The sequence below is a fragment of the Lygodium microphyllum genome, chromosome 26, assembly GCF_053477565.2.
Source record: "Lygodium microphyllum isolate KBCC chromosome 26, Lygodium_microphyllum_v1.1.10, whole genome shotgun sequence".
Classification (NCBI taxonomy): domain Eukaryota; kingdom Viridiplantae; phylum Streptophyta; class Polypodiopsida; order Schizaeales; family Lygodiaceae; genus Lygodium; species Lygodium microphyllum.
The window spans coordinates 50,301,972-50,374,060 of record NC_141160.1 but is presented as its reverse complement, the minus strand read 5'-3'; the positions used below and the strand labels follow the sequence as shown (position 1 = coordinate 50,374,060).

Sequence of the window (72,089 nt, the reverse complement as noted above, 5' to 3'; positions counted from 1 at the left end):
CAGCAGGCAACTCATTACAAAATCCACCAGGATCAAATGGAATATCACCGCCTGGATCAAAAGGAAAAGAGTCAGATGGATCATAGAAGTACTCCTGTCCACCATCATCCTCGAAATCTTCATTTTCAGCATTGATTGGGACTGCATTAGCTTCATCTATGTCATTTTCAAGGTCCTCAAGAACTAGCATACTCTGAATTTTTGGCTTGGCATTTTTGTATACACACTTTGAAGCATGGTCAGGAGTATACTTTTCTCCACACTTGAAGCATAAGCCTTTGTCCTTTCTTTCCTTATAAAGATCCATGGGAATATTTCTGGAATTTGTATTGGCTGAAGTAGACTTAGGCTTATTGTCACCTTGCTTAAATTCAACCTTTGGACTGTTTGCTGTCCTGAAATTGTTTTGAAGCCTAGAAGCATTAAATGGAGGATAAGTTGGTATCCGTAAGCTCCCACTAGGCATATGATTGCTGCCATAATTGTTACCAACTTGCCCTTGCTTTAAAACAGTCCTTGGCTGTCCATAACTTGGCTGAAATGAAGACTCTTTCCTATACTTCCTTCCAAAGCGCTCTGCAAGCTCAATAGCCTTGAAAAGTGAAGTAGGATTCTGTGCCATAACATCAGCTGACAAGGATGGTTCTAAACCATACATGAACTTATGTAACTTGGCCTCATCACTGATGTTTTCCACATACATGGTCAAGTTGAGGAATTGGTTTGTATATTCTCTTACACTTAGGCCCCTTTGTTCCAAAGCATACCATCTTCGTTCTAACTTCTCTTTTTCAAGAGGTGAAACAAAGACTTCAACCATAAGTGCCTTGAAAGCTTCCCAATTCTCAATAAGTACATTCTCTTTCTTGATATACCTCCACCAAGTGTGAGCAAATCCTTCTAAGTGGAGGGAGGCAAAATGTATCTTCATGTCATCAGTTTTAGGAAATATGTCGAAATAAGACTCCATCTTAGAAGTCCATTCCTCTAATTCTGATGGTGAAGATGACTGGCCATTGAATTTGGATAAAACAATTTTATCCTTGAATTCTCTATCATGGAAAGGTTGCTGTCCCAAAACTGGCTGATCGGAATTTCTAAGTACAGAACCCCCAAAATGAGATTGAAATCTTCCAACAGGTGGCTGAGAATTACCCTGTAATCTTCCTGTTGGTAAAGCACCCCTAGAATGCTGAGTATGCAGTCCAAAAGCTTGAGTATTGGTTCCGTTCAAACTGCCCAAATAGTCATCATGCCTTTGTGAAGCTTCTCCTACTTCATACTGACTATTGGGAATACCTCTTCTTCCAATGATTCCATCTCCATAACCATTTTGGTTGGATGGCTGAAGTGGGACTGAAGGGTCATTGTTTGAACAAGCCTTCTCATTAGCTTCTTTTGATCCTGTTTGCGATGGCATCAATTGAGGAAATTTTGCCATAAGCTGAGCATTGGATTCTACTAATTTATCAATGGAAGCCTTGGTTTGGGTAGTTAATTCCATCAACTTATCAAGCGTAGACTTCGTTTGTCCATGAGATAAAACCATTTGCTCCATTGTAGACTTTGTTTGACCAAATGATAAAATCATATGCTCCATTGCTGACAAAATAGCTTCATGACGTTCCTTATGTCTTAGTTCATGGGCACATAAAGCGTCATTGAGAATACTAATCTCTCCTTGTTGATGCTCTTCAGGGTTCTCTTGAAGTGTGCTTTCCATCATAGAATCTCTGATTTGATGTGCATAGTCCTCCTGGACCTTATTTTTGCCTTTATGCCCTGCCATACTAGTGCAGTCCTGCAGTACCCCCTGTCAGTAAAACGGCTATAACTTTGGCTAGAAAACTCCGATTGCAAAACTTTTTTGTGCGAATCGAAGCTTACAATGCCCTCTTCGAGATGAGCTATAGCACGCTATAACAGGTTTAGGACAGAAAATTCTGTAACTGAATTTCAGAGTCTGAACTGTCCAGTCCTGCACCCTGTTTAGACCTGTAAGTGCCCTGTTTTGACCCTGTAATGCAAGAAAGTAACCTCCAATGGCTACCAAACCCTGCAAAGGGGTATATGGGACCTGTGGGTACCCTGTAGTACCTGCACCTGTACTTTAGTATCAAAGGGTGTACCTGTATCCACCTGTAAATACCCTGTGGGTAACCTGAAAATGCCTTGTTTTACCCTGTTTTACTCCAGTAGGTACTTGAGTCGTTGGAAAGTCTTCAATCTTCAATTCTCCACTCGCTGTACCTGTGTGAGGGATAAAACGGCAGGACGGGCTCCCTACACGGGCTTCGAATCACCGGGAGGTGGGCAAAGTTCCCCCCGGGTCGGTTGGTTGCACCCCTTCGGGATCTTCGATAGTGAGGGAGGGTCACCTCTCTTTTGTCCCACTATCTCCCCCGGCATCCACCTTTTTCCTCGGTGGGAATATCAACATGGCAGAGGCTAGTGTGCTAAGCAATCAGCATGATATGCAATTGAAAAATAACCATTCAGCCTTTCATGAGATGCAATTGATTGAGATAAAAGAACTTGAGATGGGAGAAGGGTTTACCTATGCAATTCAGTGACTCACTGATTGCTAGTACTTACCCTTTTACAATATTTCAGCTTGGATAAGAGAGAATTTCAACAAAACAGATCAAGGTTATGCATCAAGCTGATCAAATGTTACCTAAGATGAGTAATGGTTTTGAATCAAAAGGAATTCAATGAAATAGGCTGAAATTGAAGAGAATTAATACTATTCTCTGATCTATTGATCAATCCAGTGAATTAATTGATCAATAATCTCTCATCAACAAGTGGAAAAGCCATTAGCAATAGGATTATTGAGAGATTTCAGAGATTAGCAAAAGAAAATACCTCCATTAAGCTTGAAAATGATGATGAATATCAGCTTTAACCCGGTTGATGCAAGAGTTCTTCATAATCCACCATGAATTCAACATAAAGCTTGAAATCTCCATGAAATCAGTCCATACATGCTTCAATATGATGAAATCCTTGAAAGATCAATACTCCAGCCTTGCTTGAACACTTGAACTTCAAAGATTCAAGCTCTCTGATGAAAAGCCCCAAAATATTCCTTCCATTTGAGCTTCATTGACATGCACGGGCTGAAATCTCTTCAATGTCTTCAATCTTGAAGTCTATCAAGCTTGTATTCAGCTTTAGAGAAGCCTTGAAGGTCGGGAAAGTCCAAAATCTTGAGAAATTTGAGCTTCCATGTCTGTGGCTATAGCTGCCCTGCTGTGTATTAGGGTTTTGAACAGAGAAATGGCTGATGAGAGTTCCCCTGGGGCTGAAAGTTGATGTACTCCATTGTTTGATGAAGCCTTAAGAGTCTTTGATCAGTGAGCTGAGCATTTGGAGCAGCAGAGCAGTGAGAAGAGGGCAGGAGGATCAGCGCAATTTGCGGCGCATTTTTCGGGCAGTCCTGGGCTGGTCTTCAGCAGTAGGCATCAACAATGGTGCTCCTCCTGTAGCTTAGGCAACAAAGATTCTTTACCCCATGGTTTGGCAGTGAGATATTCAGCACAGAGAGAGAGATTTGTGAAGAATCTAGACATCCACCATGGAAGCTTCAGCCAAAAGCTTGAAGGAGAGAGAAGAGAAGCTCTCTTTTGAAAAGTAACTGTAGTTTAGTCTGTAACTAAGCCCGGTTAACCATTCTTTACCCTAGTTACCTCCATTTTTGCATGAAATTTGATGACGTCCAGCCATTTAAGCCTTTACCCGCCATATCTGACCTTGAATAACTCCAGATGTAGTCATTGCTAACTGTAGTTGTCCTGCAGCACTCCACTAGTCACTGTCTTGTACCATTTTTGTCTGAAATTGGTTTTGAAATAGGAAAATGAGAGTGAAAATGGAAGAAAATAATGGATCAAAGACTGAAGCTCTGATACCACTTGTCAGAGAGAGAACTAGGGAGAGAAGAAGAGGAGAGAGAAAGACTGCAGTGGAGAGAGAAAGACTGCAGGAAGAGAGAGAAATAGAGTGACGAGGAGAGAGAAAGACTAGAATTGGAGAGAGAAAGACAGGAAAGATGAAGAAGCCATGGAAGCTTGGAGCAAGAAGGGAGAGAAAGATTGTAAATGTATTGATATGTCAAAAGATGTGAAAAATTACAACTTCTCTCCTTATATACCAGTGTCAATGTGACATGGCATATTATTAGTATTCTAAGTATTCCCAGCTTCTTACATGTATCTATTTTTGCAAGTGTTGCTAGTAGATATTAATTGAAATATCAAAACATTAAACTAGTTAAATGGAGATAAAGGTTGATAATGGAATTTCAAAAACATATTCAAAAGGGCAAGATTCTTGATGTGAATATCAAGTGTTTGGCCATTATGTTGAGAAATAAGTGACATTTGTTCTATGTTAGTGCACAAGGAAGCAAAGCTTGTTTCCTCTAGGCATTAATTACTCTGTATCAGAGTTTACTCATTGCATCTGCATTAATTTTTAGAAGAGAGAAAGAAAGTATCAAGTTTCCATTCCATGTAAGCATATGTACTATGTGTCCTTAAATGTTTCTAAGCTTGGACCCCATGTCACATGTTTTCATTCATCACACTGCATTGAAAAAGGTTGAGTTGCTTCAAGCTTTCGAAGCAAAGAAGGATCAATGTACCCATTTAGAGAGACATGTAGTGCTTAGTTTAGTTAAGATTTCTACATTTTTAAGTTTAGTTAAGATTTCTACATTAAGAGTGCTTAGTTTAGTTAAGATTTCTACATTTTTAAGTGTATAGATGTCTGAGCAATGCACTCTTTATTTAATGAAATCATGTGAAAATTTTACCTTTACCTATGCTTACTATTGTTGCCTACAACAATTCTTAATCTAGAGTTTTCCAATTGATTAAGCCATAGTTCCCCTAAAACTTCTTATTCTAGACAAATTAATTAAACAAAGAGCATTTGTGTCTATAACCCCACCTCTAGAATATTATTAGTACAATTGAGTTCATCCACAAGGTTTAGAGGATCTAGTGGAGTTCTATATAGTGCAAAGAGGAGGCTAAAAACATTGAAAAGTATCCAAAGTTAATTTTATTTTCAAAATGCCTCCTCTTTTGCAACCACTCATCTGTTTCTACTTTAATGATGACATCTAGCAATGAACTTTGTCTTCTGAGTATAAGTCAACTTTATAATGTACATACCAATCTCCTCTATAAAAACTTCTGTGTTGTCTTTCTCAAAGCTCCTCAAATCTAAGAGAGGACTTGAGATCGTTACTTTGTTACAAGAAACACTAAGCATATGTTCACCAAAATTAATGACATGATTCATGAGATTGTGAGGAGCCACTTGCATTTTATAGTTGGAATTTCATGACATTGATGATGATGACTCTGATTACAAGCTACTTGCCTATTTTTAGAATCTCCAAAGGGTGAAGACTCTTCTTTTTAGCATGTGCAATGTAAAAGAAGAAACATCAAAATCCAATATAGAATTACATTGTGTAAGCATGTAGGTATCAAACATTGATCCATTATATAAATGTAATCTTTTACCAAGAAACACCAAAATCTAATTTTCATTATTGGTGAGCTTGATGAGAGTAATATTACTTTTATATTTGATCTAAGGGGACTACTACACAAATGTTTGCGGACCGGGGGGAAGGACTAAATACGTCACGACGTGCTTTTGCATGGCTAAGAGATTAGTGGCTATGAGATTGTGGTGGATTTTATTTCAACCCGACAAAGACATATTCCAATGTCAAATGGACTCGGTGGCACAACTGCATATGTACATATGCAAGATGATGCATCCTTTATTAAGGTCTAATAATAGAATGAAAAAGGGGAAGAGATTATGTATTTCATTAAATTCTTAAGGGGTTTAATGTGCTTTTAGGATGCATGCATAGGGTTGGTAGCAACGTTCATTTTGCCGCCATTTTGAGGGAGACGTGTTATAACTCAACCAATATTCACAGAGAGAGAGAGAGAGAGAGGTTTCTTTAAGCTATGGTATCGACACTATTCATTTGCCTATCCTCTAATCCTCTCACTTTGTTGTTGTTATTCATCTACAATACTGCCTGTGGTTTCTGTAGAGGAGGGGGCTTTGGAGGTCGTTAGTCGAGGAGCAGCTGGTGCAGGTAGGCAACGATCGATTAATTTCTGATCAGATAGCTACTGTTCATCGCCTACATCGCCTCCTTTCCACACCCGACAGGATTGGGCCTACATCTTCATTCTTGCTTGCATAAATAGTGTCTACTCGTTGCACATCTTGTTCAGAAATCAGACACGAGACTGCTTCATACAATCAACCACCGCGAAACTGGCATACTTTTCAGCTCGATCAAACAGGCCCAAGGGGATCAGAAGAGGAAACTTCCTGAGAAGTCGATGACACCTAGACCATGGACGCTGCTATTGCAGAGAAGTGACCGAGGAGTTTTGCGATGAAGCGAAAGGGTGGGACAAAACTGCTGCATGTGTGTGTGCGCTCATTGGAGTTCGCGCCTCGCCTGAGCTTGTCGACTCCCTGCCCAACCTCCGCTTCATCTGCCCTATCGTCGGCATCGACAAGATAGACCTTGCCACCTGCCGTAGCAGGGGCGTCGCAGTCACTAATGTCCCAGACGTCTCCGGCGATGACATTATTGACCTTGTCATCCTCCTAATGATTGCTACAGTTCGCTGGTTATGCCCTTGGGCCTGTTTGATCGAGCTGAAAAGTACGCCAATTTCGCGGTGATTGAATGTATCATATCCAGCTACACGTCATATAGCAAACCTTACTAAAAAGAACAAGGATCTCCCACAGCATGCAGGTATCCAGCTACATGTCATCCTTTTGACATCAATATAGCGGTGATTCAAAGATTCAATATTAAAGATTCAGATCAGAAGCGATGTACGACTGGAATCAATATCATCGAAATATATTTATTTGGATTAGAAGAGGACGCGGAAGATGGGCCGTGGGAAGGTGGAGCTGCGCCAGATCGAGAATGCGACTGTGCACAACGTCATGACCTTCAGCAAGCGCGCGCAGAGCCGAACTGTTCAAGAAGGCCAAGGAACTGACAAATAAACCTAGGAGAAAGCAAAAGAAATATGGAGTTTTTTAGAAAAGGCTAATGATTGTGCATGCAAAAGAGTAGCTCTAACAAAGGGAATAACCATAGGAGCAAAGAAGTTAAGACACAGGGATGCAACTAATGAAGAAAAGAGATATGTTCATCATAGCTTCAACATAGAGGTGGAAACAGTGACAGAATATAAAAAGGTTTTTCTAAAGGGAGAAGTTTATAAAGTGGGAGATAAAGTGGTGGTAAGATGCGATGAAGACTTTAGAGTGGACATAGATGTTGGCCATTGGAAAGCATGCATATCATCATTTTTTTCGTTTGAATGCAATGGTGAAGTGAAACTATTTTTTGGATCTTATTACTACAGACAATGTATTGTGGTTGAAAGTGGCCATGAAAGTCTAGTTGTGGATACCACTACAGGTATGAGTGTCTTGCAAAATGGTTTTGTTCCATTTTCATGGGATTGTATTAGACCAATACAATCATTGTTACACAAATTTATTCCACTTCAACATGGAAACAATATCATCGCATATGAGACAAAAGATTTGAGACCAAGGTCACGTTTGATTAAGATAGATTGCATCGGTTGCATTCCTCCTTGGCTAGAGGAAAATGATGTTGTCTATATGAAGTCTCATCTAGATGCTTTATGTGAGCCAAATGACCTCAAATGTGCCGTTATAAGAGCAGTACACTATGAAATGAAGCAAGTAAAAGTGGGCTGGCTAACTAATGTACACTTGCAAGAAAATATTTGGAAAGTGAGAATAGAGGATCAAGATTGGAAGGATTGGTGGCTATGTGTATCCACGAAAAAGCAATGGCAAGAACTCAAAACAAAAGTAATTGCAATTGACAATAAAAGTAAGATTGTACCTACCATGTGGCGTTCGCATGAGCATGAGGCAACAATGTTATGACGGTATGTTTATTGAAGTATTTTGTTTTGTATTGCTTAATGTAATTTACATTTTCAAACATGCATTGCAAACACTTTCTTATTGTTACCATGCCTATGTAGGTTTGCCATGTCGACTTCTAATCTAGAGATGATGGCTCTTTTGAAAAAAATGATGAGTGAGGATCCCAAACTACTTGGGCTTGTGGATTCAGTTGTGGAAGAAGTGAAAGGTAACTAACTCTAATAACTAAATTTATACCTAATTTTATTACTGATTCATGTGTTCTAATCCAAGTGCTAAGAAATTAAGTGATTTAGTTTGATATAGCACTTCTTTTTAAAAAATACAAGACTCTTATGTTTCTAAACTTTGGTTTATTATGTGTACATAAAGGTAACAAAATCACAAATGATGGTACAAGAGATAATGAAACAATGAAAGCTAAGGAGATCATTGGCCCTAATGTCTCTTCAAATCACAATACAGGTATATGTCTTTATTTTTACTAAACTTTGAAAATTAAAATTTGTACATATATTACATCTTGCTTTTTTAGGTGATTCATTTTGAGATTAACTAGCTTTAATTAGTCTCTTTGCCTAATTTAAAATGTTCATAGTTATTCATATTTTTAAACTTTGGGTAATTGTGTGTGTATATATAAACATAGATAAAAGAACAACAAAAGGTGGGAAAAGAGGTAATGTAAGAAAGGGAGATCAGGAGTTTACTTGCGATAATGTTTCTTCAAGTCAAGATGCAGGTACCAACTTTAAGGATCAAAAACTTGTACAAATTTGGTTACCCAAATTGATACAAAATATCTAATTACTTTCTTTTGTGTTATTGAAATTTTTTGTAACCTTGTATTATCGTGAGCTTCTATGTATATATAGGTAAACAAGTTACTAAAGATGACACAAGAGACAATGCAAGAAAGGAAGACATTGAGATTGCTTGCCTTAACACTTCTTCAAGCCAAGAATCAGGTATTACTAGCTTTCTTATGTTGATAATGAGTTATTTTTTGAAATTTTTATACTAACTAATGATATTTGATCACTTGAGTATCAATAGGAGTGATACACATACCATCACATGATGATATCTATCGGCCACCCATGTTGAAATTTAGAGATGATATCTTATTTTGTTGATGTAGCCTCTTGGAGAAAGTAGCTCCTTTGAAGGACAACAATACAAGCAAACAGATTTATCATTGTAGGTAATGCTTTTAAGCTCATATCTAATAACTTTCTTTGAGAATGTCTCTTATATAGATACTTATACATTAACTTTCATTTCCCATAGATGAATATGTTCGTGGAGGAAGAAAAGAGCTTTGAAGAATTTCAATGTTATACATCCAATGAGGTTCTTTGCTTTATATTAAATTTAAGATTGACCATATGATTCATGTTCTTAACAGTATCTTATCCTTTACATGCTTAAAATGTAGGATGTTGAAAATGAAGATGGGACACTTGATATGGAAAATTGTGCCAGCTTTTCAAAGTTATTGTCACATGGTTTAGACAAAATAATGTACTCAACTAAACATCAAGAAACTCTGGAACAAAGTATCCATAGTTCAAGCATTGATAAGGTATGTAACTTTTTTTTCTATATAAATTTTTTAAATGTGATTACTAATTTTAGTTTTGAATGTAGGCTAATCCAGATGATGACATTAATGAAACATCTCGAAAAAGTCAAAGAAAGAGGAAGGTATTTGATATATGTTTGTGAGAGAACAATAGCGTCATAGTTTAGTGAATAACTAAAGATATGATTTATTACATAACTATTTATTTTACGTGTTGACTAGCCAAGTGAGAAGATGAAGGATCTTTTGCAACAAAGGAGCATGAAACGAGGTACCAATATCAACGAAAAAGAACCAAAGGTGCTAGATGTAAATGTTTATATTTTTGTTTATGTCATACATGAAAAGCATAATCTAATCTTTTTATTTTATTTGAATTAGGAATTTAAAGATCTCCCAAACCAAGGCATTGAGATTAACATTTCAAATGATACTCAAAGGGTAACTTTATTGTTAATTTATATTTTAATTAGATATATATAATTGTAGTCATGTAGTTCAATTTGTAGCTTTGAGATTAACATTTTAAATGATGCTTAAAGGGTAGCTTTATAGTTATATATATATATAGTCATGTAGTTAAATTTATGGCTTTTCATATTATAATTCGTATCATTTAATTATCTATACATAGTATAATAAGTTACTTATTCTCTTTTTGTTATTCAATGCAGGTTAATATGACAAAAGAGAACATGGAAACCATACTTTTGAAGTATCTTGGTGTGCCTACAATTCATGATATGTACTTTTCTTTAAAGAGTACATACATGAATCTCAAAAAGATTGAAGCTAGCTTTGGAGTCTTGATTAAGGATACAAAGAAGCCAACAAGTGATGATATGATTAAGGAGATTATTTATTGGCTACTAGGAAATGGCAAAGTTGTATTTTAAAAAAATAGCAATGTGCTTAGTCTAGATGATGTGGAAGTTTTAGCATAACTTCTACTTTGAGTTAAGAATTTATTGCTTTTCAACATATTGGAGATTTGAGGGATTACTCAAACATTTATTACTTTGCAACATATTGGAGATTTAAGGGATAAAACAATCAAGACACACATGTTGCTTAATTAGTTTTTAGTTCTATGCTCCTTTAGAAGTATTTTCGTTTTTCTTTTGGTTACTAGAAGTAGATGTTGATGTCTTAATTTGTTTAATCTATTTTGATCATTAGATGTATGTTATTGATCCTTACTTAGAAATGATGACATTCTCTATATAATTTTCTAGTTAAAAATTTATTGTGTAATTTCTTGTTTGATATTAGCATGTCTAAGAGTAAGGGCAAAGTAGATAAAGTGATAAGGAAAAAAGAGAATTCCCACGGAATTCCCTAGTTGAAAGTACATATAAGTAGGGAATGTAAAAAATAGGAAAAATGAGAGATTTCCTAGTGAGAGTACTTAGGGAATCACCTCTAGAATTATTTTCCTATATATCGAATATTTCCTATATAGGAATTATTCCCTACATAGAAAATTTTGTATTTTCCTATGTAGGAATTTCCTATGTAGGAAATATTTCCTACATAGGAAAGGTCTTACGTGATTCCCTACTTATTCTCACTAGGAAATGTCCCATTTTCCCTAGTTTTTACTTTCCCCACTTATATGTATTTTCAACTAGGGAATTCCTTGGGGAATTCTCTTTTTTTCCTATATGGGGATCGATTGAAAGTTCCTTGTATAGAGGAGAGAGGGGTGTGGAGGCAGGGGCAACCGAAAGCCCTATGCCTAGGAGGAGGTGTGGCGCAGCTAATGGACTAGCAGGGAGGGTGAGCAGCCAGGGGAGGCAGCGTAATGGTGACGAGGGCCTAGAGGGGTGGCAGTGGCATGGAGGAGCGGTGGCAGGCAGAACGTCAAGGTGGCCGTCTACAACTTGGGAGCGGTGACATGGCTCGGAGGAGACAGGGCGCAGTGGGGAAAGGGGCGGCGTGACCTTGGAGGGAGCCTTGGTGGGCGGGGTGTAGTGCCCCTGAAGGCGATGGCCCAAGGCAGCTTGGAGACAAATCGTGGCAAAAAGCATAGGAAGCTATGCACATCAACTACAATGCCATGACCAAAGGCAAGACCACCACAACCAAATTAGCAAAAGATATTTTTATTTTTTAAATAGGAGAATGAATTAAAAATGCCATCATATTCTAACTAGAATGTGTAAGATGATTTTTCCCAATGTTATTATAAATTAATCATCTCAATAATCCAACCAAAAAACCGTCAAATCCTAACTATTCGCAAAAGTATTTGAGGGTTAGCAATACAATGCCTCCCTATTCTGCATATTTTGATATACACACAAGCAATGACATGTTCAATATGTCCTTGGTTCTAGCAAGGGAACCAAAATGTTGTACTACACAAGCTGATCAATATAGTGGGACATTGTGTATACACTTTTTTCTTCAAGAGCTTCAACATATGAGAATCGACGATTACCTCTCACATGGTCTCTTGAACATGAATGCAAACATTCATTTGTAGTGAGCAACATGGCCTCCCTTTAATCCCATGAAGGATGTGCTTTGCACACTCCATAATCTCCTTTGACTCTTAACCCTATACAACTTCCACATGCAAAAGAGAAGCATGGGCATGGCAAGAGAGAGTGCTCGGAGAGAGATGAATAGAGATTCACTCTCTTGGTCCCTCACCCTCACTCTTTCACTCTCTTGGTTCTCAATCTCTCATTCTCACCCTCACTAACTCTGTGGCAATTAGAGTAGGAAGGTAAGTACACAAAATTTACACACACATGAATAATGTGTTCTATTCATTTTCATCCTTTCTACACATAATTTCTAGGGTTATGGTTTCCCCATTCCTCTTGGCAATCTAGCCCTGCCTCAAGACCGGTCATCTCTCATTGTATGCTTTTCCTATGGTGAGAGTGAATTAGAACATTTGTATGCTTTTCCTATGGTGAGAGTGAATTACAACTTGCATGGGATCATACTGAGCTTGTGGATTTACATAATAAATCAATACAATTGTTACAACCATTTGGCAATTCGAATATGCATGTGCTTCATGCACATCATATTGTGGTTGATAATTCAAAGACTATTTCACAAATTTAGGCTTGTGCTTGCTTGCGCATTGCATGTTGCATACTTCTTGTAGTTAAATAAATAGTATAGTACTTCCAATACTAAAGTAAATAAGGTCATATACTAATCTTACAAAAATAACTAAATGAGAAGGAAACTAAGTAGGAGCCTAGTACTAATCTTGATGAAAAGCTAAATAAGGGTTTAACACCTAAGTTTTGTGGGGAGAGAAAGATAGAGAGAGAGAGAACATTACTTTATATGCATAAGCTTTATGTGCATAAATAGATAGACATGGATACACAAATGGTTTATCTACATTGTTTCTACTTTGTACATTGTGGATGAGGGATAGTTTGTAATATGTAGAATTGCAAAACATTTGCCTATTGTCCTAAAGCGTGTGAAGAAGGTAGGGTTTTCTCACTTCAAAACCTTGATCTGTCTAATGGAGTGTGGACATATTTATAAGAACGAGGAAAGGTATGAAACACATCCTTTTGTATTGAGTTTGAATTTTATTGTGTCCATCACAATCCTCTTCAATGTAAAGTAAAACATGTTAGGGAGAAAAGAAAAAGCTTACCATATGAGCATACCAATGTGGACCATCAATGTCTAAAAGAAGGGTTAGAGTGCTTATCAAACTTTTATAGGAAATGCTTATATTCAAAGGTGCAAATATAAATGTGTCCAATGCTTATGAAATATGTTTGGTAGCAACTACTAGGATTCTTTGTGCAAATAGCTACTCTACTTTTATCGAGGATAGAGATATAGCAATCATAATATTTACTAGATGTAAGAACCTTGGTCTATGATGCAAGGAGTGAGTTTGATATTACTTAGACATAGAGAATGACGAGCATGTTGCTTTTCATGACTTACAAGATATTTAGAGTTACAAACTTTTTAAAACTCTATCCGTGGCAAGTGTTGATTATCACATATTGTTCTCATATGTATCATCTCTCATAACTTACCATTATATAAACAAAATATGAGTTACTTTTTTGTGAAAACATATTTCATGTGAACTTTGTGACCAAGGATAATTTCTTGCTCTAGTATTCTCATGTTCTCATTGTGAGTGGATCTAACTACTTACTATTGAATATCCTTAGATGGATCCAATGGACACAGACCCATTTAATTCCATGACTGAAAAGCTTGCTTCAGCAACCTCACCAAAAAATTGCACTCATTTTGCGCATATTGCAGATGCATTGTATCAACCACTACTCAAGAAAGGACAAAAATTCTAGTGGGATCTAAGATACACACAAAGGCTATGAGAAAATTGAAGAAACGACTAAAGACTCTACCTACTTTGAGAAATTAAAATTATAAAGGTGGAAGATCTATTCTCATCACTCCAGATAAGAGACTAATTGGCATTTCTTGGGGTGTTGGTCAGGATGATGATGAGGAAAATAGGTATGCATTAAGGTTTATAGCAAAGATGCTAAATGAGAGGTAGAGAATATATCTACAAATAAAGAGGAAACTATGGGGAGTTTTTACAAATCTAAAGTGTGATAAAGGATACTTTATTGGAGCCCTAATGATTGTTGAGACAATTTGTTGCCTTTGCTTCGCATGGTTACATGGTCTTCAACTCCAAATATTGCTATGTTGAGATGGATTGCACATATAAAGTCTATGAATCATGAATTCTCACACATTGCAAGGAAAGATAACCAAGTAGCATACATGTTGTCTAGAGCCATGTATGATGAGGAGGAGGATATGATGCATGACGATGATGGGCCTGCAATTGCAACTAGTACACTTGCTCCTTATTGCCATGTTTCTTCAGTAGAGATCTCTTTAGAGGAGCTTTGTGATATGGAGTGGATGCAAATTGGTTAGTATTTGAGTACTTTTTCTAGGAGGGATTGATGGACATATGATGATAAGTTTAGGAGAGTCAAGAGGAAATCATATGGTTACTTTTTGAAGAACGGATTTCTTTGAAAACACTCAGAACAAGAAGGGCTCTCCATTGTGAGTTGTGTGTGACCATGAAACTCAATTACAAATTATGTGAGATTTTTATGAGAGCTTATGGGTTGGTCACAAGGGTGTTTGGGCTACATTTGAGAAGATCAAAGAGACATACTTTGCAAAGCCAGTATAGGGATGTTTCAAAGTCGTGGAGACTTGCAGCACATATCATATGTATTCTTCTTTGAGACTCAGAGATGGTTTGCATCCTACGCATCCTCTTGCAATACATTATAAAAGGGTTGTTGATTTTGTGACCATGCCTATGGGACTTTGACCAATGAGGCACATTGTTCCTACTCATGAGGACCATACAAACTAGGTTGAAGGTCAAGATTTGAGGACTAAAGCCATAAGTGCTATATGTAAGTTCCTTCTAAAACATGTATTTTTTTAATATGGAGGTGTGGGTGAGGTCATTACTGATTAGGGAGAGCTTGATGATAATGAGGGCAGACATTTATTCTCTAGATTGGAGATTAAACTTGCACAAAATTCAACATATAATTCAAAACAAAATGTGAAAATTCAAAGAGAGCATCCTCCTTTTGTTAAGGCCTTGGCAAAGCCATGTAGGGGTAAAATTCAAGAATAGCCACAATTGCTTCCATATGCATTATGGGCTAATTACATTGCTCATAGTGCTATGTTATGATATATGCTAGTAGAGCTTATGTATAGTTAGAACCAATCATGCCAATTGCAAAGTGGTTGCTACATGGAGTGTCTTGCCATGGGAGGAAGGGTTGACCAAAGAATAGTTTCTAGCTCATAGAATATGTAAATTCAAGAGAAGACAAGAAGACATAGAGAGTGAAAGAAGCTAGATTATGAAACAAAGATAGCTTTGAGAAATGTTAATAGGTTTAGAAGCATGAGAACATTAGACCTTATGGCTATGTAATTTTTTGAAAGTTGTATCAATTATTCAAAGCCATGTATTAACTCTTGGAGAGTCGGGCTCTTCTCCTATGCAAATTGTCAAAGAGTAGCATAGGAAAAGAGACTAAAGGGGTGCAAAAGAGAGGACTAGTCAACTGACCAAAATTTGAAGGATGCCCAAAAGAAAGGAGAAACCCTAACCCTAGATTTTATGTATAAAACTAATTAGCTTGAATGGAAATAGTTATTCTTATGTGTGCAAACTTTACCCCTCTTCTTCCTTGCTTTAAAGTCTTGTGTGAGAGAGGGAGTGTGTGAGAGTGTGAGATTGAGAGAGAGTGTGTGTGTGTGGTGAGGGACAAGGAGAGTGAAACCTTTAGCCTTCTCTCTAATACTTCTCATGCCCACCATGCTTTCTCTTGTGTGATGAGGGCCATAGAGGATTGAGGGGCAATGGACTGCTCACTTGAATCGTGTAGCTAGGGCTTGCAACCTTCTTATAGAATAGGCACATGACCCTATGCTTGATACAATTGTTTGTTTCAATCCACATGCGAGTGATTAGGTGAGAGCTAGTCAATGATGTGTATGTTCCAGCTCTTGAAAGAATAAGACAATGGCCTTGACATGTTGAGTATGAAGCACAACATTTTGGTTCCGTTTCCAAGACCAAGGGTACGTGGACCATAGATCGCTCGTATGGGTATTGCCACAAAATAGAAGGATGCTAGTCATATCAACTTTGAAAATGTCCGACGTTTAGTTAGGTTCAGTTGCATTTGATTGATAATTTTTTGACAAATACATTGTGGAATTGATAAGTGGATTTTGTTTTGCCTAGTGTAGGATTCATTAAAATGCATATTCTTTCTTACAAATATTTTTATTTTTTTATTTTTTTGACATAGTATCCATAATACTCTATATTAACTCACGTGGACATATGCAACACAAAAGAAAAAGAGAGAGTTTCTCAAATGAATATATTCATTAATGTGTTTGCATACACAAAGGTCGAAGCGTCATGTAGTGTGAAAAGGGGCAAGGACCTAGTTGGGAGCTTTAGATGCAATTGTGTACAATAAATGCACATGCATATAGATCAAGAGGAACCTTGAAGAGGGAAATCACCATGTGAGTAGGGGGATTTTAGCCCTTGGATAAGAAGGCCCGTGAAGATAGAGGAGGGCCCCAACCCTTGACAAGGGGAGTTTTGAGTGAAAGGGGGCTTATACCCACCCCTTTATTTATATACTTTTTAAAAAATATTGTTGCTTTTGGATGCAGGGGATTTCCTTAATTAAACTCCCCCCTCCTATCATCATCATTCCCTTCTCCATGTTGTCTTCTTTACCCTCTTCATTGTCTTTAGTATCTTCTCGTTCCTCACCATGTGGCATGTTTAAATTTATTCACATGCAATGCCATGTACCTTACCAATTGGTCATTTTTGGTTAATCAAAACAAGGTATAATGATTCTATATTTTGTAAGTCAACCCATCTATGAGACTTCTCTATTATTAGACAACTATAACTCCTTAAATACTACTACCAAATTCAATAAACAACAATTGTACTTGATAATCAAGGAATATTTTATATTATGGGGGTTTCAAAAAAACACTATTATCTAGACTATTCTAAATGTAAATGTTATATGAAGGTTGGAGCACAAGACTAAAGATCATGTATGGATGGCATGTTTAACTTTAGACACATGCAACACCACATACCTTACCAAGTGATCATTTATGATTCATTAAAACAAGCTAGAATGATTCTATGTTTTGCACTTTCCTTTATTTAAGTTGAAAGACTATTATCCATATATAAGGTGATGCTCAATTTGCATGGTCCATCTATTTCAAGGATTTTGATAAAGTGTAAGCTTGATTATTACCCTCAAGCTTTAGAGAGATTGCATCCTTTATTGTCATTGTTCTCTATATTCTCAATCATGTGGTATGTTCCTTCCTTGGTCTTAAAAAGCAAGGAACTTCTTAAGCAAGGCATTTAAGTGGGCTTAAGCTGGAGGTTAGGTAAAAGGCTTGAGAACTTTATATGAAGATTGAAAAATGAAGGATGTAAGGTAGAGAATGAAGAACATATTTGAATACGATACCATAAAGGAACTATGATTGTGTTAAAAAATAAGCATTGTAAATGTGAGAGCACAATAGAGAAGGAGATGGAGAATGAGGATAGATAAATAGTTTAGATTATAGGGAGCACTTGAGAGTGAGAGCCTATAGTACAATATTTCCACAACTAGTTTTTCATTCACTTGGGCCTCGTTGGAATAGGATAATAAACTTATCTCCCTAGTACTCAAGGGAATGATCTATTTACTTTGAAAGGTACTCTAAATTTTCCAAATCTCTCTCTCTCTCTCTCTCTCTCTCTCTCTCTCTCTCTCTCTCTCTCTCTCTCTCTCTCTCTCTCTCTCTCTCTCTCTCTCTTAGATACTATTGAGATTGAAATTTACAACCACTTTGGACAATATTAAACCTGGTATATTAAAAAGGTAACAATAAAACTTTGGATTTTTATGCTCAGAATTATAAACATGTCAATTTTCTCAAGCAAGTACACATTCTCAGAGACCCTCACATACATGTGTGTGTGTGTGTGTGTGTGTGTGTGTGTGTGTGTGTGTGTGTGTGTGTGTGTGTGTGTGTGTGCACTCATTTATTTCATATGTATTATTACATATGCATACATATGTATGCATGCACATCTATGTGTATGTGTATAGATATGTACATGCATGCATGTATATATGTATGTACTCATGTATGCATGCGTGCATGGAAATGATGGATGTATGCATAATGTGTTTAAGTATGTATGCATTTGTGCATGCATGTATGTATGTATGTATGTATGTATGTATTAATTCATGCATAGGTAGACATATACTGATATCTCACTCTTAAAAGGATTGTACCTTTGCCATATAAGCTATGTCCAAACCTTTTAACATAATGGAAACCTTTTGCTAGTATCCTTCATATAATTAACCTATATTGATTAACCTTGGAGAAAATCTTACACTTCACCAATGTGCAAATCTATGTGTTTTGGAAATTTTTAATTTAGCTTTAAGATTTGTTCATCCATGATAGCAACATATATGTTTCTCAAACCATGTTGAAGACAGAGTGTAACATGAAATTATGTAGCCTTGATTTAGAATACCTAAATCAATGAATAATATACACGAAACTAGTTGACATTCTATTCTTGATATGAGGTAGAAATTTGACCATCATTATAGATAGATATATGGTGGTTTTAATATTACAACACGTTTACACTCCATGTGCACAATCCCTATGTTGATATTTCTTTCAAACTTATTTTAATAATGCCAAGGTTACGTGACCCACAAATTAACTAATAAATGTAAACAAAGTGTTGTGTTCAATGTATACGCTCTATAATAAGATGTGGAACTTTCACATTTGGTAATTTGTTGCATATTTACCAAATGGAGACACTAATAAGCTATATCTTCAACCAAGATTTGACTAGAAGTCCTTCACTTATCAAGATATTACATTGTGCACTTTGCACAAGGAATTTCTTTTGAAAGATGTGCATATTGCTCATTATTCTAGGACAAATCATATAAAATTCAATGGATATGTTTTATTAAATAGTTAACCCTATCGACTCATTCTAAACAAAGAATCAAGGGCTATATAACACCTTTTTCAGCATATGTACCACTTGGTCTTGTCTTGGAAAAATAAAGTTTAGTTGCATTTTTTCTTATACTCCATGTTAGCTCATTTTTACATTAAAAAACAAGCAAGACTAAGTTGTGTGTCTTCTACTTATGTTACAACATGTATTATGATTCAAAGAAAAAAATCAACATCATTGTGTGCCTATTTTTTGTGGAAAATGATTAGAGTTTAAAGTAATGTTAAAGCATTCTTCCACAAATGGGCCTTAAACTTTATGTGCTTATGTATATGCTAGTTACACTAACCAATTATATATTTTGTGCATTTTCAAGTCAACAATTTTGTGTCATACATACATGGATTCTTGAGATTGTAATGATAGAGTATTGTCTAAAGTAAGATACAGGATAAGTGCAATATTTCATAAGATTTATTAGAAATATTCATATTCTTCAATTGGTAGAAATGATGAGATCACAAAGGCTTGAAATTTCCAAGTGCTTCCACAAGTAAGTTTCGTTTTTTGGTTCTATCAAGGATGTTATAACCAACAAATTATGTTCATACTAAAGCATGAAATGCTATCATGAAAAGCTAAGCAAATCTAGCATGAAAATTTTGTCATGTTATGTGGAAAGAGCTAATGGATACTATAAATATTCAACTCCTTTTATGAGCATTTGTTCTGTAGTTTCTCGTGGTATTGAATGCATAATTTACCCATTATGATCTTGTACTTATAAAGGATTTCTTATTACAAAGCTTAAGGTAGAACCCTATAAATTAAATGTGAAGGAATCCAAAACCTTAGCATGAAGAGAACATGAAGACTTAAACACCATTGTTAGGAAAAATTAAATGAAAAAGCCAGGTTAGAAATATGTATATAATTGAATATTTTTAAAAGTAGCTATTTGGTTGTTTTTGGAATGATTGCTTTTATCTTTGAATGCTATGATTGGTCTTGGATCTTTCCTTGTAAGCAATAGACAAGGAAGGTGAGTCCATGCAAAGGACCAGTAGATCCCCCACGCTAATGAGTCATGAGAGTATTGTGGGATGTTTGATACTCATCTCTTCAGGATGAGGTTTTCCGCCTTGCATGATATGAGCATGAATAAGTGATTGCTCGAGTAGGGGAAACACACAACTAATAGTGCCCCCATAATGTAGGATAGCTCCTAAGGTAAAGAAAAGCTTAGCATAGCTTTATATAAGCTTATAAATGTCATATACTTATTGAAGATTTAGTGTCATCACATATTGATGTGAAGCGGACCATATGGTGAATTTAGCATCCAAAATCTTTGATGCAACTTTATTAAACATAAGAGAACTTAAACAAGTTAATAAATTCACACAAAACAGGAAAAAAATGTGTGATAAGACCCAACCTCCCCCATGAAAAAAGCCATGGTTTATCATTCTCCATTATGGAATATTTATTTACATAACTATGTACATTCATATAATCTATCTAATTGCAAATAAAAAACAAATATAAATCAAAATATCAAGTTTTGTATGCTAAGATGTTTCTTATAGCTTGCTGCTACTCCAAAAATATTTTGACATTACCATCATGTTTGGAATTATCAAAACCTTTGCAACGACTTTGGAAGCTTTGAAATTTGAATCCAACAAGGCAAAAACAACAAAACTAAGTTTTTACCATGTTCTTCTATTTTGCACGATCATGTTACTTTTATAAACAAAGCAATGGGAGCATTCTAAAAATAGTGCACATTAAGAAAATAGCAAATTGTTTCATTAAAAAACTTATTCTCATACAAATATATATTAAAATTGATACTCTAGTATTATTTGTATTAAAGAGATTAAAAAAATCTAATGGTACTAAAGACCATTGATTTAGTTAAAATTATATCTAAAAATTTTTAACTAATAATTTAAAAATAAAATAATAATTTTAATAATAAATAATAGCATGTGTATATGTAATAAGATCACATGAATATGTATAATATATTAGGCTTACTATATAAATTCACCTAAATTTTATTTATACATGATTAGTTTTCCAAAATATTACTTCACCTAATTCTATCTAATAATCTACTTACCACAATACAAAACACATTAATTTCCTACCATCTATCTACCAAGCACAATGCGACTAGTATCATATTTAAAGCTTATGTGTAAAAGTCATGATTATGTGGCACATAGATAATGAAAATAAATAAACAAATAAATATAAACTTATCTTTTTTTCATAGCAATTTAGATAACATTTCCTCAAGGTTAAGAAGCAATTATTCTCATTTGATATTAAACAACATAAGTGGCCATCCATATATAGTACTACCTTATGTGTTGAATACACATTGCATCAATGAGAAAATCCAAAATATCTATGTACTACCTCAATACAATGATTTTGTGTATACCCTTATGAAAGGCAACCATGGATTTTCACAAAATATAGTCTCATGGAGTGAATCTGTGTCTATTGAAATTTAATGTAATTATGCATGGTAAGTAGTTATAGAGTTAGAAAAGACTCTTGAATTCACTAGGATTCTTCAATAGAATGGGTTTTATATTTAACTAAATAGCTATGATATTAAGCACCTATTTTGATAATGGTTTGTTCATAGCTAAGGATAATTTTGGATACTACAATTTCAATGTCTTTCTCAATGTTCTTACAGAATAATTTAAAATGAATTTGGCAATGAGGAGAGAAGCCTAATTTGAGTATAACTTCAAGCCAATACATTTTTCAATGGTTTTTTATGTTGTAGTCTTCTCTTTTTAATACACTAGCCACACTACATCATTGTAAAAGTTATGAGGTATTATTACACTTTAACAATCATGTTTTGAAGTTGGGATACAATAGGTATAAGGTGTTGCATAATGAGGGTGATTATCTTGAAGCATTTTGATAGAACTAGTTAAGAATATATATCATGGGGGTTTACTCTTTGAAGCTAAGATAAAATTTAAATATATTAAATAGTTAATTATTATATAATATTATATATGTAATAAGTAGTAGTCACCTAATGTAAATATAAACTTGATATTTTGGTTACTAAAGTGAAATTTACATTTTGTGTATCATGGGATTTAAATATCTCAAAAATCATTAAAAATTGGAACAATATGTATCAAATTAAACTACAATATTTTTCAATAATCTTAAAAATATATATGTTAAGTGTACCTAAAAAGAATAATTGACCAAGTAATACTTGAAAATTGTGAGAGATTATATTTTTGGACAAAATTATATAACATAAACAAAAAATGCAAAAAGTCTTTGTATATAGAAAAAGTCCGTCTAACATGGTATCACACCAAAAATCTATATGTACTTATCATGTAGTAGGCTCAAGAAATACGCATATAAAATGAATATATGATATTTGCATAAACAAAAAAAACACACAAGGCCATAAGTTTAAGTAACCCCCCCTCCTCCTCTCCTCAAGAGGCTAACTTTGGTTATTAAGATTAACTTAAAAACTATGCATATTTAGTCAAAATCATCTCTAGTACAAGATGTAGATCTTTGAACAAGCTAAGACTTTTGTTTTTAAAGTATATCCAAATTTCAATTGGAGTAAAAGTTACCTTGATAGAAAGTCAAGTGTCTTTTTTGGTTTTAACTTGGAAATTTAACTATCTCAAAAACAGAGAGTTTGGCAAATGTTGAATATATAACTTATATATTTTGAATATTATTGAAATAACTAGGAATTGAATATATAAGTTGAGTGGATAGAATAAGCTCAAGTTGATAACCAGAGAGTTGTAGATAACTAAATATTCTATACACTACAAGATACGAGCCATATATCGATGTTTAAAGTGACAGAATTACTCATTCAAAAAATTTTCCCCATCATTACTAAAACCATCCGTATACACATCTCTACAAAATCATTGCTATATGCATCGCTATGATGCATACATTTTTTTGCGATGGTCATAGCGATGGTCACTATATATAAAGATCCAAGCGATTGCTATAACTCCTCACTATCTAAGAGCTTGTCCTAACGAAATGAACTGTTGAATGAACTCTACAATATAAAACAACCAAAGATTAATCTCTATAGCATAATTCATCACAAAAAAACTTGAACTAAAAACAAGAAAATGCATAAGTTACCGGGCCATTGCGATAATACAATCTATTAATAAGAGAAGTGAGACCACGCTTCTCTGCATATATTCAGTCTTTAACCTTATAGAATCATGATTTATGATCGAGTGCTACAAGGAAAACAAAGTAGCATTGCAAGAAAATAAGATTACTAGTACAAGTATTGCACCAAATAAGAACGTGAATATAACCAAAAGAAAACTTGTGAAATTCTCCAAATAAGTTTTATATCCACCATCTCCAAGATGATGTACAATCCCTACCTCCAACCGTGCCCTTACCATATCATGCCGCTACAACCATCGTCCTAGAGAGTCTTCGGTCTCCTTTCATGAGTCTCCACAAATCTTGTGTATCCAACCACTCAAGCTTTGAAGCGCCACTCTTGGCTGTGTTGCATGCATACAGCCCATCACCCATCCAAATTTGGAGAATCTATCAAGCCGTTGTAGGTACGTATAGCTCCCCATACAAGGATGTGATCACATAATCCTTGCCTCCCTTCGATGTATTTTTCAAGTATTCTAGAACATTGTGCCTAAGTATCTATTGGTACAACTCCCTCATGTGTACCATCACCTTTCTTCCCTCAACATTCATGATCATGGTGTTGGAGGGGTTTTAGTCGAAAGGTTGTATCCACTAGGGATCAAAGATAGAATGAAGTAGAGAATAGGAGAGAGAAGAGAAGAAAAATAATAGACAAGAGATACATAAGACAAAGACAAAGCACAATGTATAGATATAAACTGAGAAGATAAACAAATTCCTTGTCTAACACTACTTAGAAGAAATCTCCAAGCATTAGATCTCCTGGAGCTCCCTTGTAGACAAAAAACATGCATCAAAATAGTAGCTTCTTCTTTGCTGCTCAGACTACAAATCTGATTGTTTCATTGGCTCCAAAAAGGGGATAAAATCCCAAGACACCTGCTAAGAATTCTCTCAGATTGCTCCTTCTTCTACTCCTAGTTCGGGGACTGTCTTTTTTTGCCTGTAGACTGCAATCTCGCGGCACACGATTTTGCCAATCCTTTTTTTTTGCATGAGCTTTTCCAAAACTCGTTTAAAAAACCACTTTCTTTTTGCATGTCACCCTATTCTAGAATTTTCCATAGCTTTTTAGGATATTTACAAGAAATAATATCCAAAATATCAAAAATATGCTAGTTTTGTCAAATCTAGTATTTTTGGACCATCCATACTATAGACATTGACACTAATGACTATGATGGCATTGACTTTCTAGATCAATAAGAGACCGGAATGATGATGTGCTCTAGGCTTTTTCACATAGTGTCCACGTAGCGGCACAACAATAGAACACACATGCATCCAAGAATCTACACACCTCTGATACATTCATGCATACATCTTGCATTCTATCAATCCCATCTATTTTTGTTGGTGATGGTGTTCGCCCATAGGGCCCACACATATGCCCAACAATCAAAACCTCTTCAACTCCAAAGATAAACTTTTGTCTAAAAGAGTTAAATGCACCTCTTCTAGATGGCTATAGAGGGCTTTTTGGTAGACTTAAGGAGTGATGCTCATCATTGGGCAATACATGCAAAGCACATTGTTATAACACCCAAGGACTTTGAACTTGTAAAAAACTTCAAGTAGAGTAAAGGATATGTTTGTTCCAATAGAATGAATATTTTTGTAATGCTATCTTTTTTAGAATAGTATTCTCCATGTGCATTAGATATGTGAGTATACTCCACTACAAAGCTATAATTGTATTCGCTTAGAAGTATGAATTAATTTTTTGCTCTCATTCTTTGTTCTCAACTTTAATGTGCATCTTCATTGTATTATTAAGTGCTTAGGTATAGATTTTCCTATCGTTGTCAATTTCAAAATGAAAAACATGTTAAAACTTGCCATTTCTTATTGTAGACTTTACTCATGGTGCCTTTGTACAATCTATGTGGTTAAAATTTCAAGAACTAGTAATTGCAACATGAATTTTCCAATTATCGATCCATCCATGATTTTGTGTTATACAATTTTAAAAAACTAAACTTTATGGGAATGTGAGAAAATTTAATTTGTGCACCCAAGTAGATGGCCAAGGTTCCACTTTTTTTTTTTTGGCAAAAAAATCATATTACTGCCTTATTTGTGCTAGAAAAGTGGCTCTAGATACCAGACTTCAAGTAGAGCCTAAAAAGTGGCTCCAGATGCTAGCCTTTGGATTGGAAAGCTACAAGCATTTTCTTTACCAAAAAAAAAAGATGGGCTCTTGGCCACCTAATTGGTGCATGTGTGAAGTTTTGTTGAATTTCAATAAAAGCTTATGGATTTATGATCACATGATGGACTGTGTGTATTAAGATGCATTAACCTAGTTTAGGGGTTTAAATGGGTTGAAAGCTCATTCCTTTTCTTATTTTGGCATCTTACTTTTATAGTTTCCTTCATTCTTCCATCCCCAACCTTTCTCTCTTCTCCATTCCACCCTCCTCAAGCTTACATGGCATGCACAAAGAAAGCCATTGGCTATCTCCCCATAAAGTCTATGCACTAAGCCCTACTTGGTGCTACACAAGATGAAGGCTCTAGTGCAACAATAGGTGCTCCCCCCCCCCCCTCTGAGCACAAATACCACCACAGAAGAAGAAGAGATGTAGAATGAGCATTGCTGCCATGCAGGAGATAAGGTGTATCTAGTGAGGGTAAGAGGTCATTTAAGAAGTTATGCATGACTTGTAGCTAAGGGGACTAGAAAGCTTTTAGGCACAAGTGTTTGATTGCCCATTTCCACATAAGTGGAATATATAGCTATGGGACCCCTAAAAAGGGCTATGAAGGGGTACCATTGACCTATTTGATGATACTCAGCTAGTGGTCATCCATGCAAAGTGTGTCACAATCATCGACAAAGATGTAAATTGTCATTCAGCTTTGATACAGTAAGGGAACTCCTCAATAGGCTTATGCCACCACTAATGCAAGTTCTTGCCATGTTTGGCATAGCATAATACCTTGGAGAGCCAAAAACATTTTGTATACTTTGTAACAATGAAATATATATTATATATTTTACCTCATGCAATGTGTACTCAATATAGTTGGATTTAAGTTATTTGTTTTCTTTCTTGAAACACACTATCGTTAATTTATGTTTGATATACACACTCACCACCAGTAATAATAGGTACAAATACATGTTACATTATCATCTATACACAATTGTAGATGTATATACTATGTGTTTACATAATTTAATCAAATTACACCAACATATGCAAATGTGTCATTCAAATACCACACACTATGGTCACAACTACATAAACGACACGTTTATTTGATAAATTTATATTTATTAGGACAAAGAAAAATGTATTACATTCATCATGAGAAATATGATAGAGCTAATAGCAATGACTAGTGCAAAGAGTTGATAGCCAATAAGGACTCTCATTCATTTCTTGGCTTTTTCAAAGGTGGAGAGAAGGGGCTAGCTTCTGATGGAAAAAGGAGTTTCTTCTTGTTGATTTGATCATGTCATTTAGGATATACTATATATAGATGAGTTTGTGCTAAGGTAAGGAGGATCTCAGCATGCATATCGATGGAAGGATTCATCTTTGGAGAAGTATACTTGCAACCTTGTTTTTTATGTGGTTGTCTTCCATAAGAAATACTCACTATAAGGGGAGAAAATAATCCTGAAGATTTGAGCCTTACCTAAGTTTGGACCTTTTCAAGCACTACCTATACCATCTAGCTTGGAGAAGGTGGTGCTATAGTTAATTGGTCAACGCTTCTCTACTTGTCTGACCAAGTGCATGATGGAGCAATCTATGTGTTCTCTACATTAGATAACCTTGCAAAAGTTTCAAAACCCCTTCTCCTAGAGGAAAAGTTGAAGGGGAAGTGTGTCATTTTTATTAGGGTGCATCAAGTCCCTAAGAGTCCACCATTCAAAACTTGGGCCAAAATGATGCTTGTAGCTATCCTATTTGAAGTTTGGCATCTAGGACCACTTTTCCCTAGAGCTACCTTATTTGAAGGTTGGCATCTAGGACCACTTTCCTTGCAAGGAATGGCCCTAAATGCTAGACTTTAGATAGAGTAGTAGCTATAAGCATAATTTGGGCCCAAGATTTGACCAATGGACTCCTGGGGATGTGATGCACTAGTTAAGAAAGTGGCCCCAAACACTAGACTTTAGACAAGGTAGCTACATGCATTATTTTGGCCCAAGATTTGACCACAAACTCTTAGGGACTTGATGCACCCTATGGTCAAATTTTGATGGATGAAAATATATGCTCTACTAATTGATATAAAAACAATTGATTTTGCTGTCATGATCATTAAAACCTATTAAAAATTGTAGATATGAGAAAACAATGTCTAAATTATTAAAATGATAAACCTCTTTTAATAAAAATAACTAGTCAATTACATGAATTAAAGCAACATAAAATATAGCAAATTTATTTGTAAATTGATCTACAAAACCTCTACTCTACCTTGTGTTAAGTGTTGCCGCAACAATCAATCCCAAAGTTATAACTAGAGTCCAACCCTACTGTAAAGATAGTACAAAAGGGAAATCATACACACACACACACACACACACACACACACACACACACACACACACACACACACACACACACATATATATATATATAGAGAGAGAGAGAGATCAACACCTATACCTCTTGCTCCAGATGAACTCTATAAGAAGGCAACAATAATTAGAACCAATATCATGATCTATTGAAAATATAATAGAAAAGAGAAACAACAAACATAGAGAGAGAGAAAGATGAGCACTTGTGCCTCCTACCCAAAATAATCTCTGCAACAAAACAACAATAATAGTTAGAAACAATATCAAATCCTATTGAAAAAATAGCACATAAGAGAAAATGTAAATAGAGATGGATAGCTGTGTTTTGCCCAAATTTTAGAGCTAGAAGGAGAAGAAATTGCAAAGGTAAGTAGAATGTTCAAAATACTAATTACTTTGCATAGAGAGCTTCAATGAAGATGAGAGTTTACCATTATGAAGAAGAGAGGAAAAGTGGTATGTTGCTCAATTTTTTGTTCAAACTGATTTCATGAGAGGAAAAAAATAAAAATAAAAAATTTATCAAAAGAAGAGGAAAAAATACAAGGTCGAAGAAACTCAAAGTTTACGCACTATTTATTCTCTAATTTTAAAATCTCCCACAACCCCTTTTTAAAAGCAAAGACCCAAGATTTGGAAATAAAAGATTAACCCTCCATGGACGTCAACATCCAGCCTTCCTATTAAACAATCCAAAAGGCCTACCTACTATTAAGCTATAATATTTTTAAGGACCCATTTTTTTAGTCCAAATTTTTCCTACTGTTTTACAAAAGCTTTATTATTATTATTCCTTGATTAGGCTAAGGGATATAGTCCCATTATTAAAGTCTTTTTTTCCACATTTATAAGACTATTTTTATTGGCATGATTATAAACTAGTTTAAATGTGCATTTATAAGCCAGTTTAAAAGCTTGTTTATAAGCTAGTTTACATAAATATATTTATAAATAATAATAAATTAAAAAGCTCTTACATATGTGTTTATTCTCATGTTTAGCCATCAACATAAACATAAATTTTAGCACGTAACCAATTATAAGAGTAGAAAACACGAATGACTCATTTTGAATATTCTTCTCTTCTTCTTCTTCTTCTTCTTCTTCTTCTTCTTCTTCTCCAAGTGCAGAAGGTATTGAGATGGCAAGCTCAATATATGCAAACATTCATGATGGGCCACGTACTTCGATGGGTCTATACATTTACACTAACTTGTATGTCGATGGTCATTATGACTCTTACATAGCCACTAACTTATCACTTATTATATTTGGTTTGTTATATCTATTTATTGCTATCATAGTTATAGCACTAGTCAATTAGTATAGACTGCTATGCACTATTTAACTTATTAGGCTACTTTGCTTTATGTTATATCTTATATGTACTTTGTGTACATTAAAAAGTATGAAAGAAGAAGAATAAACTAGCAAGAAATTTTTTTTGGCCTCCATCTCACTTTGTGTGTTATTGAGTGAGCTTCTCCTTATGTGTATTATGAATGTTCGGTGTAGTAGCTTGATTAAGTCCCTCCACCATGTGATTCATGATAGAAGGGTTGTGTGGAGCAAGATGGAAGAGGAGAAGGTGCTTCTTCATATCCAAAACCATATATGATACATATTTTCCTTATCTTCTTCTTTTTCTTTCTTCCCCTTGTTTTCATAGTTATATTAGTTTAGTTATCTATTTTATTTAGTTTCTAAACATATGTGATCATGCATATTAATATGCAGGATATAGCATAGAAAAATGTGCAGGTTAGGATGTACATATGCATGCAAGTTATCACATATAGAAATGTGTAGGTAATAATACAAGTTATTACCTTGTTAAATACCTACAAAATTCCTTTATTTCTTGATTGAGCTTCTATTTGTTTGTTTATAAGTAGCACATATAAACACATTGTTAAATGTGCAAGAAATTGTGTAGTTAAATGAGTAGCTAATCATGTAAATAAACACCTGAATAATGTTTTAGATAATAACGAAGATAATATACATATAATAATGGAAATAATGGTGCAAGTAATAGTATAGTTAATTGCTGAAATAAGGTATTCTTTCTCTATATTACTTGTTAAATGGGATTTAAATTTTTCATTAATGAGTATGTGCAAGTGTAGTAAAAATAAGAGAGGAGACATTTTATTATATCTCAAGTAATGGAGGGTTGTATGCATCATAAGATGGGGAAGCTCTTCTTCAATTCCGATACCAATATAATGTATTTTTCTCCTTGTTTTCCTTTCTTACTTCTCAATTTCTTGGTTCTTTTAAGTAATATGGATATGGTTTGTCTTTCTCTATGTTGTTTCATGATTTTAATAGTTTAGTGATGTATTTTATTTCCTTTTCTTGTGTAAATGCATAGGCTAGGCATAACCTAGCATCTATAGTCATAACTATAGTTGTGTATATAGTTGCATAAATGTGCATGCTAGACATTCACCTATCATACGTACCTATATTCATGTTTATAGCTATGCTTAGAGCTATTACTTTGTATGTACAATGAAAATGAAGAAAATGACAAAGAAAAACCAAGGGACTACTCATTGTAACCAACAATTCCTTTTTTTTTTAAACATCACTATCTAGTGTGTTTATCTGTGCATGTATATGTATGTGTTTAGCGACATTTTAGTGTGTTTAAATAACCATTTATATCACCATGAGATCTACACATGAATTTTTTAAAAAGAGTACAAAATGTCATGTTTATACTATTTGAAATAAATAAAAGATGCAAGTCCTTTGATAGGTCTCTAATTACGATTGTAGATGCACCTATAAGTTTTTTTTATTGTTCAAAAAATGCATCAGTAAGGTCATCTACAAGCTGAGAGAGAGGAAAAGAGAAAGAGAGATAGATGGATATGGAGAGAGAGAGAGAGAGAGAGAGAGAGAGAGAGAGAGAGAGAGAGAGAGAGAGAGAGAGAGAGAGAGAGAGAGAGAGAGAGAGAGAGAGAGAGAGAGAGATATGGAAAGGGAGAGGGAGAGAGAAAATTAGAAATTCTGGCAATTAGAGAGAGGGAGAGAGAAAAGGGAGGGGAGATAAAGAGAGAGGGAGGAGAGATGGAGAGGGAAAGCATGGGGAGAGGGAGAGGGAATTGGGGAGAGAGATGGAGATGGAGAGAGGTAGACAAAATGGTGAAAATGGAAAGATAAAGAGACTGGGAGAGAGAGAGAGAGAGAACTGGAAAAAGAAAAAAAATAAAAACTAAATTTCAATAAAAATTGTAAAATATTTCTCCCAATTTAAAAATAAGCAGTTGAATGAAAGTATTATTTTTTCAAAAATGTATTCATAAATTTATTTTTAATTTAGGATATAATAATAATAATGTAGATTTTCATGCATATTATATATATATATATATATATGAGAGAGAGAGAGAGAGACGTGGAGAAAGGGAAAGAGAGTAAAAGATAGAGAAAGTAAAATAAACATAGAAAAAATAGAGAAAGAGAGATAGACATAGAGAGTGATGGAGAGAAAGAGAGAGAATAAGCGGGAGAGAGAGAGAGAGAGAGAGAGAGAGAGAGAAAGAAAGAGAAGGCGTGAGAGAGGGAGAGAGTTAGAGAGAGACATAAATGGAAATTAGAGAGAGTGAGATTCACAGAGAGAGAGAGAGAGAGAGAGAGAGAGAGAGAGAGGAGGGTATGAAAGATAGAGAAAGTAAAAGAGAGTGTGTGTGAGAAAGATAAAGAAAGAGAGTGAGAGAAATATGAAAAAAGAGAGAATGAGAGATAGATAGTGTCAAGGAGAGGACAATGTCTATTGGCCCCATGTCAAGACGTGCAATTAAGTCTACATTCTGCCCACAATTTTCAGCAAGCTGAATATGTACAGTTGGGCATATTTTAGTACTAATTTCTTCACTCCCATTAGCAACTTGCACCCTCAGTGGTGGTTGCTATAAATTAGTGGCAAAACATTTCAGCCTATCCATGACTACTCTATTCATACCTATGTGCTACCACTATCTACCAAGATAAACACATCTTTCCCATGAATCTTGCCTTGAAGACAAAGGGTATTAGGACTCTTTGATCCTGTCCAAGCATCTAGAGAGATAGTACAAATAGTGGGAGCAGCATGTGAGTCATTCTTGTCACCAATATCTACACATACCCAACCACGGAGATTAAAAGGAAAGATGTCTGCATGGTCAAAGAACTCTTCTTGCCCAGTTTCTTCATTTGCCTCATCATTTTCAACAATGATTACAAAGGCACTTGCATCCTCATGGTCATCCTCCGAGTCTTCAAAGACCAACATACTTTGGACTCTTGCTTTTGCATTTTTATAAGCACATTTGGAAGCATGTTTAGTTGTGTACTTTTCCCCACACTTGAAACAAAGTCCTTTTTCTTTCCTTTCTTTGTACAAATCCATGGGAATGGACCATTGACCACAAAAGGCTGAGACATTCTTATTCTTGCTATCCCCTTGTTTATTGTCAACCCTGTCATTGTTTACTGCCTTGAAATTATTGATTTGCCCTAAGGCATTGAAGGTGGGATATGTGGGAACTCTGGGGATGCTAAATGGCATATTTCCACCACATAACTGGCCCCAAACTTTACAGTAGCTCGTTGATGTCCAGAACTTGATTGTGTAGGCCCTCTATGCTGCCCAAAAGATGGTTGAGATAAGCCTCTTTGCTATCCATTCTGTGGCTGAACTAAAGTATCCCTACGATACTTATGGAAGTATCTTTTAGCCAATTCAATAGCCTTGAACAAATCGGAAGGTGACTGTGTCGAAACATTAGCTGATAACTGAGTATCCAAGCCATATATATACTTATGCAGCTTTGCATCATCACTTATGGACTCAACATACATCGTGAGATGAAGAAATTGATTTGTGTAGTCCCGAAATGTCAAGCCATGCTGCTCTAAGCTATACCACTGTCACGCAAGCTTCTCTTTCTCTAGGGGGACACAAAAACTTGAACCATAAGTGCTTTAAATGCATCCCAAGTATCAACTTGCTGATTTTCCCTCTTAATATATCGCCACCACATATGAGCAAATCCTTCCAAGTGGATCTTTTGGCCATCATTTCTTAGAAAAATATCAAAGTACTCTTCAAGCTTTGAAAGCCATTCTTCCAATTCAGTTGGGGAAGAGGATTGGCCATTAAATTTGGAGAAGTTAATCTTATCTCTCAATTCTCGTTCATGAGGAGTGGCATGTCCAAGTTGTCCCAACTGAAATTGATCATTTTGAGTGCCAAAAGTGGTACTATTATGAGAGTGATTCCTATCAAAAGACTATTGAAACCTTGTTGAAGGCATAGGGGATTGATAGAAGCTAAGAATTTTCCCGTGAAGCATTCCCTAATGGGTCCTCTTGCCTATGAGAAGGCTCACCAAGCTCAAAGCTAGTATTGGGAATGCCTATTCTTCCTAAAATGCCTTGAGAATTTGCATTAATTGATGGGAAGGTGGTTCTTTTAGCATGTACATGTGATCGATCTTCTTGCTCTTTTCTCTTTAGTTGAATCTCCAACCACTTAGAGAAATCGGCATTAAGTCTGTCCATGGTGGCTCTCATTTTATGCATTTCCATCATCATCTCAGTATGATTTTCTATGTTTGCTACTATGCTTGCAAGTACAGCCTCTTATCTTTCCAAAATAGCCTCATGACTTTGATTATGCCTTGTCTCATACTTACATAGAGTGTCATTAAGAGCACTGAGGCTTCCAATGTCATGAGGATACTCCTTGTAATCCATTTCAGGGCTGTTCTCATTCATTGGTTCTCATGAATCCTTGATTTGTTGTTGAACATCTTCATTGGCCTTGGTTTCCCCCTATTCCGTACCATGGTTAGGTGCAGTCCCGTTAGACCACCTATCACTGTTCTGCCCATAACTTGAGCTAGGAAGCTCCGATTGACCTAATTTTTTGTTCAAGTCAAAGCCAAGGATGCCCTCTTTGAATTGAGAATAAGCATGCACTCCTAGGTTTTATACAAAAAATTGTGTAATAGAAAATGTATTGCTATATTGTGCAGTCCAACACCTTGTCTACACCTATAGGAGGCTTGTTTTGACCTGTAAGTATCTTGTAGGTTCCAACTAGAGCTCAAAAATTGATCAAAGGCCCTTGATAGGACTTGTGGGTACTTTGCAATACATGCACCTCAGTTCCTGGGAATAGGTATACTTCTGTAAATGCTAGCAAATTGTTTATAGCACCCTGTGGGGGTCAAGAAAAGGCTTGCAAGGGATCAACTTGTCAATGCATGACTGAAAGGTCATCCCACATGGCATAATACATTGTCCAATCATCCAAATTCATTGTTTGCAACCTTATTCTAGAACTGAGCATGTCATAAACATCTCTTAGCATAATTTTTCCATTCATAGGCATCTTCCATACATTCCATGCATCGTAGTCCGTGCCATTGACTGCATAAGTATTCTCATGTCTGCAAATACATCCTCAGTAGTATTTTCCCATACATTTACAACCAAGAATACATCCATACATCATCAAATACATCTCATACAACAGTGCCAAGTCTATATCTTGGTTCTTCAAGAGAGTACATGCACCTGCAAGCAACTTTGGGCTCCAGATCACTAGGAGGTGGGCAAGGTTCCCCCCGGGCCAGCTCCCTAGGCCAGGTTGTGCAACCCTTCAGGGTCTTTGATGGCAAGGGGGGTGGTCCCCCCTCTTTTTGCTTGCCACCTTGCATGGCATCAGGCTTTTCCTCACCCGGAATATACATGATAGACATGTATTAATTAAACACTCAGCATGAGATGCATTTGGAAGTAGGAATTAAACCTTTTCATGAAATGCATGGAATGGAAAATTAAGATCAAGGGTAGGGGCTTACCAAGCAGTGACTCACTGTGCTGACTTACCCTTATACAATGGATTATTTTTTAAAAAAAATTCAAGTAGCTTAGTCAAGAAACAACAACTCAATTGGTTAAGGTAAGCAGAAGCAATAGTCCTCAATGAGTTTCAGCATTAATTTACCCATTCCACACAATGAAAGTAAGGCAAAATGACTGTGAAGAGTTGGACAATAGACAAGCATCAAATTTATCTCCTACTTCCTACTTGAGCTCTTGCATTCTCTCAAGCAATTGGTTATGGCTCAGCAAGAGGATGAATTTGAGAAAATAAGATTTCAATAAAAAGTACCTTATAATGTTTGATGAAGATGGAAATCCAGCATTTCTTGAGTGCTCCAAGATGCTCCAATAAGCTCCATGGTTGCAATGCTCAGTCAAGAGAGGAATCTTTGAGTTTGAAGAAGAAAATTCTTCAATTGGGATGAGAGGATTGAGTTCTCAATAGCTCACAACTTGCATAGATGGGCATAGAAGGGAGATCTTCCATAAATGTACCCCATAATGCCTTCCAAGCATCAAAGGCTCTTCCAATCATGGATTAGTCATTAGAATTGCTGCATTGATTACATTGGCAACAACTTCCTTTTGTTCTAGTTTTAGCAAATACCCCACTAGAGATTCAGTAGGATGCTCCTAGGACAAATAAGCAATACAGTCTTGCAAGAGATTCTCATAAAGGCTTGCTTCATTAAGCTATGCAAGCTCTATGTAAGCATGGGCAAACTGCTCCTTCTAATGATTTAGCCTTCAGAGTAGCAAGTCAAGCGATAGAGTGCATACATTAACACCATCAAGTAGTCCAAAATTTGAACAAGATGACAAGCACATTGTCACTTTGGAGCCAGGAAGATGCATACAAAGTACAAATTTGCCACAACAATCATCACATCATGAAGAAGCCTGGAGAGTGTGTTGTAGGCAAGTCAACAGGGTTTTTCTTCTAGACTTTGGCTTCAACAGATTACTACACTCCTTCAAGCTCATCTTGGCCTCTCTGTCGCTCTATTAACAACCTTAATGGTGGCATTAGCTTCGGCAAAGGATACTTATAACATGGGCTTCCTATCCCCATTACCAAATCCCTCAGTTTGAGTAGTCTCAATCATTCAACAAGAATTATTTCTCGTGCTCCCTCAATAGTGATTTTCTTCTTCTGTTGATGATTATGATCCCCATTGTTGGATTCCTGCCAACTCGAACAATAGAATTGGGCACTTTCCCCTTTATGTAGCAAAACAATCTCCAGCATGGATGCCTTCTTCAATTGACATGTACACGTCTAAGTCAGAGTGGGAGTTCATACTTGCATGCCAAAAGTTTTCTTTGGTGGGGAATAAAATTGAACCACTCTTGTCTATTTGAAGGGGTCAGTTTCAGAGTGTTCAGTGGTGACTCAGGTGGATGAGCTTCTTTCTACTTTAGCTTCAACCGATATCTCGGGCTCTGACTTGGAAGCTCCGTTAAGATGCCATCAGCTATTTGGCAATGATGAGCCTGATGAGGATAGACCAGATCAATTAGAACAAGTCGACAAATCTAGCTTCTACAACGAGTATGCTGGAGTAGTCTCAGTTCAAAACGTTTTTGCTACTTCTTTAAGCTCTCAAGCTACTATATGGGAGCGAAAACCGTCCTTGAGCTGGCTAAGGTCCACCAATGCGAAAGTGTGGGCTTTCTCTTCTAGAAAATGGGACAGGCGATAGGAGCTGGTTCGAAGGCCTTCTTCCTCGAGCTTGTTTACACTGTTCGTGCCTCATCCAACTGAATTTTGCAGGTTGAGCATAATGAGAAGGTAGTTCATGCATGGGCAGATCATGGCAAAGGCAATCTTCCAAAGAAGAAGATGAGGATAGAAGTCGCAGGACTAGATCTGGAAGATCAAGAACCAAGGCAAAGTGAAAATGACAAAATGATTGCTTAGAATGAAGCTCAAGGTCCCTGGCAAGCTCTCGTAGAAGTCATCTGATCAATGGAGGTGGGAGAGAAAAGATCTAGGGTGGTTTTCCTCCATGGAAGCTCAACTGAAGCTTGAGAATGAAGAAAGAGAAGACTATTCCGAAAAAGTAACCATGACTTTTCCCTCTTCTACTCCATTTACTGCACTGTTGCTCCATGTCATGATTGTACCTGTGTACCTATGGCTCTTAAATCTGTGTGACTAAAAAAAGATAACTGAATAGAATGTTGGCCGATTGGATGAAGAACCTATAGCTCTTATACCAATTGTCAAGGAGAGGACTGGGGAGAGAGAAAGAGGAGAGAGAAAAATGTAGAAGAGAGAGAAGAAGAGAACTAGAAGAGAGAGAAAGATAGAAAAGGAAGGAAGGAAGCCATGAAAGTTGGAGAGGGAGAGAAGATGAAGGAGACTTATTATTATAATCTGATGGGAAAAATGTCAAGTCCCTTACATTTTATATACTGCCAGTAAAGAAGGTATTTTTCCTCCATTATTTTATTCCCGTATTTTTCCGTGTATTCCCCATCTCTTATAGAAAGAGAGTAATGGGCAAGGATTCCTTGAGAGTAAGAGAGAGAAATAAATAAAGTGAGTGAGTGAGTGAAAGAGAAGGACTTGCCCACAAGCATGCTCACAATATAAACACACCTCCTAGTGCATCTCTAGATGAAGTGGAGGTTGAAGGACCGATCCATAACTAGTAGATGTTCTTTTTGGAGTAGTTTATGAAAACCTTAAAAGGCTTTATGCAACAACAAGCTTGTCTAGAGGCTAGCATGGCTGAAGACTTGGCTAGTATCAGAGGCCTTGATACACATTTCTAACTAGCTTCTAAAGATGGATACAAACAATAGATTGTTATTGACCCTCAAGGAAGCTGGCAAACTAATTGGAGACATGGTACTTGGAAATAAGATAGATAAGAGGATGAATGAAACCATTGAGAAGAAGGTAAATTATTATGTATGATGCTCCATGTACCCACAAAGAAGCGGCTTCATAGATACAAGGTTGCCAAAATTGAACGAAGGCAGTATGGTTAGAGTTTCACTATACATTAGGAACCTATTTGATATCCAGAGGGCCTATATGAATTGCCATAGTTCATGATTGTGTGAGGTGGTTGTATAAGACATTGATAAAAGCATCGCGTGCAAGTAGGTAGTCATAACAAAGGAGTGGGAGTCCTCTAAGGGATGTAGTCCAAAGGTAAATGTGTGCTTTTGTTGTTGTTGTATCTCGTAACTGTAAGTGGCAACAATTAATCTTGACCTTCAATCCACAATACAAAGTTTGCGATATGGCATGGTCACATAGGTCACCCTTTTTAGTATAGTACATCGATAAATTGCACTCAATGATGGATTGTGATATCAGGGCAAAGTTTGAGTAGGAAAGTCGATGATGATGCACATATCTGAATGTTGTAGTGGATGAGATGGAGCACTTTGGTAACTTGCAAAGTGTGATTATAGTAAATTATCATAACTTTTCCATGATCATATTTGATGTGAAGTGCTTTAAAGTAGTGTTGGAAGGAGCAAGGGCCACCATTTGACAAGGGCCATTAGAGGTAGATTTTAAGAAGAAATGGAATGATTTACAAGACATGTTTGTCTTATTGAGTCAGTATAAGTAGGTGCACTATTATTTTAAAAAAATTAATTGAAATCCACTAATACATTTTACTAGTGATTTGTTATTGACTATTCCATAGAAATAATCTTTTTCCCTAACCCACGACAATCTCGTTGGTTGTATATTTTTCCTATAATACTTTGGACGGCTCGAGCGTATGATGAAAGTAATGTTCCTACCATGGAGGAGGAGAGTATACAAGTAGGGGAGGAAGACTTGTAGAAAGTTAAGAATAAAGAGGGCTTGCAACAAGTGGAGGAGACAAGCTCGAGAAATCTAGCAGTTTCAGTAGAAGCGATCGTGTTTATGATAGCTTACGGTTAGAATCATTGACCGCTCACTTATGTCGATACTTAAAGTTTTTTTCAACTTTTTATGCAAGTTCACATATATGTTGTTATTGTAATTCTCTTTCATCTCCACATTGAATTAACTGGCATCTCTTTTTGATTGTGCAAGTTACCATAGCCTAGAGAGCATCATGAGCCAACAATTCACAGATGAGGAGTTGGAATAGAATTTCATGTATATGTCTCCTAGATCAGATGACATGTTTTAGAGACAAAACAGATGCTAAGTTGTCTAGGTCAACCTCCTCACCTTTTGCCTCAATACACTCTGACACGTCAATCTTTAACAAGTGTAATCAATGCTGTAGGTTGGTTACTATGGGATACTTGAGTATAACTTGCTCAATTAGTAGAGATGGTGGCTTCGGTGGATGCTATGACCCCACGGCAAGGGTGATTGGTACTCCTCTCCCTCATCGAGTTTTCAAGGCAGATGCCTTCAATGGTTACTATGGAGATGTAGATGTGTGTCGCCCTCCCATCAATTGAATGGATACCCATTGCTTGTACTGGCCACATCCATAAGCATTGTCACCCTTGTGATACCTAGATTTTCTTAGTGGTTTGGGGGTAGCACTCCTAGGTTCCACTCTTGCAAGTACACGTGATGTATAGGGTGGTCATGGTTATGCAGTGTTCTCCCAAGTGGAAGAGGACCTATATTCGGCCTTGCCACTAGGCGATGGGTACTTAGTGGACACAACCATTGGTGCTATGCTTATAAATGATGAGGGAAAGAGAGTCATGTCACACATGTGCAAGTTGTGTCAACAAGTCTTTTGACACAATGTATTGGATAGATGGAAGAGCAATTGGCTATTCTATGCAGATAACATTTATAAATACTTATATATACACTTTTTCCCTTCATCATATGCAACATCTTACATTAAGTGACATTTGTAGACACTCTTGTTTATTGTAAATCTACACTATGGCTTACTATACTTCTATCAAATCCACATTATCATTGTACATTTTGGAAAATTCAATCAATGATTTTTTTTGTTAAATTCTATACAATTTATCGAATGATATAGAGTCTTTTAAATTTAATGGCATGATTGGTTTTCAATGCAATGTGGTAGAATATTGTTCTCAACACAATGTGGCTAAAAGGGTGGTAGAGCTATTTATAACTCTACCACCTTTTTTTTCTTTTAACCATCACTACTTTACTGCAATTGTTGTTAGTGTCATAATATAAAAGTATCGATATATAGTGATGCTTGTATGGTGATGATTTTACTAACCCTTTTAGGATGACAGTAAGAACTTATCCATAGACTAAAAACATTGTTAGAAACATTTCTATAGGCCCAATATGTTGTACTATTTCCAATGTTTTTACATGTGCAAAACACCTACACAACATCTAGGAAACAGGGGAAAATAGTGGAAATGAGTAAACAACTATACCTCACACCGAGTGTAGTAGTCTTTGTAATTTATTCTTTTCACTTCTTTTTGCTACTAAGTATGGATCATGTAAAGTATGCATAATGATACTTCACATGATCCATACTTACTTGCAAAAAGAAGTGGAAAGAATAAATTACAAAGACATAATTACTCGTAAAGATGAGCTGAATGTTTGGAATGGAAAGCAAAAATAGTATGTTAATCAAGTGTAATTGATACATCTATTACATTGCATTGAATACTTTTATATGTAGGACAATTATAAACAATAGACAACAGGTATGCAAGTTTAAACAAACATTGATTCATGACTTATGGCTAGTAACTCCTCTTGATTGACATTGTACTCTTGATTGCCTTGAATGGCTTTTGATTGACACACATGATGGACTCAAAACCATTGCTTTAAACTTTCCATCTTCATTTTTGGCAAAGCCATCCATAGTTGGTTCATTGGGAGCAACTATAGTGGGCACTTAGCAAAATACATGGAGTTGAAGTGGAGGAACTAGAGCCAAATTAGTTAGTTGGATTGGACCAAGGCATGTTGTAGGATTTAGCATCAAAGGAATTAGCAAAGGCCACTAATCCACCAATGTTGGGCCAGGAGGTGGAGACAAAAGAGTTAGGAACAAGTGAGAATAATTTTGATCCATAAAGTAATCAATCCAAACTTAAAGTCATAGCTACGATACCTTACATCAGATTTATTTAGTTGTGAGTACCTCAATATACCCACAAGCAAGATGAAGAGCATGATGTAGCCTATGCTAACATTAGTCATACTATGTCCAACCAAACTACCTAAGCAGCCAATTGAGCCTACAACTACTTGGCATGTTGCTCTATCTAACACACTAGAACCTCTACTCAATAAACCATTGCTTGATCCCAAAATAGCACTACTTCTTACTAGGTGTACTTCATGTGAAAGCTATTGTCAATAGGGGGATGAAGAATCAAGCAGTCCTTGTTTGGTGCACTTATCAATAGTTTTCTTGGCCATCTTTGCACTTCTTAGCTAATTTCTTAACTATCATGTTAGTATGCTTCACGTTTGTTGACTCCTAGGCTACATTGTGTTGAGTGTGCATCTTCTATGATAGAACTATGGTCACACACATTTGAGCAACATGCAATAGGAAAGAGGGAGTGTGTTGGAGTAGGGAGATCCAAGTAGGGAGACGACTCACTTGATTTGGAATATTCTTATGAAGAACTTTGATGTCGACCTTAGAGTCCTTGTGATATGTCAAAGTATCCCCTTGCAAGATGGAGACCCAAATGTGGAAGTGGAAACAAGAAAGACAAGTGCTATCCCACCTTCATATTAAGTATTGTCTTTCTCCCAATCACCTACATTATGCCAGTCCCAAGAAAATGACATTTGAGTTTCTCTGACCACCATTAAAATATAAGAATGTGGTGCCTACGTAGAGATTGTAGGCCTCCACAAGAAAGTGGTGTCTCATTGAGATGCACAATAGGATTGCATTTTTCTTGATGTACACAATTGGAAGATATCCAAGAAACCCTGGTGCATGAGCTCTATGATGAGGGGGAGGAGTTTGTTTATCTATTTCAGGTGGCCCTTCAGGATTCTTGCTCTCAAACCTCTAGTATTCAAGTGATCCATCCAGCACTTCATAAATTCCAAGACCTCCAATTTCCCAATCTAAATATCTATCCACCAACATCACAAAATGCATTAATCTTCTTAACATCCATCTTGAAACAATGCATATGATCCTTCACGTTCTCATGTGCAAGAAGTCATGATTCTATGACTAATTAGTAGAAAATAAAATCAATGTAAGAAATAAAAATCCAGACACTTTTTTAGTCACTTTAAAGCAATAACTAATCAAAGAAATTAACATTCATAACAATTTGCTATCACCGAATGTGGCATTTTGCATATTCTCCTATACATTAGTATGAATGACATCAAATATATTGCTATATACATTCTTTTCTTCTGAAAAGAATGTCTTGTCTACTTTCCAAATTGGCATGCTTTACAAACTTCTTGCAATTGTACGACTTTAAAGGCAAGCAACCCAATAACCAAACCATTAGTACGCATTGATTTTAACGTTTGTACACTTGCATGACTGCATTGATTCAAACACTTGTACACTTACATGAGAATATATTTGTGCCACATTTCAATATCCACATCTACAACTTTGTCTATACATAGCAACATTAATCACAAGAATACTAGCATCCAAAGTAAATATACAACCAACTCTGCTTTTTTTTCTCATCAATATGTACATGTTACCATCAAGTTCTCTACAAAGCAACTCTTTGGATCAAATCTAACTTGTAGCGCTTGCTCAGCCATTTGTTCTACAGAAACTAGATGCTTTGTGATATTCCATATGTACAAGACATCTAACAAGCACTTTTCTCCATCATGCAAAAACACGTAATCTTTGTTAATATGAGTAATAGGCTGGCATAAATCATCACATGTCCTAATCTAGCCAAGGTTATCTAAATTCTACACCTCTTTAAATCATTCCAAATGACTAGTTATACATTTAGATGCACCTGGATCAACATACCATATGTTGTCAAAACTTTCTTTCTCTACAACTACATTCATCATATGTTGCATGATAAATAGGTGCTTAGTTTTGCCATCATTCTACCTTGATGTTACCATACAATCTCCTCGCTATAATCTACCACTTTTGATGCCATCTTTCTTGTTATAGTAGTGAGCTACAATATGACATGTTCTTCTATAATAATGAGACATAGTACCGGAGTTATAAGAACTTCAATCCTTCTATCCATTTTTTTTTCTAGAGTTCCCCCTACCTCTAGATTCACAACAACGATACACATATCAAGGATTTTTTTTTTCAGTATACTAATGATTACATATTATAGGAGACTAAGATGTGAAACAAGAAAGATAAGGCCTAAGGAGCCAAGGGCATGAGGACTATCACAAGAGCAAATATTTATACCATGTGGACTTGGTGCGACAAGGGGTGTTTTGTGAAAGGACTGGGTAATGCGCTTAGAAAAAGTCATCTCCACCCATCTTTTGGCACACCCACATGTATGAGCCATTTGTAAAAAATAACTATCACAGGGAAACCCAAGAACCCCCCAACAGATATTGCAATAGCATTGTAAAAATAACTATCACAGGGAAACCTAAGAACCCCCCAACAGATATTGCAATAGCATTGTAAAAATAACTATCACAGGGAAACCTAAGAACCCCCCAATAGATATTGCAATAGCATGTAAAGAGGAACAAAAGGAAGGAGATGAAGGCTTTAATTCTTGCAATTTCTTGAAATATGCTCCCAAATTTTGCAATTGGTACACTATTTATGTAAAGCAAGTTGTCCATCCCAACATAAAAGGATGAAGTGAATGTATTGACCTCGTAGTGTGTAACTATACTTAGCCCTCAATTTTTGGTTGTATCAAAAGGTAGTTGAATGATGGTGTGGAGTTGTCTACTTAGTTCAAACTAGAATATCAATTATACTCTATTGAGATCATCTTTTGGAATATTTTCTTCAAATAAGTATTTTGAATTTATTTAACTAGTCTCTACAAGTGTTATGCGGATTATTTCCAAATCCTCTTTTTAAATGATTACCCTTTTGCATCCTTAAATGTATTTTATGGCTTACTAAAAGGAGCAAGGGAGTTTTCAATGCAAAACTAAGATAACTGGACTCATGAAGAAGGCAAAGCCAAAAGGTAAACAATACGATCTTAGATATCAAATTGCAATAACACCTTGCTTTGACTTTTCCTTTTTGGAATGGAAATTCTTATTACAAGATCATTTAAGCTAGCATCCTCTTTTTTGTTGGTGTTTGCAAGGAAAGGCAAGGAGGAAAATCTAAAAGAAGACAATGCAAGGGCTTTGGTAGTTGGGGAAACTCAAACTCCCCTTTGACCCCAAGAGATAGCCCTACAAGGCACCTATTTTTCTTACATGTAAATCTTGACATACATGTCTTCTTGTTTACTAACCATTTGCTGCTCTTATATGTAGAGATTTTATTTAGGCTTTCATGTCTACTTGCTTTTCCATTCAATACTTTCCTTAGAAAAACTAAAAAAGTCTTTTGTTTCATGTCGACGTAAAAATGTTTTATCTTTGGAATTTTCATTTTGTCTTCTTGTTTGCTTCCAAATTCAATACACTTTTAATGAATTTCTTTAGCTTGTATTCTTTTGACGTTTCAATGGTTTATTTTCATGTTTTAATAGCTGGTGTGAAGTTGAGGTTTTCAACTTTTTAATGTTTTATTTTCATATTTTTGTACATTTTTAACCTCTGTAATTTGGCAAAGGCATAGGCACCTCTTTGGATGTATAAACGCGTTATTTGCATGTTTTAGAATATTTTCGAACCACTCTTTATAATTTGGCAAGACCATAGGCACTTCTAAGTTCTGTGTCTCTTGTTTTTGCATGAACTCTGCAGCTTCGCCTTTGCGCATGGCTCTGTAATTTAGAGATATAAAGCATTTTGATCGCTGCAGCGTTCTCCATGAATGCCAATGCCTTCCATTGTCATCTATAGAGATAGAAATAAGCCTTGGATCTCTGCAGCTTGAGAATCTAGATCCCTGCATAATGCCATCGTTCTCCGCCACACCCCTCGCCATCCCGCCTCCTCATCTGCTCCCTGTTTCAGTTGTAGTCGCAATCCAGCCCACATTCCTGCAACACTGGCCCTGACTGCTTGGCCAAAAATGGATTTATCCTCACCCAAACCAGAGAGAAGATTGATGCCAGAAGAACCGACCAGACCACCACAATTGTCGGTGTCCGGTTTTGCCTACCCATTAGTCCCTTCAAGAATGGATACAAATGCATAATGACCCATATTGCAAAGAAAAGCTTCCCAAACAGAGGACCCCATGACTGATAACCATTGTTAATGGCATCTGATATCCCAGCAACCACACCCACCATGTTAACAATGAGCAAGGTCGTTGGAGGAATTAGAAGGCTGGTCCATTTGAACTCATACAGCTCTGCAAATTCTTCATCCTCTGCCTGCTTTGATGTCACGGTGAAGCTTGTGTCAATACCAGCCAGCACCTTCAACAACCCTTGGAACAATGCAAACAAGTGTGCTGAGACGCCTCCAATCACCCAAAACTGCTCATTTCTCCACCATTCATCGATTCCCACACCACTCCACCGCATCTCCAGTATACCAGTGGCAAAAATGGAGAGAAAGAGAGCGATGAACCAAAGACTTGCAAAGCTGTCAATCTGCATGAATAGGGTCCAATAGGTAAAGCCAACCAAACTTCAAAAATTTAAAGGCAGTGTGTTTGATCCTACTGTTCTTCAATGGAAAAAGCCTAAGCTCATCAACATTGAGTCTCACAAAACCATCTGCCCACGAAACAAGTTTGGACCAGGGTTACTGAGCTCACCGTAGGAATTATGAACTTTCCTGTCAGCAAGCAAATAGCAGGCAGCGAGCAGTACGCCACTAAAGGCAACGAGGTCAGAGGATAGACAATGGTGTTGATGTATGCCAGTCGCTCCAAATACTTTAAGCCAGTTCCATAACCGTACCAAAGAGGACAATACCGACTCAAAAAGATCTCCACGAGCCTAAGGCCCACCGTAGCACTTGGTGTAGGCGATCGGTAAGATTGATGGGTGCAGTGCCTTTGAATGCTGGCCGTGGAGGCATGCAGTAGATGGAGCGCCAGCCATGTACATGCATCTTAAATCCAGTCAGTATATCCTCGGTTACTGAACCATATATCCACCCTACCTGCAAGAGACGCAGATACATGACAAACCTATTTTTACACATGAGGAAACAAGACAGTGGCAGTAGGTGTGGCACCAAACCTCTTTCCCCCATTCAGTCTTGTCTTCATATCCACAGCTTATAACATGGATTGCTTCTTTCAGAAGAGAAGCAGGACTTGCATTCTGTGGAACACCACCATTTTCTAAGAGCATTGAAGATATGAAGATGGAAGACTGCCCGAATCTTTTCTCAAAAATCTTCTGACTCGATATTAATTCTGCCTTTTCTTTCTCAAACCCTGTAAAATCCACTAACATTGGAATTGAAAGAGTGCATAAATACTTCAGAATAGCATGCAGCACCACACACCCGAGTATCCCGATGGATAGAAGCACTCACATTCCACAGCTAGTTCAACATCTTCTGGTCTGAAGAGAGGAATACTGGCCTCACTCTTCTTAGCGGTCTTCGTCTTCTTTTGAGCGTTAACCTTCGTATTGACTTTAGATTTTCTACTCCTTTTCCTAGGCCCCCAGCAGCTCCAGCTACAGCACAGGCTTGTACAGCAGTTGCAGCTTCTACTTGGTGACTTAGTTTTCTTTGGTGGGTCAAAACCATACAAGGCCCGTCTCCTGAACACACATCCAGTGCCAACATACACAGGACCTTGGATACCATCAAGCCCCCTCAGGTTAATCTACAGATAAAAACAGTTCAAAAACCCTGATCTCGTAAGACATGTGATCAAACAGTCAGCAGACATACAAGCTTCAAAGAGCTTTAAAACTCACGTCAAAAAATACTGTGTTGTTGTTGGCATAACGATCGTGTAGATCAATGCCATCAAACCGTTGTGGAAACTGCACATAACACACTCTTTTCCCCACTGTTGGATCCATCATAAAACACATGGCTTCCTTCAAAGCTTTGCTGTTGTTAATGTAATGATCACAATCCAAGTTTAAGATATAGGGAGCATTTGTCAAGACAGCTGAAACCCTCACCTGCAGATTTCAATCTACAACATCAAAAGCACGATTTCATTGCAGACCATGCATGCATGAAGATTAAGTTGGGGGTCTTACACATGCATTCATTGCCCCTGCTTTTTTGTGATGATCGTGCCCTATCCTTTTTTCCCGGGATACATAGACAAGGCGGGGCAGATTGTTTCCAGCCACATCCACTCCCCCGCTGTGACCCAAGAAGACCTACTACATAAACATAGTGTCACACACACAGTTCTTCATTCTTCTCAAACATATCTGTGCTCAATCTAAACAGAAATGTTCACCTGAATCATTCCCGGATGGTCACGAACATTGTTTCCTGGCCAGGGTGTCCCATCTTGCATAGTCCACCCCTCCTCAGGAACTTTCTGGGCTTTGGCAACAAGTGCATTGATCCGTACTTTGAACTCCTCATATTCTCGCTGCACACCAACTTACACTGGATCATAACCAGAGACAGAAGATGGGATGAAAAAAGAGACCATTCCAGTGGAAAGCAATCACACCAACCTTCATGGCCCGCCGTTCTTTAACAAATGATGGGTGAACCTTATCCTTGAGGTAATCTATTTTCTGGACAAAATACATATCTGGAGCTCTTGGTTCAATGCAGAACTTCTTGCAAAAAGGAATCCATTTCCTTGCAAATTCTGAAGTCTCTGACAAGGCCTCAAACGTTAACATTGCAGCGCCGTCATCTGATACATAACAGGAGACCTTGTCGACAGGATAATCAACTGCAAGGACGGATAAGACAGTATTGGCAGTAACAAGAGGAGGTTCTTTCATGGGATCCACAGTGCTCACGTAAACATCCACTGAAGCAAGCTGTGAAGGTTGGCCTTCTTTATCGTACCTGTGGAATAAAGTTATATCTCTTCAAAGTCCTGGAGGATGCACTTGATCCACACGAGATCCACAACAAAAGTAGCAAACTCCTTCTGCCTTTACCTCAACGAGAGCCTGTCCAAATATGTTTCTCGATTGATGGGAAGCCACTTGGGAAACTGGTCTAAGATCCAAGAGAAAGCGAACCAGATTTCACAAATAACAGAGACAAGCCAGAGGCCATAGGCATCCCGTGCTGGGTTGAGAATTCTAAATCGTAAAAAGAAGGCAAGGACTACAAGCCGAATCACAATAATCAGCCGGTATGGGTTGATCCTAGAAGATGAAATAGGAATTTTTCGGGATAAAGGCTGCCTTGCCTCATCCATCCTGGAAGCAACCCAGATACCAGTTTAATATCTGGAGCAAAAGAGTACAGGACATAAACCTGACAGAAAATTGATGTACATTCCTCGAGCAAATCCACTCAAAAATTAATTCCTCATTGACAAAAACTCACAATGGGAGCTGTGAATCATCTACTTGTCCAGCACCTTTGTCACTTATGCCTCCCCCGCTCTCCATTCTGACCACTTGCAATTTGTCCTGTCTAATCTTCCCTGTTTCCATCCTCTCTTTCCATGCAATACTGCCATAGCCATAGGGTGCAAGGTCTTTGCTAGGATCCATAGGTCTTGGCTGAACTGTAGTCACTGCAGAGCAACATCAAGTATATACTGGCAGAAAGCTTAAAGCAAATTGCAAAACAGCAACGACAATATACCTGGTAGATAATTCTCTAAATAAGGAAGAGGGTAAACCTTCTTGCCGCCATCAGCCATGGAGGGTATCACAAGAGTGTGATGTTCTGAGGAAATACCACAAGGTTCATCTGCCTGTGAATGAACCATGGTTCATGCATTAAGAGACCCAGTAGGGTTCTAAAGAAAGCAATCCCGCAAACAAAAACAACACCCAGATTCTCAACAATCCAAGTTCTTTTAAGGATCAGAAGAAGTTTTGGGCAAATTCCCACTATAATGTTCTTTTAAGGATCAGAAGAAGTTTTGGACAAATTCTCACTATGATTCCCACTTTTTGAACAACAACCACACCATGAGCTTCTACAAGGGAGGGATCGCCATATCTAGGGACTGGGGGACTTCTGGCCCGGGGTGGGGCTGGTAGTCCCCCTGCCCCCAGTTGCACTGCACCTATCTAGATATTGAGTGCTTCACCAGCAGAAGCTCATGAGTCATGATGTTGAACACTAGAGTTTAAAGACAAAGGAAAAGAGGCCCTTTCCCACAAGGGAAAATGTCAAAAACTTCTTGTGTCAATTTTGAAGACATGAAACATGAGCATGAAGGATTATGGTTGAGACCCTGCTAGTTACTGAAGGTAAAACAGACCCCGGAATGTAAGTACGTCAGTGCGCGCAGATAGACGTACAATTGGCCCATTAGTGAGCAGAGGAACTTGTGGCAGAATAGTTTGAGTCATGTGAGGCATGTCGTGGTCACTACCGCGGCCATAGCTCATTTTCCCATGAAGCATTGCCTCGGCAATGTGCTGACTCATTTGCCTCTCAGAAACCTCACAATTAAACTCATTCTCAAGGTCATCCACATCCTCTTCCTCCTCATCTCCTTCAACCCTGGGGCTCCCTGTGCAACCACAGCATTGAAGGCAAGCTCTATTAAAAACCTGTTTTTACCATTATTCATAGCAATTGAAGGCCTGTTCTTAACGTTATATGACGCAATATTTCCAGATGCTGCTGGAGCCAAACATAGAGAAAGCACACCTTTGAGCCTTCTGAACCTAGTCTTGCACTGCGGGCAGCATTGGTTCCCTTCCTTTCTTTCATATTCATAGCAGGGCCTGCAAATGGGGAAGGCACACTCGTTGCAGGCAACGAAGAGTTCCCCCTCGGACGTAAACCCGACCTCGTCTCGGCATATGTGGCAAATTTGGTCAGTTGCATGCTCCAATGGCTTAGGCTGCAGACAATGAGGCTATTCAGTAATTGAATGATCATCGGGCAAAAGTCATCGTATCGAATGCTCATCGGGAAAAAGTCAGTGTAGAAGGGAAGAAGAAGAAATTGCATTCTTTGGGAGGTGGTTTTTTTTTTTTCTTTCTTTTTTTTTGTTGAGCGCAGGCCGGGGGGGGGGGGGGGGGGGGGCGGGGGGGGGGGTGCGGGGCGCGCTGTTGATACCTCAGGTCGATCCATGCCGATGACAACAAGCTCGTTACGGTTGTGAGAGCCTGCGACGAGACCAGCATTGGCCTCCATGGAAGGGGAAATGCCGGGGGGGGGGGGGGGGGGGCGCGGGGGGCCTGGAGGGGGGGGCACTAGAGGGGGGAGGGAGAGGAGCAATTTGACAATATATAGACTCAGACAGAGAGAGAGAGTGTGTGTGTGTGTGTGTGTGGGTGTGGGTGTGTGGGCGCGCACGCCGGGGGATGGGGAGGAGAAGCCGGCCGGCCGCGCTCTTTCCCAGCCAACGGAACTGCCTGCGCTTCTCTCTGGTGGGCGTGTATGTGTATGTGAGTGTGTGTGTGCCAGCTGGCCTCCGCCTCTCCCTCCCGCTCTCGGCAGTTAATTTTGGGGGCCTGCACGACGACGAGCCCGGTTTTCTCTGAGGCCTACGTGTCTTCACATGAACAGCAGTGTGCGTCCCATCGGCCCAAATCGGCAAGCCGTCGACCCCAAGCGGGATTTTAAGGCTCATTCCGCACACATCCGGACAGGCCCAGTCGAGTCTGACATCAATATAAGTCTGACAGGTTGCCGTTTAGCAGCTTTGTTAGTAGTTACTAGAGGGTCCACGCCGACTCCGCGAATGGTACTTCACCTAATCCAAAGATTTAACATTTTGAAGAACTTAAACAAAATTATTCTTTCATTGGGCAGATGAAATGAGATAGCAAGATTAGCGAGAAGAGAGATTTGGGTTCTCTTGTAAAATGGTTGAGTCTTCTCTCGAGTTTCTAAGCAAGTGATTGAGAGCCGAGAAGTAACGGTGCCCAACATGAAAAGCCCATACAGTTTTGAGAGTGGATACCTAAGCGAATCAATATAAAAGATTGGAAGGAATGGGGAGAAGATGGAACTCGACTATTTGGCTAAGGTAAGAAATGAAGGGATCCAACATTGAGGATGTCCATGAGGAGATTAGGGTGGAGCTACGGGCACTCTCTAAGAAGAGGAAGGCACATGCCCAAGAGGAAAAGAAGATTCTTCCAAACCTGCTCCTTTTTTTAGTAGAAGCGTGAACTTGTATTAAAGATGGGGAAATTTTTGTTTAACCTGTAATTGGCAGATCCTCCAATACCCCATCCTAAGCCTACATGGCTGCTCTACGAATGCACAAAGTGGACTTAAAACTTTATAAAACTGAAAAAACAATACAAGTTGAGTCAGTTTCCACTCAAAGAAGTAAAGAAAATCTATTTAATATTTTATCCGACAAAAGATACAACTCAAAAACGAGGGAGCACCTAAAAAGGGATAGCTTGGACTTTCAAGGCTATACAAAAAAAGAATATTGAGTAAAAGCAACTTGAAGAATGCTTTTTTTGGATGGGGGCGAGTTCATGAGGCAACGCTATCGGAGGGGTTTTAGTCGAAAGGTCGTATCAATCGGAGATTAGTGAGAGAAAGAAGTAGAGAATAGGAGACAGAAGAGAAGAAAAAGAATAGGCAAGGGATTCAAATCTACCCAAGCCTTTACACAATATAAAGACAAAGCTCAATCATTCAAAGCACTATGTATTGATAAAACCTGGGAAAATAAACAAAATCCTTATCTGGAACTACTCAGAAGCAATCTCCAAGCATTAGATCTCTTGGAGCTCCCTGATAGACCAAAAACGCACAGCAAACACTAGCTTCTTCTCTATTGCTTAGACGACAAATCTGATGGTTCCGATGGCTCTGAAAGGGGGGTTAAAACCCCAAGACACCTATTTAGAATGCTCCCAAATTGCTGCTTTCTCCCAGTTCGGAGTGTTGTTTGTTGCCCGAAAAATGTGATCGTGTGTCGTGCGTATTCGAAAGCCCTCTTTTTTACAGGAGATCTCCCAAAGTAGTTGAAAAGCAACTTGCTTTTTGCATGTAACCCTATTCTAGAAGTTTTCTACACCTTTTGAGGATATTTACAAGAAATAATATCCAAAAATCAAAAATAGGCTAGACTTGGTCCAAAAATCTTGTATTTTTGAGCCATCCATACTATGGACATTAACACTAATGACTAATATGACATTGACTCTCTAGATTAACAAGAAAGCCGGATGATGATGCACTCTAGGTTGTTTTTACACTGTGCCCATGTAACGACACGACATCCACTCTCTCTGAACCTGCATATCCTCCAGTATATGCCAACGATGTACTACCCAGGTCAAATACCCATACAACATCCACTCCAAGTCATCAGGCCTTAGGTGGTGTGCATCATATACTAGAGGCTGTTGACCCCCTCTAAACGTGCATATCGTCTAGTATGTGCTATTGATGTACCACCGAGGTCAAATACCCATAATGTCAACTTGTCTCTATCATGCACATAAGAAGATATCCCCTTGGATCATAGATCAAAATGACTAGCATTTGCACAACTCTAATACCATACCAAGCATCCACTCCAAGGTCATCATGCCTTGGTTGTGCATCATATACTAGAGGCTATTGAATTTCCATATACAAGCTATCAATGCACCCGTCAACAAATACATAGCAGCATGCCTACTCTTTCAAAGTCCCAGCGCATGGAAATCTGCTTATACTGACAATTGTGTACCACATCAAACATAAACTGAGCCTCACTTCCATCCAACACATGTTGACCATCACTGAAAATAGTAAAGTAGTTCATAACTTGAAGCATCTTTGAATTGCCTATCAAGGCCTCTGACAAAGCATCTGAAACATTCTCCATTTGTGGAGCATCACATGTATTATTCTCTACAGGCATATCCTCGAGCTCATCAACTATCTCAAAAACGATAACTGTATCTTCCAAATCATGTACATCCAACACTTCACCAACCTCTCGAAGTCCCTGCATCAAGTTCATTTATTAAAGATAGTGAATTATGATAGGATTTGGTTATTCAAAAACAAAAATGAAAAATTCTCATGGTAGATGGGACCACCTTTGATAAATGTCTTCCTAGACTAAGTCCTATAACAAATAAGTGAACACAATCCTTTACAAGTGAGCCTCCATCTCTATGCATCAATTGCTAAATTTGTTGATTATAAATTGCTACAATTGTGGTTGATGGTATCGCTTGCTTGGATTAGACATATATCTATTTGTTGATTGATTTACACAAGTTACAATCAAGCTACATTTGTTGGGGGTAAAGGCGCCTCCGCCGTGCCGCCCCGTGTATTACTACACTGACAGTACCCGCCACTGCACACTGCAGGTGGCGGGCGCCCGTCACGTCACTTTATTCTTTATTCTTTTAGTGACAGTTTGAATAAAGGAAGGCCGGGTCACACATTGTGACCGTTGGAGTTCCCATTTCTTGTCTCTCTCTTTCTTGCTCTTGCTCTCCCGCCATAGCTCGCGTGCAAGCTTCGATCCTTCTCACCTTTCAACTGGTATCAGAGCTTGGCATTCTCTTGCTCGAGCTTGACTCGGTGCTTCCCGACCTTCGCATCGACTCACTTCACGCATTGGGTCTCCATCCCGGCAGCCATATCCGATCTCCCCGAGCTCCCGTCACTCCCCGGCTTCCCGAGCACCTTCCCAGCCTATTGAGACACCTTCAAGGCATTGATACTGAGGTATTTGATCATTCTTTCAGGGTTTTATTTCAGTCTACAGGTTGCAAACAGCAAGGGCAGCCATGGCTTCAAACCCTTGAAGCTTATTCCCCTCATATTGTGCCTTACACCTATCAAGGCTCAAAGAGGCTTGTCATAGGCCTTTGATAGGCCCTTCTTGAGCCCCCCATTACCCCCTTTTCAGCCCATGTGGAGCAGCAGCAAGTTCAGCACCAACAGGGCAGATTGCATCATTTTTTTCCAGGCTGTGAGCACTCATCTACTTCAGCTCCACACTTGGCCATTGCTTCTTGCTTTCTACCTTGATCAAGAGGGCTATAGACTTCATGTTTGATGTCATTCAAGCTTTGGGCATTGGTCTTGATCATTCGGGGCTGATTTCTTCAGATTTGCGACTGTTATAAACTGTCATAACAGGCTGAAAACAGGGCAGCACCATTGGCATTAGCATTTGTTGCTTATACTCCATTCCGGTTGTGCTATTTGATGCCCGTATGCGGTCTACATGATGCCTAGTGCCTTGGGAATGTGTGCACATGATTATGCCATGATTTTGGCCTGAAATATTGGCTGATTTGGGACTGTTATTTACTGTTATACAGTGCTGGAAATAGGGCAGCCACACTTGGCATTGGCATTTGATGCTTATACTCTACTCCGATTACCTTATTTGATGCCCGTATGCGGTCTACTTCCTACCCGGATGTATTGGGGATGCATGCATTTGGTTTGACCATGATTTTGGCTTGAATTCGGGGCTGAAATCTACTGTTTAGAACAGTAAATACATGCTGGAATAACAGTGGGCTGAAGGTACTTTACATGCTTTGGCACTTACCTACCGATACCGGATGTATGCTTTGAGCTTTGGCATGATGTCTCTGACATTTGGGGACGGCTTGGAGCATATGTATGAGATTATGGGATGCTTTTGAGCTTCGCATTAGCTCCGTCTTCACTGGCATTTGGACCGACTTGGCATGCTCGTGGACCGCCTATGCCTCATGTCTCTGCTTGACAGTTAGGCTTTTGCATTACATGCTTTGGTTCGTGACATATGCTATTTGGTTCGTGTATGCCATACCGACATTTGGAGCTTGGATTTGGATGTATTTGAGCATTCCCGGCTTACTTGATCACTGATCTTGGTTGCTATTTGGATGTCATTGAGTTGACCGAGAGCTTATTTGGGCTTATGTATTGCTTCATGGCTAATACGACCGGTGCTTCATGTATGTCATGCTCTCTTGGATGCGCTTGATGCATTGACAGGGTCACTTATCACTGGTGCTTTCTCTTGGGTTGTTTGAGCTTCTGAGCTCGCTTTGTACGCCTTTTGTGCCAGTGGGAGCATTTTACATGCTTGCTTGACCTTTGACAGTTGCATGCTATTGGAGCACTTACATGTATTTGGAGCAGTTTATGTCTTGAGCAGCTACATACGCATTGAGACTTTGGGATCATACTCCGATCTTTATGGATATGCATTGATGTACTCTTGGTTCATAGGATGCTTATGAGCTGAGTCTCATTTTTGGATCTTTCTCTTTGAGCAGACACCTATTTGTGTCAGGTTTTGGCAGTTACAAGAACACTTTGCCTAGAGTGTCTGGGGGTGTGCCTTTCACTGGCAGATGTTATTTTGACATGCTTCGGTGTTGAGCTCATGTTCTTTTCACTGTCATTGGCCTTGCTTATGTCCGTTTCATGCTGGCTTTGGACCTAGCATTGTTTGCTTGACATTGGATCCTATTTTGGGACAGTTTGCTCTCTAGACTGCATACCTGCAATTTATTACAGCAAGCAGTTATTGGTGGACTGAGGTGTACTTTTCATGCTGAAATATCCTGATTTGGTGTACCGCACCTAGTACTAAGTGGGCAGCAACTTTTGGCACACTTTGCTCGCCCTTTGGACCCCGTTTTGGTCATTTTTGGGCAGTTTCTGCAGTAAAACAGCAAGCAGTTTTGGACTGTTTGGGCATTTCCAGCCTGCATAATGGCGTCATCTTCGCATGATAGTGCCATCTTTAACATTACAAAGTTGGATGGTACCAACTACTCTTACTGGAAGAGTCAAATTTGGCAGGTCTTGGTGCAGAATTCTCAGATTAAGCCACTTCGGTTGAGTGGGGAGCAGCCTGAAACTATGGACAATGACGACTGGCTTGAACTTGATGAGCTATGCAAGTCCACGATTGTATTGTCTCTCACTGAACATGTACATTATAATGTATTTGAGGAAGCACAGAGTGCATGGGATCTATGGAATAAGATCAAGAATCTTTATGATAAGAAAAGTCCGGCAAGTCAGATGTACTGGTTGAAGCAGCTTATGGATCTGCGCATGAAGGATAATGCGACTATGTCTGCTCACTTGAGCCAGTTCCATGCTGTACTGAAGAACCTAACTTCGCAGGATATCACCTTTGGAGAGGAAGTAACTCCTCTTTTCTTGCTTGGGACTCTGAATGAGTCATGGGATGTTTTCCGTACTGCTCTTTGTGCCTCTAGTGCTACTCTAAAATTGGCAGATGTTGAGAGTGCTCTTCTTCAGGAAGAGGTGAATTGCAAAAACTTGGATGCCTCTCGTGGTAGTCATGCTTTGACAGTTAGAGGCAGGAATGACAGGTATGACCGTGGTAATGGCCGAGGCCGTGACTCGCAGAAGGGTCGGTCTAAATCTCGTGGCAAGTCGCATAGTAAGTCGCGTGGGCGCAATGCAAATGTCACTTGTCATCATTGTGGGAAAAAGGGCCATATTAGACCACAGTGTCATGAGTTGCGCAATGAGAAGCGCAAGGATAAGGGGAAAGATAAAGTGCAGGAGAAGTCCTCTGATCGCAGCATAGTACCTGCGAAGTCCAGCGTCAAGATTGAGGAAATTAATGTCACGTAGACTGAGGAGTCCGATGGTGGTGACGAGTTTATACTTGCAGCTAGTTCTTTTGATGCTTCACACTTGACTAAGACACCTAGTATGTATGCACAGTGCTGGTTATTGGATTCAGGTGCGTCCTTCCATGTGACGCCTTACCGTGAGTGGTTTCACTCTTACCGTACTGTATCTGGATCAGTCAAACTTGGAGATGACAGGTCTCTTGACATTGTGGGCATGGGTGATATTCAGTTGCAGTTTTCCACTGGCAGTTCATTTTTGCTTAGGGATGTACGTCATGTACCTGCGCTTATGCGCAGTCTTATGTCTGCAGGACAGTTGGATGATGCAGGGTTTCATGTTTGTTTTGGGGATTCTGCCTGGAAGATTACCAAAGGCAGACTTGTGCTTGCTAGAGGTGCCAAGGCTGGGAGCCTCTATCCTCTTGTTGTATCTGGGTCTTCTGTAGACCATGTTTTGGCAGTGGGCTCTATCCCACATGTATCACTTTGGCATGCCCGTTTGGGGCATATATCTTTGAAGGGAATGAAAATGTTATCTGGTTTGCAGTATCTTCCGCCTTTGGACTATGCACGTTTTGACTCGTGTGATCATTGTCTTTATGGTAAGCAAAATAGGTCTACGCATAAGAAATCGGGTAGGCCATGCATGAGTGAGCCCTTGGCTTTGGTGCATTCAGATGTTTGTGGGCCCATGCGTATGTCTATGGGTGGCGCGAAGTACTTTGTTACCTTCATTGATGATTTTTCTAGGAAAGTGTGGGCTTATCCCATAAAGCAAAAGTCCGATGTCTTGGCAGTCTTTCAGCGTTGGCTTGCTCTTGTTGAGAACCAGACTGAGTATAGGCTGAAATGCCTTAGGACTGACAATGGGGGAGAATATGTCTCACGTGCTTTTGAGCAGTTTTGTGATGACAGGGGTATTAAGCGTCAGTTGACCGCCCCTTACACCTCCGCCCAGAATGGTTTGGCTGAGCGCATGAACATGACTATTCAAGAGCGTGTCCACTCTATGCTTAGCCATGCAGGCCTACCACAGAGCTTTTGGGCTGAGGCAGTTAGTACGGCAGTGCATGTCATAAACCGATCGCCTTCTAGTGGATTGGATTTCCAGGTTGCAGAGGAAGTTTGGGCTGGTAAGCCGCCCTCTTATGCGCATCTTCGTGTCTTTGGATGTGAGGCATTCTGCCATGTGCCCAAGGACAAGAGGAGTAAATTGGATCCAAAGAGCATTAAATGCATATTCCTTGGCTATGGTGAGTCAGGAGAGATGGGCTATCGCCTATGGGATCCGCAGGCGCGGAAAATAGTACGCAGCCATGATGTCATCTTCCATGAAGACAAGATGCACAGGCATCCTGAGAAGGTGGTTGAGATCCGCAGAGTGATCTTTCAGGAGGAGCCTAGAGCTCCAGCACAGCCAGTAGTACAGCCTGCAGCAGTTCCTCCACAGGGCCAGGGTGTTGGACAGGCAGTTAGACAGGCAGCAGAGCCTGCGGTGCGACGGTCTGCTAGAGACAGACGCCCACCTGACAGATTTCAGCCCTCTATGCATTATGTTTTGGTTACAGATGCAGGAGAGCCTTTCACTTATGATGAGGCTATGCGCAGGGGTGACAGTCACTCCTGGGAGAGGGCTATGCAGTCTGAGATAGACTCCCTGCATAAGAATGAGACTTGGGATTTGGTTGCCTTGCCTAAGGGCAAGAAGGCTTTGCCATGCAAGTGGGTGTACAAGCTGAAAAGTACCCCTGGACACCCCAAGCCGGCATACAAGGATAGATTGGTAGCAAAGGGTTTTAAGTAGGAACATGGTGTGGACTTTGATGAGGTCTTCTCTCCTGTGGTTAAGATGACCACCCTGCGCTTAGTCTTGGCTTTGGTTGCACAGCTTGACTTAGATCTATATCAGATGGATGTCAAGACGGCTTTTCTACATGGGGACTTGCATGATGAGATCTATATGGATCAGCCTAAGGGCTTTGCAGAACCTGGCAGGGAGCACCTAGTGTGCAAGTTGAAGAAGAGCTTGTATGGCTTGAAGCAGGCACCTAGGGAATGGTATCATAAGTTTGATGCCTTTATGCAGTCACAGGGCTACAGCAGGAGTGCTATGGATCCGTGTCTTTACACGAAGAAAGCCCGTGATGGCAGTTTGCTTATCTTGGTACTCTATGTTGATGATATGCTGATAGCAGGGAAAGCTCATGATGAGCTAGATGCTCTTAAATCTCAGCTGAAGAAGAGCTTTGAGATGAAGGATTTGGGACAGGCCTCACATATACTTGGGATGTGCATTAAGCGCGATAGGCATCAGGGGCTTTTGTATCTCTCACAGCAGGAGTACATTCATAAAGTCCTTGAGCTCTTCCGCATGCAGGACGTAAAGCCTATTGGCTGTCCATTACCTTCTTATGTGAAGGTATCACAGGCCGATTGTCCGCAGACAGATGAGCAGAGGGCCGAGATGGCCAAGATCCCTTATGCTTCAGCCGTGGGCAGTTTGATGTATGCCATGATAGCCACTCGTCCAAATATTGCGCATGCAGTTGGTGTTGTGGCACGCTATATGGCTACACCTGGCAGCAGACATTGGGATGCCGTGAAGGGTATCATGAGGTACCTGAAGGGCACATCAGATATGTGTATTTGCTATGGCAGCCAGGATACAGGGTCGTGGGGTACACTGACTCCGATTATGTAGGACATGCAGATAGTAGGAAGTCCACTTCTGGCTATGTATTCACCTATGCTGGAGGGGCTGTCTCTTGGATATCCAGGGTTCAGAAGTGTACGGCTTTGTCTACCACTGAGGCCGAGTATGTTGCAGCCACTGAGGCTTGCAAGGAGGCCATATGGTTAGGCCGTCTAGTTGCTGACCTTGGGATTGATGCTACACCTACACTGCATTCAGATTCTATGAGTGCCATTCAGTTGGCTAAGAATCCGGTCTTCCATGCGAAGACGAAACACATTGAGGTGAGGTATCACTTCATACGTGGTGTCGTGGAGGACAAGTCTGTTGACCTTGTCAAGATCTCCACTGACGAGAATCCTGCAGATCTACTCACGAAGAGCCTCACTACTGAGCGCTTTGCCTTCCTCAGGAGGTTGATGGGCGTTGGATGAGATGTCGCCTTTCCTCATCCCTTGTACCTATGTACATTTGTACTGTCTTTTCTTTTTTTTTCTTCTCTCTCTCACTAGGGCAGATTCGCCTTTAAGTGGGAGGTTGTTGGGGGTAAAGGTGCCTCCGCCGTGCCGCCCCGTGTATTACTACACTGACAGTACCCGCCACTGCACACTGCAGGTGGCGGGCGCCCGTCACGTCACTTTATTCTTTATTCTTTTAGTGACAGTTTGAATAAAGGAAGGCCCGGTCACACATTGTGACCGTTGGAGTTCCCATTTCTTGTCTCTCTCTTTCTTGCTCTTGCTCTCCTGCCATAGCTCGCGTGCAAGCTTTCCACTCCAATACTCTATACACATTGCTCTCTTAAGACCTTTCCACTCCAAACACATTGGCAAGGTAGGAAACTTTTGGAGGGGTGATAGAAGCATGTCTATACGTGTGGTAGAGATCAATTTTTGTGGATGAGCGCTTATAAACACTAAATTAAAACATCATGGACAAGCTTTACAAAAATATAAGGAAGCATTAGGAGGGAATGCACTATGAGAGAGAGAGAGAGAGAGAGAGAGAGAGAGAGAGAGAGAGAGAGAGAGAGAGAGAGAGAGAGAGAGAGAGAGAGAGAGAGAGAGAGAGAGAGAGAGAGAGGGAATACGAGGCATAAGGGAAGTGGAGAAAGCTATTTAGGAGGATGTTCGATTGCACATTGATTTTAGAAGGAGGACTTTGTAAGGCTAAGAGAGAAGGGTTCTCAAGTTCAAGGAAGCCTTCTATTGGTAGACTCGAGAGATGGATTTATTACACCTAACAATGTAAAACTATCTTGGATTTTCACCTTATATGTAAACCATAATCTTATTAATGTGGTTAATAAACCCATTCTAGGACTCCTAAATTTTGTCCATTGAATTTACCCAAAGATCCTTTGGAGCATCTTGCCTTGAAAACATTTACTATATGTAGAAATACAATGTTCAATCTTCTCAATCTTACTTTTCTCCATAGATGGCTTTTTAGGGCATTTAGAGGCATAATATTCAAATTCCCTATACAAATGGCATGAATTCAGGAGAATTAAAAAAAATTGGCTTTTTAGTGTAGAAGAATTGATCCCTTGAACAAATTAGCCATCAATTCTTCCACCCTAGAGAGTGCAACCTCTCTCCTCTACCCAAACACTACAAAGTTTATGCTCAAACTCTTTATGGCCACATAAACACATTTCTTGAGCTTTCAACAAAAACTAACAAGCTCAAACACATTTCAAGAAACTACATGTAAAGTAGCATGTATTTTGCAAAGAACAAGCATGATTTTAAACACATAGTTAGACATCTTTCAACTGCAAAATTTCAGGGAAGTTTTAATGTTATTTTTAAACACACTTATAAACGCATTCTACTCTAACACCTAAAGAAAAAAACTAAGGAGTAGCTCCCTAGTTTTGTTTTTCCCTTTAGTTATTATTATCAACCACATCAAATCAGTTGTAACAACAAACTTAATATGAATCAAATGGTATGAAGCAAAGTTATTAAGTTATATACTCATAAAAATCATATACTATTTGAAACCAAATTAGACTTTGCTTATGGAAGAGTTTGTATAAAATATATGGAGATAGATTTACAATATGCATGGCAAGCTATATTTACCTTGCCTTACAAAAAAGAGATATGATCAACCCTAAAAATAGATAGGAGGCATTCTCAATGTGCATGGCTTGCTAATGCATGTAGGATCCACTCCCTAGGAAGTACATGTCATGGAGGATTATTAGGATCTCCTCATGACAATGTACACATTTTATTAGGAGTGCATGCAATGTTTTGCTCCATTTCTGCTCCATGTCCCTAGGCTCTATCCTTGTGACATATGCCTTAATCTATCTAAATACTTGCTCAAGATGATGCAACAGCCCAAGATACTTAAAAATCCTTGCTCTAAATTTCATTACTCTAGGTTACTCTACTCTAAGTTGTGGAAAAGTGCAAACATGGGCCTTCATAGGCACATACTTAGGCCTCACTTTTCACCTATCACAAGCACCAAATTAATGCCCCATTTCATCATGTTACTTTTCAAGAAATGCACCAAAATGCCTCATTTCATAATGTGACTTAGGTCCATTGTCAATCTACATGGTTCTTTATTCCTTTTACTTTTAAGAAGAAGTGAACATATCTTTTAAAGGGGTCCCACAAACTATTTATATTACCCTTGACCAAATAGAAACCCACAAGAAACTATAGAGCTCTGAATAGATGACACTTGAAAAACAAACGATAAAGCTTTGGATATATGCCCTAAGGCAAGTGACATCTTTTATTTCTTAGATGGCTCTCTAAATATGAGTGGAGGTACATGTGTTTCAAACCTAAGGCACCCCATAATATGAACAACATGGAAATCTACAATGCCTCTACTATAAAATGAAGCAAATTTGTTCATGCATTGGGGGGTAGAGAAATATTGAACCACATTTCCATTAGAAGGGACGATAGGCCATGGGCATGTGTCTTCATGGAAGGTGGACCATTCATCTGTATGCACAAATCTTTGACCTCTAACCTTTTAACTACAAAGTACACTTTAATATTTTTGGAAAGTTTTTAGGAGTTTACATTTGTATTTAACCCTTTTGGAACCACACTTCCATTGGAAAGGACAATATGGGATGGCCATGTATCTTCATTGAAGGGAAACCATTCATGTGCATGCACAAATATTTAACGTTGATCCTTTGGATTGCGAAGTTTACTTTAAAGTTTTCATAATTTTTTTGAGGGTTTTGATCTGTATTTAACCCTATAGGTCCTATTGCTTCATGGTATCGTGCCATGTATAATAGTTCCAAAATTCAGCATGTTATGCACACCAATTCATGTGTTGCATTTCTCAATAGATATTCTCAATGAATAAAAAGCTCTATATGTATTCCTAGTATTTTCTATTGTTAGATATAGGATTATAAGATATAGCAGTTAGATATAGCAATTATAACAATTGCATTTCAAAGTGTAAATTTAAAAATAGCTCTCTCTCTCTCTCTCTCTCTCTCTCATGAATGCTTTGTGTGTGTCTTGTACACATGCGTGTCCCATGAATGCATGCATGTACATATATTTTTCTCTTTTCCATTTCATCTTTTCATATTTTTTTGTTCCTACCACTCGATACTATTCTTCTTAGATGATGGCACTAGCTTTGCATCCTTTGTCAAGGGAATGAATTCTACTCTTGCATAGACTATGTTTAAAGTCAACAAGAGTTAGTCGAAAACACAATGCTAGGCTTCATACTCAACTATGAACTTTTTATTTAGGTATTTCTTCTTTTTATTTTGTAATATGTGATCTCTTGAAAGAATGCAAATCATAGAAGTTGGTAAACTATACATGGCATAGTCAAGACTCAGGGCACTATAAACCAACTACTTTGGTGTATCTATCTTCCACAATGTAGGAGTCTCCTTACATGCTTGAAGAATATCCATTTTCTTTCAAATTTGGTGATTTCACTACACTTCCTACAAGCACATGATTTGTCTTCCTATATTCAAATGCTTTCATGTATTGTGTAATCCATTTACAAATTTTCTGGAGAAATCCAATTGTTTGCCTTCTTGAAAAATTTGAAGGTTTAGAATCCTAATGCCACCATTGAGACATCTAATAGTGATGCTCCAGGGGTTGAGGTGTCTAGTCCACAAGAGTTCAATGGAATGCTTGAAATTGATAGATCTTTGGTATCCGATTCAGGTAATCCTTTGATCCATGAGGAGTGAGATGTTGACATTGTTAGCCAACAAAAAATTGCATGTTCAATGGAGTCCTATTTGAATGAGTGTCAAATTGATATGCAAACATTTTCAAAAAAAGTGTTGCAGAATAAGTTATCACTAGAAAAAATGTTGGTGTTACTATCTTCATATCCAAGATAATCTTTATCCCAATGTTAGTGAGGTTTCCCATTTGTCATGCATAGAAGACAGTTTCCTATTAAGCTAGGATTTTCCATGACTATTAACAAATCTCAAGGGCAAACATTCCTCGTTAGGACTGTACCTCAAGACGCGAATATTTTCTCATGGGTAGCTATATGTTGCCTTTAGTTGAGTGAGAACCTATCGGTTCCATAAAGGTTTTGTTAGAAGAGTAGAGTGTGAACACTCATTCCACTACAAACATTGTGTACCTCGAGGTGTTGCAAAAAGCTAGTTGATTTACGTTCTACCTTGGTAATTCGATTAAATATTTTTTTTCATTTTGCATTATGTGAAAAGACTTATCACTCACTACAAGGGTACACACATATAGCAACGCTAAGTAGTGACGTTTTTTTTCGGCGTCGGTATTAGCGTCGCTAAAAATGTCGCTAGATAGCATCGCTAAAAACGTCGCTATTTGCATCACTAAATGCTAAAAACATAGCTATTTGCGTCACTATTTAGCGACGCAAATAGCAACATTTTTAGCGACACAGATAGCGATGCTAATAGCGACGACTTACTGCGGTAACATTTCGCCGAAACCTGAACGTTTCTTTCAAATGAGCGCACGAAGGTGGAGAGAAAGAGAAAGGGAGGTGAGCAAGAGAGGGAGGTGAGAAAGGGAGGTGAGCAAGGAAGCAAGCCGCGAGCCGCACGCGAGGAGAGGAGCGTCGCCCGCATGAAGAGGTCATGGAAGAAGAAGAGAGCATGACGGTATGCCCTGTTTTGGTTTCTTTACAATCTTTGTTTTGCTTTGCAATGTAGGTTAGAAAGTGTTGGTTTCTCTTCGATCTTTGTGTTACTTTGTGTTGCTTTGCAATGTAGGTTAGGAAGTGTTGAAAGAGAGAGAAATGGAAGCGAGTGTTTTCAAAAATTTTCTTGTGTTGGTTTTTATTCTTTGCAATGTAGGTACGAAAATGTATGTGTGTGAGCATAGTTTAGAGCCGACCTCAAAGATAGATAAGTTTAGAGTCGAACTCAAAGAGATAGGTACAAAAATTTAAAAAAAAGACTTGAAATATATATAGTGAAGTGGTCCCAATATACAATATAGAATCATTATTAAATTATCATTCCATTACATCGCAGTCAAGATGTCTAGCACTCACGACCAACGTGGTGGTGATCGTGAGGCTTGGCTCAATCAACGTGTCCCCTGTCCATGCATGCAATGCAAATTGGCCATTCGTCGGAAACGTTGTTTGTCCATAGAGCATGTGCAACAGTATGGAGAGTTTCGAGTTGAGATAATTGACCAAGCAGTCTTGAATTACGAGATTGCGGTAAGTTCTCTCTCATTACGTACTATATGACATGTGATTGATTTAAGTATAACAGTTTGGGGTTATCTTAGAAGTTAGCTCCTTAACGTCCTTTACAGGGTCAGGGCCATGTCGATACATTGCAGTCCACAGATCTCTTGCGTCCAATAAGACGGGTTCGCCCGCGCTCTATACAAATGCCGTCCGAGATAACTAACTGTCTCATAGAAGGTGATAACTCTCAACCCCATTCTATGGGTGAGAATGCTGGAGACATGGACGATCCCCCTGCTTTTTTGGAGCCTGAGTTAGAGGACATGATCGAATTATTGCTTCCGACGGACTCGGAATCCCAAGATCCTTTAATTGCGGAGGCTGCCATTCCATTGTATGATGGGAGTCGGGTATCCCATTTGAAGACACTTCTTGCATTGTTGAGCATAAAAACAAAGTATGGATGGAGCGATGCGAGTGTGACAGAGCTATTAAGGTATATTATGATGTGTATGATTCTTTATTGAAAGCCATTAAAATGTGCTATGTAGTACTCTAATAACGTGCTTCATTGCAATTTGTAGAACATTGAAATCTTATATTTTGCCTACCCAAAATACGATGCCCGAGTCTCGTGATGATGCAAGACAAGTGCTGCGAAAGCTAGGCATGGATTATAATTGCATTCATGCTTGCCCCAATGATTGTGTTCTCTTACGAGGAGAGTTTGAATTGTTGGCCAGATGTCCCAAGTGTGGTGCAAACAGGTATCGAAATGACTTGCAAGGACAGACTGTTCCGCAGAAGGTTTTGAGGCACTTTTCGCTGATACTGCGTGTTTGTCACATTTTTCGAACCAAGAGTTTTGCAAATTTGACTACATGGCATGCGGAAAATCGATCCACTGATGGTGTACAGCGTACACCAGCTGACTCAGAAGCATGGCATCACATTGACGAGACTTTCCCTGACTTTGCAAAGGAGGCGAGGAATCTACGATTCGGTCTTGCCATGGATGGGGTAAATCCTTTTAGTTTACGTTCCACCTCCTATAGTGTATGGCCCGTGGTCCTTGTTAACTACAATATACCGCCATGGCTTTCCACCAAGAAAGGACACCTTTTTCTCAGCTTGCTTGTGCCTGGACGATGCAAAGTCAAGAATATGGATGTCTACCTCTCTCCACTGATTGATGAGCTAAAGGAATTGTGGGAGGGAATTGTAGTGGAGGACATGAGCAAACATATTGGTAGGCGATCCGCAACTATAAGGGCAATTCTTATGTGGACCATGCATGACTTTCTAGGTTATGGAGAATGCTCTGGTAAAGCGTGTTTTCTTATTTTGCTAGTTTTCTTTGAGCGATGTTGGTGTTATGACATGCCTCATTTTACATGTGTGTTCTGCAGGGCTAGTCACGTCAGGTTACCATGCATGTCCTCTGTGTGGACCAAGGTTGGATTCTCGTATGTCAAAATCTATGAAGAAGATGGTATTTGAGGGACATCGGGCTTTTTTGCCAGAGGGTCATGTCATGAGAGAAGGATTTCTTGGTCGCCCTCCTGCGAGAATGAATGCACTGAGCTGTTTTGATCGCAGGATGGTGGACCAAGACTCGCTTCCCAGTGGAATGCGACGCTTCTCAATTTTCTATGAGCTGACTTATTGGAAAAAACTAAAAATTAACCACCTTTTAGATCCCATGCACATTTTTAAGAATGTGGGTAGCTTGCTATGGGACCACCTCACTGGGCAATGAGACACACTAGGAGCATCTTCCCACTAGCATGCTCATGATACAAACCCATCTTCTAGTGCATATTGTAGATGAATTGCAGGTTGCAGGTCCAGTCCATAGTCGATGGATGTTTTTCCTTGAACGGTTCATGAAGACCTTAAAGGGATTTGTGCGACAACGGGCTCATCCTGAGGGTAGCATGGCTGAAGGTTGGTTAGTGTCGGAGGCCTTGGTGTACATTTCTGAGTGGTTGTCCACTGTGGACCAGGACAAAGGCTTGATATGGTCACTTAAGGAGGATGATCGTCTGAATGGAGATGCCCTAGTGGGAAACGGAATAGAGAAGAAGATGGACGCATCCATGGAGTCCAAGGTGAACTGATTTTGTATGCTGCATAGCGCTACGATGGAGAAGTGGCTGCAACGGTATGAGGATGCTCGAATTGAGCGAGAGTCTGCAAGATCTGACTTTCGATGGAGTACGCAGCAACGGCCCATTCGATATCCGAAGGGCTTAGAGGAGATGCCTCTACTCATGTCCACTAGATGGCTATATGAGGCCCTAACCAAAGCATCTCAAGATGGAGAAACAGTTACTGAAGAGTGGGACTTCTCACGTGGATGCAATCCCAAGGTATGGATGCAATCCCAAGGTATGCAATCCCAAGAAATTACAATCTATACTGCAAATCGCAACTAATATACTTTTTCTTCTCCCAGTATAAGGTCCATAGTGCAGCATGGTCACGTGGATGACATTTCAGAGTAGAGCACATCGGCAAGTTACGCTCGACAATGGACTGTGGAGTGATGGCAGCAGGAAAGCCGATGACGTGCCATAGATCCAAACCATGTAGTTGCAGAGATGGAGTATTTCGGATGTTTACAGAGTATCCTTGCAGTGAACTATCGAAGTTTCATGACCATATTTGATGTGCGATGGTTCAAGGTTACTCTCGAAGGAGCAGGTGCAACTGTTCGGCGAGGGCCAAGTGGCTTTGCTGAGATTGACTCAATGAAGAAGTGGACCGATTTGAGTGATACATTTGTTTTTCCAAATCACTGTGAGCAGGTAAGAGTCCCTAATACTTGACGCGTTTTAGCAATCTCAAAGTGGACTTTTATACTAATGGTAATATGGATCAGGTTGTCTTTTTCCCTAATCCACAACAACCTCAATGGTGTATGTCATTCCCATCACATCTAGGAGTATCCCCGTGTTTGCCAGAACCCCCATACCGATCGTAGAAGAGACACCTTTAATAGCGGCAATGACAGAAGGCATACAAGAAACTAGGATGAACCGCCTGGAGGACCAAGACATCTCACCTATGGAGATAGAGGAGATAGAGGATGGGTTTTTTGAAAATGAAGTAGAGTCCTCATTTTGTGGAGAATTTTGTGTAGATCTCCCGGTGTATACTGAGCTATGTCAAGATGAGATTGTGGAACCCTAAACAAAAGTGACTGAATCAAAACGTTCCTCCCACTACAACAATGCCACTTTTTGCAAATCGGTTAGGACAGTTTGTATGTTTTTGGAGTATGGTGTTTTGTATTATCTAATTTTTTTATTACTTTAAAATGAAGTTTTACAAATTAAGTCTTAGTTTTATTATGTCTTGCAATTCATTATCTAATTGACTTATTTTTCCTTGTATGTGCAGGTTTGGATTTGGGCACGGACGGTACGATGAGTCAAGATTTTACAGATGATGACATTGACGCGATGCTAGCACGTTTCTTACCGGAGCAGCTAGCACGGGTCAGAGATAGAGCTGATGCACAGCTTTCCCGTTCCACCTCAGCACGATTGGCAAACTCTAGACGGTCCGATGCTTTGGTCCCCAGTAGACACAGTCGCAGGTCTCGCTTTGCTTCAGAGTCACGTAGTCGAGGAGGAGGTAGCTCCTGTTGTGGGGATACAGATGCAGTATCTCCCACTCGCATTGCCACCAGGGAGTCGACACCTTCTTTCACTAGTAGTGGCAGTTAGATGTCTATTGCTCCCACTCCTTCACACACCCCACGGATCACTCCTAGGGTCGACAAGAAGTACACGAAACCCACTCCTCTAAGTATGTATTTTCGCATCCTTTTTCGCAGCAGCACTTATCAATTCAAGTTGTGTTTGACACATTTGTATTAATGTCATGAAAGTACCCGTTTGCAAAATCTTGTAGGTTACTCGTATCTCATAGATAAGGCCTCTGGCCATTTATACATGAATGATGATGGAAAAGCTGTCATCTCTAGGATGCATGAGTTGTGCCAACAAGTATTTCGGCACAACATTACAGACAAGTGGAAGGAGATCCCAGATGCTAGCAAGGAGTACATAATCAATACATTGTATTGAGAGTTCCCTCAGCCCTCTAGCAATGATAAATTTTCGAGAGGGTGGATGATGACGCGTATGTGTGACTATCAGTTGCATAGGCAGTTTGATGCACGTGAAGCAGTCAAGTAGGGAAAATCGAAGCCGGAGTGGCTGGATATAGAGGATTGGAGTAATCTCCAAGACGAGGTGACATCCACTCCAGACAAGTGGAAGCAGCAGAAGGATGCAGCAAAGGCGCGCTTGGACGCAGGATTGGTGCATCACCTTGGTAGCGGCGGGGCCACGCAACATTCCTGGCAGATTTCGTAAGTATTAATAGGGTAGAGTACTCTAATTTAATGACATCCATGTTGATGTATGTATTTCGAACATGAATCTTAAGTACGTTGTTTTTCAATGTTTGTGTGCCATAGTAAGGTTTTACGAATCGCGACCCGACTGCACTAGAGGTGACATACAGGGAAAAGCATGGCTTGAGTGCCCTGATCGAGAAGCTCTATGCTCACGGAGGACTGGTAAGTAGTAATAAATATCTTTCCTAATTTGAGAAATCTGTCATTATATGTCAGTTTGTATTTGGTACTCACAATTATATATATATTTGTTGTTGCAGACTGTTGAGATATCGAGCTCCACTCGTGATATGCCAGGGTGACCGTTGTGCATTTATGTCACCGACTTGTCAGTTGTTGCAGATGCGGTTGGTACAACGCCCATGAATAATAGCTAGATGACAGCTATCCTTATCTACTCTAGTTCGTGGCTCAATTAATATGCCACCTTAGTTAGTTGAGTTTGGTTTGAGACCCATATATAGGGTTCTTCTATTTCTATGTACTTGAGTTCTTTTGGCTTACACAACTAAGAAGATGAAAACTGTTTTCAGCCTCCACCTTTGTGTGTATTCCCCCATTGTGCAAGCAAGAAAGCTATAAGTGAGACTCCTTCCTTCTCTCCCACAATGTTGACATGGTATCAGAGCCTTATTCGTGGTAAGGAGCTCAAGAAAGCAAGCCAAGTTCGCGGTGTTCTGGTAAGAGGACCAGTGTTGCTTTCATTTTTCTATTTTGGGAGCAAGTCTTTGCAGGTAGCACAGCCAGAACATCACCACTGCACATCCTATTGTGCAGATTGGAAATATTCCTTTGTCTATGCAGGATAGGAAAAAGAAATACCGATCGGATGTATTTTATGTCTCGAATATCACCAAGAACCTGGTTTCTGTTGGTCAAATGGTTGAGCAGGGCTTGTAGGTAGATTTAATTCCCATGGATGCTTTGTTGAGGATATGAAAAATAAAGGTTGCTTGATAGCAAAAGGAAAGAAGAAGGGCAGAATGTTTACATTGGATGCAGACATGCCTGAATTGAGTGCAGCAATGTTTGCACATGGGACCGGTGTAGTTGCAGATATTGATATCTGGCATAAACGCATTGGTCATGTTAATGTACAACCACTTAAATCAATGCAGGCCCAAAATATTGTTGTAGGATTGCCAAAATTCAAGGTTGCAGAAATGCATAAGGTATGTGAAGCCTGTCAATTTGGAAAACAGGCAAGGAAACCATTTCCTAGACATGTTCAAGAGAGTAAAAAGCCATTGGAATTAATCCACTCTGATGTGTGGACTACTAAAGTTGCATCTCTTGGAGGCTGTCATTATTTTGTCACTTTTATTGATAACTATAGCAGAAAAGTTTGGGTGTACTTTATGAAAAAGAAAAGTGAAGTTTTTGGGCATTTCAAAACTCTTAAAGCTATGGTTGAAAAAGAAACAGACCTGCAAATAAAATGCCTAAGGTCAGATGGAGGGGGAGAGTACCTCTTAAATGAGTTTGCAAGGTTCCTACAGGAGCATGGCATAAAGCAACAATATTCATGCAGTCATACCCCACGACAAAATGGAATTGCAGAAAGGAAAAACAGGCATATTGGAGAGGTATCTCGTGCCATGCTCAACGAAAAAGACTTGCTAGATTTTTACTGGGCTGAAGTAGTTGCTACAGTAGTCTACATAATGAACAGGACTTCCATTGTAGCAATACATGGCATGAATCCAGAGGAGAGGTATACTGGTAGGAAACCAGATATTTCTCATTTGAAAATTTTTGGTTGCATTGCCTATGTTCATGTGCCAGATGAGTTGAGATCCAAGTTGGATCCAAAAGCTGAGAAGTGCATCCTTATTGGTTACTCTCTGCAGCAAAAAGGGTATAGATGCTATAACCCTTCTACTCATAAGTTTACAGTGAGCAAAGATGTTGTTTTTGATGACATGAGTAGCTGGTATAAACCAGTAAATGTGATTGATAATATAGATGCACAAAATGGTAATGCTGCACAGAATTCACAGCAGCAATCACAAGATATTAGTGGACCAAGAGCGTCCTCTAGCAGTGGTTCACATTTTTCGCCATGGACAGGCAGATTGAGATCAGGAGAATCTTCTCAAAGCAATGCAGATAGTGGTATGCAGGTATCATGAAAAGGAAAAGAGAAGGTAGATCAACCCATGTTTGATGTGAATGCAGGTCGCTCTTATGTGGATGGTGAATCCAGTGGCTCATAATAGAGCATTGATGATGAGTTGGGTATTCCTTCTATTGTTACACCTGGAGTAAGGAAGACCAGGGATGTTTTGAGAGCACCTGGGAGTGAATCTACTTTGCGCAGGTCTACCAGAGCTAGGTATCCTATGGATAGGCTAAAATATGGTGGATTTACAGCCATTCACTATGCATATATGGTCAAAGTGATACAGGAACCAGAACCCACTTATTTTGAGCAAGCCATGGGAAAAGAAAAATGGGAGAAATCCATGGATAAAGAAATGGATGCCTTGGAAGCAAATGCTACATGGGAATTGGTACCTTTGCCTAAAGATAAGAATGCAATTGGTTGTAAGTTGGTTTATAAGGTGAAGCACAATGCAGATGGTTCTGTGAACAGATACAAGGCAAGATTAGTAGTCAAGGGGTATGCACAAACATATGGCATTGATTATGAAGAAACATTCAGTCCGGTTGCAAGGATGGCAACCGTAAGAGTAGTCATTGCTATGGCTGCATCAAAGGGATGGTCTTTATATCAGATTG

The 72,089-nt window shown here is 38.8% G+C and overlaps 1 pseudogene across 1 annotated transcript; it reads right to left on the bottom strand.

The window, feature by feature from the left end:
• Positions 1–44,584: 44,584 nt before the first annotated feature.
• On the bottom strand, positions 44,585–50,131 carry LOC148013251 (putative cellulose synthase A catalytic subunit 5 [UDP-forming]; annotated as a pseudogene). The gene is made up of 14 exons (XR_015688892.1): positions 50,054–50,131; positions 49,640–49,835; positions 49,285–49,499; positions 48,617–48,728; positions 48,353–48,536; positions 47,956–48,222; positions 47,515–47,860; positions 47,289–47,426; positions 47,080–47,205; positions 46,786–46,998; positions 46,394–46,691; positions 46,093–46,292; positions 45,663–46,012; positions 44,585–45,495 (listed from the first exon to the last, which is right to left on the bottom strand). The product of XR_015688892.1 is annotated as a putative cellulose synthase A catalytic subunit 5 [UDP-forming] (transcript).
• Between the last annotated feature and the right edge of the window lie 21,958 nt (positions 50,132–72,089).